We start from the raw sequence: 72,089 nt of genomic DNA, 5'->3' as shown, positions 1-72,089 counted from the left end.
AAATACAAAAATAAATAATTGAATAAATAAAAAGAAAGACTGAACATACTAACAGTTGGAATGAACATAAAGCAAGAAACTTAACCTGTCTTTTACACTTGAGCAGGGTTCCATTGTTTCTAGCTTGACAGCAATACGCGCACCACAACTGTCTACAATCTTGTTAAGATAAACCATAGGTGTGTTTCCTATCAACTGCTCATTAGGAAATTATTTAAGAAATTTGAATTAATTAACGCGTTCAAGATTCTTAATAAATGGATTTACATTTACCTCGGTAACGTCTTCTGCTATTCCAACACTGGATCCCATGTTTCTTTGATGTTACAGAACACTTATCAAAAGTTCAAAACAACTTTACAAGGAAAAAAAATCACAAAATATTTACGACGATATGTTTCTAAATAAATAAGAACAAATGAGTACTTAAGCATCTATTTTTGTCATGATATTATTGGTTATTAACTTGTTCAAGTATTGGAGAAAAGGATAAAGGCCACCCATTAGCCCGGGACCATGCATGATTATTATTGGCTGGTTCGAATGATCAGATGCTCTCTGTTTTATTTTATTCGCATCTTCTTTTCTATCATAAATGTGAGTTCAAGCAACGTGTCAGTTGAATACAAAGGTTGCGTGTTTTAAAGGATTTGTTGAAGCTTATACGTAACAGAATGATACATAGTAATTTACCCGTATTTGTGGGCCATGTTTTGATGTGATAGTATGCATGCATGCATGCAATATGTATGTATGTATTTATTGATATAATAATATCTCGCTAAGTTAATAAAAAATCCGGTCGTAACAATATTAATGTATAGAGGTTTGATGTATATGCTGGTTTTAGGAAAAAAATGAATGGATGATATAAATATGATGTGTCAAAAATTTGGAGAGGAGATATATGTGGGATGGATAATTTGAATAATATTGACTCTATCCAGGCTTACTCTATTGGTGCTTAGGTGAGGATCCCTTGGGTAACCAATATAGAAGGATAGCGCCATTCATCGGCTTGTGAAAAACGGAGAGCGTGTCAAAATATGTAAGTGGGGATAGCGAAACGCTAGCAAATGATTTGGATAGTGTTTCTCATGAGAATTTTTAATTAATTAATTTAATATTACAGGTCCATTGTCCTCGGATCGAACTGGAGCAGTCTTCCTTCTTTGAGCCCCCTATATCCCCTCCAAAGTGTTATAGGTGGGAATTGAACTTGGGTCTCCATTAAAAAACTAAAGCTCCTTACCACTACACCATATTAGAAAAGAAGTCCATTGTCCCTTTAATTTTATAAAAAAGTTAGTTTTCTTGTAACATATATTCTTAGTTCTTACTGATAAATAAAATAGAAAATCAGGAAACTAAACATTTGATCACTACAAATGATCAAATTAGCCGTTGACCTTTTCCTTCGCGAATGACCTTTTTCCTTGCCCAAGCGAGGAATTCTCATATTTCCTGGCCAACGTGGCAACACCCTATAAGATGTTGCTCTTTACCTACTATACTCTTAATTATTTTTATAATTAAAATGTAAAATCTCTTATAGACCGTATACCTGGATATTATTCATCATTTTTTGATTCAATTGATTCAAACGTCCAGAACCGGACGTGAGGGTCTCTCCTCATCCGACTCTCTGCAGGGGAATCTCCACTCACTGCTTCCCCTGATATCCTCCCTTTACCACATCATGGGGGTTTACAGGAGATCCCAGAGGCTCGCTCGGAAAGGCTGCTATACCATACCAAGTATTTATTTGAATTATAAAACATAATTATCACATAAATTAGTAACTAAAAATAATTATAGTATAGTTAATATAATTTAAACATAGTTACTACATAATTTAAAATATAATTTAAACATAGTTAATATAACTAATCCCAATAATAGTGTTGGTATATCATGCGCATCTTCCCAAGAGTTTTGACGTTGATCATCAAAGTCGGTATTGTGTTGGTTTAACTATTTATACAATAATTTTCATTTAAAGAAAAACTTAGCGATGAGTACCCATAATATTTCACTAACTAGGAGAGAGGTGAGGAATACTCACCATTTCCTCGATGACTAGACGAGATTTAGTTAATATATCGTTGACATGGCTGTGTTGTTGTAACCTCTTTCTCTGGCTTTCTATCAATTGTAATATTGGCGCACATTCGATCCTTCTTGTCCGTCTGTTTGGTTTTTTCTGGTGTGGTCCACCAAATTTACACGCGTCCATTTGTGTTAACACCATATGTCTTACTCATCACTGATTTACTATTACATCTACCCATCAGCCATAGACACCGTACTCCACCACCGCCTACGGTCTCTCTATCTACACCACGAAACACGGCATCAGAGGTGGCTAAAACATCGTCTTCATGGCCATCTCCATTCAACTTATCTCTCTAGGGTTTAGGGCTCCGATAGCCGGTAGCAATGGTTCAAAGGCGGCGCTGCGAACCTCGCAAGGTAGCAACGGTGAGGGTAGATGCTCTATTACGCTAGCTATAGATTGATTATGCTCTCTCCACATCCAGGTTGCATTTGAAATATTCTCAGTTGCTATTCAGTTTGTGTTTGGCTTATTTGATTCGCATCTAACTTTTATTTACCTTTTTGTTTGCCATCTTTCTTTGAATCCAGTCGTTCGTGCATCCCAGCTATGTGGGAATCGACCTTTGGCTATGTTTCACCAAATTCCATGTGCATCAAGTCAAATTGAAAAAATGCTATCCAGAAAGGTATTCAAATTATTATTTCACTTCATTGCACTCATCAATGCAAATGTTGGGTCAAAATTGCTCTATGGATTGAAGGCCGCTGCAGCTTATTTGGTTGAAATAATTAGTTTGACATAATGTACAAGTTATTCAAATATCTCACGGGTTATCTTAAAGTTATTATTTGGGCTCACATTCAAGAGGCATTCAACTTTTATGCTACCATGCATGTGTTGTGACATTCGTTAAATTTCAGATCGCGAATTATATTCGTTTTTGTAAACTTTTAATACGTATACCCAACTCACCATTTTAGAACCTTATTTATTTATTATATAATATTATAATAGACATCGACCATAAATAAACCGATATTTGTCATGTTATACTATCGTTAAGAAAATCATATGGAGTTCAAAACGATTTTCGTGAAGTCGTTACGAGTTATACAAACCTTTAAGCTTGTTTAAACATTAATTGAAACTTGAGGGGGCTGTTATGAAAATATACCTACATATATACCCAACCCAAAACCCTAACCCTACCCTTAATATAATAAACTCAGCCTCCCTCTTTCTCTCTTGTTTTCCGGCAGCCACCGCCGCCATTTCCGGCCACCACCGTCAACGCCATCATTTTCTTCATCTCCGGCAGCCACCTCCAGCAACGCCACCTGCCACCACCATCCACTACATCCCCACCAATTCAGCCACCACACCCCCTTTTCCCCGTTTTTCCGGCAACCTCCGGCCATCGTGGCCTCTCCCCGCCGTCCTCTCTCTTGACGGACTCCCTCTCTCTACCGTCGGCATCGCAGCTCCGTCTATCTCTCACCCTCGTCTTCTTTCTCTATCTCTCTTTCTCCCCTTCGGCTTCTCCGGCGACTGAGGAAACGGCCACCGGCGTTCCGGCCACCGTTTCCCTCTCTCCCTCTTTAGCTCGTCTCTCTCACTCTCTCTTTTCGGCTCTCTCTCTCTCTCGGCCGCCTCTCTCTCCGGCAGTTTCGACTCGGGAACACGAAAAAGGTATATAAATTGGGTGTTAGTGTCATTAAACTTCTTATATCGATTATCGGACTTTAAGTTTGTTAATAACCGGTTTTATATATATTTGGTTATATACGTTAGAACGAGTTTGGTTTTAAATTGTTATTTAAATTATGGAATTGGTTTGTTAACTTATTGTGTTTCGGGACTTGGATTTTTGGGTCGTCTCGTCAAGACCCGGGTTCGAGTCCCATGTTAAAACCGAGTTTGTGTTATCGTTGTTACAAGTTGTATATTTAGTAAAACCATAAAAATATATAAAACTCTTTAGTTTTAACGGTTATTATTATTATTATTATTGTTGTTATTATTATTATCATTAACCAAAACAATTATTTTTACCATTATTTTAATAACAAATGGATTATTATTATTATTATTATAAATATTAATGATGTTATTAATATTATTAAAAGTCATATTATTATTATCTATTAAAATCATATTTTACCATAAATTACTAGCAGATAATATAACTATATTTATTTTGTGAACTTATTTAGAAATCGAACCAACATCGAATGTAGTATCATTCAATATTATTTATTATTATTATTTTTATCAACAACATTTTAATTAATACTAAGACCTTTATTCTTTAACTATTATTATTAGTATTATACTATATAAGTATTATTAATAATAATTATTGATATTTTTATTATCATCATTATCTTACATATCTATAAATATATCTAAACACACACATATATATATATATAACATACCTCTTTAAAAAAATTATTAGTATCATTACTATCTTTATTATTAATAATATTATTATAAACTTTATTATCTATTCATCTTTATAAGACCGAACTCTTAAATTAAGCTCGTCTTGTTTTTATTTAATATTGGTTTAGTTATTTAAAAGTCCCAATAAAATGATTTTATTTTTATTCTAATTATTAGTTAAGTACGAGTTTCTAATCATTAACAAACTAACCGATAACCCGATTTAACAACCGAACCTCCTCGTTCAATGTTTCCAATATAGTTTCATTATGGTTTCAAGTTCATTAATGTATATTACATTATTTATTTTAGCTTAAGTGTTTATCGTTTCAAGTCGGATTCGTTCGTTTTGTTCACAAGCTTTCTATATGTCCATTAATTAGTTCTCAATTCATCAATCGAGGTGAGTACTTTCATACCCCTTTTTCCATCTTTCGTTTTGGGGTGACATTTCATACTTATCAAACTAAATGCTTTATCTACTTGAATCTTTAAACCCACAAACGTGATTGTATACTTTACTTGAATAATTGCTCGATTTGGTGTAGTATGCTTATTTGACTATGTGTTTACAGCTTTTGGATGGTGAAACTATAAATCCTATACCATTTGGCAATGGCAAGGTGTCGTTAACGTATGCTATTAACGATAACTATAAATCCTAGACTACTCGGCATCCCCTTGTAGCTAGGTGGTGCTAATGTAAGCTTATTAGCAACTGTCATAAAATCCTAGACTTATTGCCGATAGCTAGGTGTCGCTAACTTGTTTAGCGATAACTATTTATTCCAGTTTATAGCTCTTATTTATTGTTTTGTATACAAGTTTTGTGGATTTTCATACTATACACTTATATGCTCAAACTTATGAATTGCTCACCAACCTTTGTGTTGATAAACTTTATTTTATGAAATGTTACAGGTTTGACTTTTGTTGACTCGAGTGCTTGACGGAAAACATTACCAAGACCTTTAGGATATTAGCAAAACGAACAATATAATTATTACTTGTATTCAGTTTGTTTGTGTAGACGAGAAGTGTTGTTTATCGATTTGTTGAAATAAAATGAGTTAAATGAATATTGTCACTTTAAATAGTGTCTTGTGTATTTGTCCAATCACGTTTCACCCCGGTGTGACATGTGTGTTGTGTCCAGGTATACTTCAAAGTTGGTCCATTATAATAGGTTCTAATAAAAAGGAAATATCGAGTATATTGTTCATATTTGTTATGCAAAATGGCATGAAACTGTAGTAATGAAAGATAGTTTTTGGAAATCAAATGTTGTCCATTGATTTGGTGATAAATATTACATCTGCTTTGATTTTATTGTTCTAATTATTTGGTTTTGTCATCAGTCTTTGTAGGTGCCCGGTTTGCAGAATATTTGTATTTTTCAGTTTCATATACAATGGTTGCAAAAGTGCGTAGTTCCTGCAAACTTTTAAAATGTTACAAGACACTGTGTTCTATGTTAGTCAAGCTTTTTTCTTCCATTTACTGATTTTTTTGTTAATTTTTGCAGAGTGCTCTTTGTGGGAAATTGACAGCCTTTACCTTTCCTAAACCCTTAGCCTTCTTTCATCCCAAGAATTCACATCCTCCTTGCTCAGCCTTTCTTCTCTGTCAAAGTATGTTTTGTTAGAGTTTACTTTGCATATGTATTTTCTTCCTTAAGGTTGAATTTTTGAACGACATTCGTAATCGGCTTTTGGCACATGGAGGGAGCAATGACGTTTTTTATCGTAGTCGTGCAGAGATTTCGGATTCTGATAGTCTGAGTTGAAGGAGTAAATGACTGTTGCTTTAGGTATGCAGTTTTATATTGTTTTGTTCTATTTATTTGTTTGACTTTGTAGGTTATGTTAATCTATTTAGTTCAATTTAGGTAAAACTGTTTTGGAGCATCTAATTTGTGTTGTTATACATGAAAGTAGAGGGCACTTGCTCTACACACCACAGCAGTGACAAACTCTGCTATTCCAACTAAAACGCCAGCCTAGCCAATGACAACATAAAATGTCTACAGGTAGCTTCTAACCTACATAGTAAGCACCTAAAATAAAACTTAATACCAGGCAAATATTGGCTCCCAGATAATGAAGCAAAGGGACAAAAAGCAAAAGGCATAGGGCAATCTATGGAAGTTTTTTAAGAAAAGGGGCATGGCCGCATAGTAGCAAGTGTAGCAAGTATTTTGTAATCAAACTTATGGTTGCATTGGGAAAATAAGGGAAGCAGAAGCTAACATGCAACCACAACAAAGGAAGTGTTTTGTAATCATTAACATGCTTCTCTAATTATAAATATGTATAAAACACTACAGGCACACTTTTGTATTCAATAGCTATGATGAAAAAACATCACATGTAAATAGAACTATCATCATGGCGGCACAGATGATAGGGTTTGTGTTGATGAAGCATATTGGGTGGTTTCATTTTTGTATAAAAGTCTTAAATGTTAAATCAAAGACCGGTTTTGTGGTGACGTGTGTGTGGGCGTTGTTAGTTTTTTAATGGTTTTACGCCTAACCGGTTAGTTTTATTAACAAACGTCCCACCGCAACGCCAGCGGGTGTAAATACTAGTTACAATATAAGGAAGAAAATGCTACAACTATTTAAATGAGTTAAACCAAAATGAAATGAAGTAGATAAACAAATTATAAATAATAATAATAATAATAAAGCGAAATGACCGAAACGAAAGAAAACAAAGTAAATTAGGTGGTCGCTGAGGATTCGTGTTCAACACGAGTAGCTAAAACAAATTTCGGAATTTGTGGTGGTATTCCATCCAACCTTCTCATCATATAGATGAGTATAATGAACTTGATCATGACACTTTTTCAACATACATTAACTTCTGGTTATGATTATGCTTAACACTTGGTGCACAGCAAGCTCATGCAACTTGATGCTTAATAAGACGACTCTCTAGCTTGCAAAGTACGCCATCAAAACACCACATTGCGCTCTTCATCAATGCGCATCTGGTGTTCAAACCCTTGCTAAGGCCACCTAATGTGTCTTGTCAGTTGCCATACAATAATGTAAACTTTTGAGCATCTCCTCTTTATAAGTCATTCACATGTGTATCATTCTACCAATGCGGGATAAACTCATTTGCCCATTTCACCAATGTTCAAGTTCTCAACTACACATTTTATAGCCATTTTATACACATTTTAAAGTATCAATATCGCATTCATCTTTACTCTTTAAACACGTTAATAATTTAGGGTACTCCCCTAGGAGAAAGGATTAGGAAGTTCAAGACTCCCTTTGGTTTTGGGGTACTCCCCCACAGTGACTGCCTCTGGTCATATGATTAAGTTTGTCTATTGAACTTAGCTCTTGGGATCTCCAGTCTGCTAAGTTAGGTTTCCCTCATACTTCCTTTATCTTGGGCTTTAGTCCCATTCCTCTCGACAACTTATAAAATTTATCCGTGCTTAAGCCTTTTGTTAACGGGTCTGCAATGTTATCTTCTGACCTCACATGGTCAATCGTGATAACACTCGTTGACAGTAGTTGTCGTATCGTGTTATGTCTACGTCTCATATGCCTTGATTTGCCATTATACATTGAACGTTGAGATCTACCAATTGAAGACTCACTGTCACAGTGTATGCAGATTGCCAACAACGCCTTTGGCCATTGTGGAATGTCTTCCACGAATTGACGTAACCATTCTGCCTCTTCCCCAGATTTGTCTAAGGCAATGAATTTAGACTCCATTGTGGATCTAGCAATTACAGTTTGTTTGGATGATTTCCAAGATATTGTTGCCCCACCAAGTAAGAACACGTACCCACTTGTTGATTTGGAATCTTTCATATCTGAAATCCAGTTCGCATCAGTATACCCTTCGATCATAGCTGGATGGTTGGTATAATGCAAACCATAGTCTCTTGTGTATCTTATATACCTAAGCACCCTTATAATAGCTTTCCAATGTTGAAAACTTGGATTGCTAGTATATCTACTTAGCCTACTCACCGCGTATGCTAAATCGGGTCTCGTACATGTCATGAGATACATTAGACTTCCAATGATTCTTGGATACTCTAATTGAGCAACCGGTTCAGCTCTATTTTTACATAGATGTAGAGTAGTGTCAACAGGAGAACAAGCCACTCGCTTGTCTTCCTTGTTGAATTTTTCAAGAATCTTGTCGACATAGTGTGCTTGACTCAAAGTAAGACCTTCTTTGGTTTTAATGATTTTTATTCCAAGAATAGTATCAACTAAACCCATGTCTTTCATGTCAAATCGTGCCTTTAACATGTCTTTTGTAGATTGAACCATTTTATCATTACTCCCAATGATAAGCATGTCATCCACATAAAGACATAAAATAACATAACCTCCATTTGTGTTTTTAACATAAACACATTTATCACACTCATTAATTTTGAAACCATTGCTAATCATGACTTGGTAAAACTTTTGGTGCCATTGTTTTGGAGCTTGCTTCAAGCCATACAAAGACTTGATGAGTTTGCATACTTTGCCCTTTTGACTAGGGGCGGAGAAACCCTCAGGTTGCTCCATGTATATCTCTTCTTCCAAATCACCATTTAGAAAAGCCGTTTTTACATCCATTTGGTGCACTTCCAAGCTTCGTAAAGACGCGATTGCAAGCACCAACCTTATAGAGGTTATACGTGTTACATGTGAGTAAGTATCAAAATAGTCCAGACCTTCCTTTTGTCTAAAACCTTTGATCACTAGCCTCGCCTTGTATTTATCAATACTTCCATCGGCTTTCATCTTCTTTTTGAATATCCAACGATATCCAAGTGGTTTGCAACCAACTGGAAGATCTACCAATTCCCAAGTATGATTTTGTAAGATCGAATCAATTTCATTCTTGATTGCTTCTTTCCATTGAGGTCCTTCAGGTGAGGTCATCGCTTCATGGTAGGTATTAGGTTCACCTTCAACCATAAAGCTTACGAAGTCAGGACCAAAGGATTTTGCAACCTTTTGTCTTTTGCTTCGTCTTAAATCACCATCCTCAGTCTCGGGCCGTTCATGTGTTCCTTCATGAACCAAGTCGTCATTTTGTGTTGACGAGCTTGCACCTACATCATTCGCTCGTGATGATGAGGCCTCATGTGTGTGTCCTAACTTAGGAAACACGTGCTCAAAATACGAGACAGTATTGGGGCTTGCCTCCATGAAAGTGTTTACGTGTACATTTGGATTTTTGGATTCATGTACCAAAAACCGATGTGCACTACTATTGTGAGCATATCCAATGAAAATGCAATCAACAGTTTTGGGACCAATCCTAAGAGCTTTAGGAGGTGGTACGGTGACTTTAGCTAGGCACCCCCACACTTTCATGTATTTGTATGAAGGTTCTCTTCCCTTCCATAACTTATAAGGAGTCTCGTCCCTATTCTTGAGATGTATCTTATTTAAAAGATAATTTGCCGTTAAAATGGCATCCCCCCACATGTCATGGCTCACCCCAGAACTAACCAACATGGCATTCATCATCTCTTTCAATGTACGGTTCTTTCGTTCCGCCATGCCATTTGATTGTGGAGAATAAGGAGGGGTTAATTCATGTATTATGCCACTTTGTGCGCATAAATCCGCAAATGGTGAAACGTGTTCACCTCCTCGATCGCTTCTCACACGTTTAGTTTTCTTGTTAAGTTGTAACTCAACTTCATTTTTAAACAAGATAAATTTTTCTATTGCTTCATCTTTACTTTTAAGTAAATATACATAGCAATATTTTGAGCAATCATCAATAAACGTGATGAAATATTTGTTTCCCCCTCTTGTTGGGCACATTTTTAAATTGCACACATCGGTGTGAATTAAATCAAGTGTTTCGGTTATTCTTTCAACCGATTTGAAGGATGATCTTGTAAGTTTGGATTCAACACATGATTCACATTTCGAGTTTGTATCAATGTGGAATGTTGGTATGCTTTTTAATTTAATTAAACGACGAAGTGAATTGAAATTTACATGTCCTAATCTACCATGCCAAACATTTGAATTTAAAGACCCAATAATATAAGTAGAAGTAGATGCCTTATTCATTTCATTTCCAATCATGGTTACATCAAGTTTAAACATACCATTGAGGGCATAGCCCTTACCAACATACATTCCACGCTTAGTCAAGACAAACTTGTCCGACTCAAACACTAAACGAAAACCAAACTTATTAAGCAACCAACCCGAAACCAAATTCTTACGAATTTCGGTCACATACAAAGTGTTGCTCAAAGTAAGCTCTTTTCCCGAAGTCATCTTTAAGATCACATTCCCTTCACCCTTGATGTCGCCGTTGCTTGATTCCCCATAAACAACTTAGCATCACTAGCTGCCTCCTTAAAGGTGCTAAAGAGGGTCTTGTCACCACACACATGACGGGTCGCACCCGTATCAATGAACCATCCTTGCGGTTTGTCCCCCACAAGATTGATTTCTTCAATCATTGCCGAGACCTCGGTGATCATTGCCACCAACGGTTCACCATTTTCATCCACCATATGCGCACGCTCACGCTTAGGCTTCTTGCATTGGTTCGCACGATGGCCATTCTCATTACAATTGTAACAAACACCTTGGAAGTTTGAAGATTGAGGTTTCTTTTTCAAAGCCTCCTTCTTCGGTCCAAGGTTCACCTTTCCCTTTCCCTTATTCATTTTACCCTTACCCTTATGCCCCCCTTAGAAGATTGTCCAAGTTCAACCATGTTGGCCTTAGCCATTGGCTCCACGTGAGTTGATTTTTGAGCCGTTTTATTGTCTTCCTCAATTCGAAGACGAACAATTAATTTTGTCAATAGTCATCTCCTTTCGTTTGTGCTTAAGATAATTCTTAAACTCAACCCAACTAGGAGACAACTTTTCAATTATGGCTGTAACTTGGAACGTTTCACTAAGTGTCATACCCTCGGCATGAATTTCTGTAAGGCCCCGTTACCGGTAGCCCTACTTTCGTGTTGGATTTACTCATAAACGCAGTTCTAAATATCAGAGTTAATTAAAACATTCGCGGAACATTAAAAACATTCAGACCATTACATTCCATAACCATAATTCTTGTCTTATCGAGCATTCATAGTCATATGAAAACAAAACATTGTCTTTTAAAATAAAATATCATAGCAAAATCTTCAGATGCCAGCTTCGTCCAACTCTGCCATGTGTCATCCTCAAGCTACCTGCCTCATTCTACTCACATGCGTGCATACTAAAAGTCAGCTACGCTGAGTGAGTTCTAGTTAATCACATACTCATACAATACCTTCTTACATTTCATACTTAACCTCTTAACTTTCTTTCATACACACATAAGTGCATATACTTTCATTCTTACCTTCATACTTTCTTTACATACATAATCATATGTTTTAAAGAGCCTTTCGCCCTATAACCTCACAGATATTATAAGGGTCTGGTCCCTGACATCACAGATATTATAAGGTCTGGTCCCTGACATCACATATATTATTAGGGTCTGGTCCCTCTTCGTTACCATACAACCATGCCTTTCCTTCGTTTGTTAACTTTATCGCATTCATACATATAAGCAAATACATTATACTTACCTTATACATAACACTACAATTTGACAGTACGTGCAATATCCGAAGATCGTTCACGTACTAACAAGCAATCATTCATACATTTCACATCATTCATATAAGGCATACACTTATCACTTAGGATAAGTGTACTAACAAACATATCGAGTATGTACACAGCCCCGAAAACATAACACAGAAGTGGGGCTAGAAACTCACCTGAATCCTGTTACGCTCTCCGTTAATTGTTATTCCCTTCTTGAGCTGTGCACGGCTAACTGTATAATATTTACATGTATCAATTAACTACTACTACTACTCATGTTGTATTTATATCTTTATATAACCCACAACGAACGGGGGTCCGGGGGCAGCGCCCCTGGCAGCGGGGTCTAGGGGCGGCAGCCCCTAGCAGGGTCCAAGGGGCAGAGCCCCTGGCTGGGGTCGACAGCTTGGAAAAATTTTATTTCCATTAACTTTCTTAACACATTTTTCATTAGGTTTTTAATTTATTTTCCAATTTGCTAACTCCAGCGAACTTATCATTAAGCGAACTTAACAATAAGCGAACTTAACATTAAGCGAACTTACTGTAAGCGAACTTAGTGTTAAGCGAACTTAACATCAAGCGAACTTAACATTAAGCGAACTTACTGTAAGCGAACTTAGTGTTAAGCGAACTTAACATTAAACGAACTTATCACCAGGCGAAGTTAATTGCAGGCGAAGTTAGACATCAGCGAACTTGGGGTCCAGCGAAGTTAATTATAGGCGAACTTGTCAACAAGCGAAGTTATCAGTTAGGCGAACTTGCTTGCAAGCGAAGTTAAGCTTGCAGGCGAAGTTATGGCTGGGCGAAATTAGCTTGCAGGCGAAGTTGCCCAGCTGCGCCTCTGTTCAATCTTAATCCCCCAAAATCATCATCGTTTTACTGAGAAATCCATGGGTATGGTATTTGACTAACCCGCGATCATTCCTATGGTCGTTTTTGGATAAGATTTGACCCGAAAACACGTAAAGTTTGGACCTTTAATTTCATGAACGTTCAATACAAGATCTACGGTTTATCTTAAACGAACCATACATGTTTATGGGTTTACTAGGTTCGTCCTAGAATCAAGTTCGCTACTTTACGTTTCGTTTAGACCCGATCTATCACCGTTTCAAGCTTCAAGGCTAAACGTTCAATAAAACGTAAACTTTAAAGGTCAAGAACATACCTTTTGTGCTCGTTCGATCTTGGTTAGCTTGTTTAGGAACTCTAGATCTCGTATCTATCTTGAATCGCGTGTGCTTGCTCGGACCTCACCTCTCTTTCTCTCGGCCGAAATATGGTGGTGTGTGTTTTTGAGTGTGTAGAGATTTGGATGGATATAAATGAGGGTTTAAGGTTTTAGGTTGGTTTAAGAGGGTATTTATACCCCTTGAAGCCCACGGACCTAAAGCCCATTACCACTTAGTCCACCTTAATTAATCTAAGTCCATGATCCGTACTTAACTCGATATTAATTAATTAATAACGCGAAATCACTAAACGTAACTTTCTTTATTCAATATTATAAAATTTAGGATGTTACAATTTCATGAAGTATAACTTGTAGTTCTTGGACTTGGGTGATCACAGTCTTGGAGTCAACCATTTTAAAGTCCAAAAAACGGGCCACAACAAATTTCTTTGTTCCCGCATCTTCGGTTTTATACTTCTTGTCTAAAGACTCCCATAGTTCTTTGGCAGACTTTATCCCACAATAGACGTTAATGGATCCGCCAAACTATTGAGCACGTAATTGCGACATAGAAATTCAGAATGTTTCCAAGCGTCCAAAGCACTCACACTTTGGGCATCATCTTGGGCAGTGGGTATGGGGGCTGTTTTCTCCAAGAACTGTGCTAAGTTCAAGGTTGTCAAGTAGAAAAACATTTTCTGCTGCCACCTCTTAAAGTGGACACCCGTGAACTTTTCGGGTTTTTCAGCATGGTTAGCCATTGTGGTCGCTCCCACATTGGCTGGGGTGGTCAAATGGACAGCAGGGTAGCATTAGAAGTGTTTGGGGTTGGTCATGTCATTCTTGCAACACAGACCAAGTTAGTAACTTAGAAAAAAAATTCAGAAAATTCTGAAATTTGCCAGATAAATTTATCCCGTGCGAGATAGCTTTATCTCGTGCGTGATAACAAAACCAGCCCAAAAAAGGAGCCTTTTCTGATTTCAGAATGCTAACCAAGAACGAATCTGTCTAAGTCCAACTTTGAAGATCCAATTCTTGATTCTGAGACCAAAACAGAAAAGAAAAACTGTTTTTAAAACATATACTATTTTGAAACAAAACTGGTTTGGATCAAAATAGAATAGTTTCTGAAAATTTAAACAAAGTTTTCACGATAAGCTATCTCGTGCTAGATAGCCAAAAACAGCCCAAAAAGGAGCTTTTTCTGATTTCAGAATGTTAAACCAAGAACGAATCTGTCTAAGTCCAACTTTGAAGATCCAATTCTTGATTCTGAGACCAAAACAGAAAAGAAAAAACTGTTTTTAAAACATATACTATTTTGAAACAAAACTGGTTTGGATCAAAACAGAATAGTTTCTGAAAATTTAAACAAAGTTTTCACGAAACGGTTTTAAAAATATTGTTTTAAGATTGTAGGAACCGAATTCGTGAATTGAGTAAATAAACAAAAAATTAACAAACAGTTTTATTACTCATACAATACAATACAAGAATCTGAAATACAATACAGAACCAAAGAAATAAACCAAATACAATACGGAAAAAAAATATAAATGGTTTGGCTGAGGATCATGTTGAACACGGGGCCCTTAAAACAATATTTCGAGTCTCCCAAGAGAACTCGTTGTTTCCCAGGGTATAACAGCCGGAGCAGTAGTACTGCCGGATTTAACCGTAAACCAGAAAAAAGTTCGAATAAAAGAAACCAGAAATGTAGAAGAAGAAGAAGAAGTTGGAAAAACCTTGCAACAATGCTTGTGTTGTGTGTAAGGTTTAGTGTGTGTTGCAACTTAGTTTACCTCTCTATTTATAGAGGAAAAACAAGGCACAAGTTTTTCATCCCACCAATGTGGGATACACCACTACAGTATTTTCTTTCAAATACACACAATCACACATCGATATCTCATTCATCAATGTCTATTAGTGTGCATTTGTTGTGTCATAACAACCTACTAATGCACACGTAACAAATTTTCCAACAGTAACCGTCCAAAACCGGGTTGAAACCTTCAAACATTGGTTTGAGTCAATGATGGGTTTGACTTTGACTTAATAGCTAGATTTAAGAAGCGAATTGAACACAATGAAGCAAATTGAAGCAAGTTCGAGGCTACATTGCCTGAAAAAGGAGCATATAGAAAACGAGTACAAGAAAAAGGCAAAGGAGCCGTAGAAATTAAAGCGGTGTTGGAAATTGATTCACTTGCTTTGTTGTATGTAATATTGTTATTCATTCTAATCGTACTACATACCAAGCATGCCTGCTCGCCGCAACGCGCGGGTACATAACCTTTTTTGTCTTAATAGATCAAATAGATATCAGATATTAGTACACTCTTGAGAAAATATTCAACTAATTCATGTGGTTAAATGGAAATATTCAATCTACCCATTTGTGACATTATACATTTGTTTCCACGTACTACCTAATTAACTAAGCTAACCTTGCATTGTAATACTTAGAATAATTGTAGTATTAGCTTGTATACACACACATTTTCTTAATACTTATTAGAAATTAACTAACACAGCCATACTTAATGGCACAAACATTATAAAATATAAGTAGTAAACCATAAAAATACAACTAATCTGTAGCTGAAAGATCGACTGATCTTTGTGGTGAAAACATGTATGGTTTTGGAGGGATTTCCAATAACTCCAGGCCGCCTTCTAACATTTCCAACACCTTGGTGATAGCCGGGCGGTTCAAGGGATTAGTTTGTATGCACCACATACCCACAATAATCATTTTCCTTGCTAATTCATTCTCTTCATCACTCACAATCCCATGCAGCCCAAGTTCATGTTCTTCTGATTCAACTAATTTCTCATATATCCAATGAGGAAAGTATATTTCACTTGTATGATCAACTTCAAGCTCGACATTTCTCCTCCCTCCAACCATTTCTAGGATCATCATCCCATAACTAGAAAATAATTCAGGCGCGATATACCCTGGTGTTCCTCTCATACACGAAACGGATATCATACTTCTCTTCTCTAGGAATAGCTTTGCCAGCCCAAAGTCAGATATTTTAGGACAAAAATCTTGATCCAAAAGAATATTATGGGGCTTTATGTCGAAATGTAAGATCCGTGTATTACAGCCCTTATGCATGTATTCTAAACCCTTAGCAATCCCGATAGAAATTTGGTGCAACTTTTCCCACCCAAGTTGACTAATATTTGAAGACCCTCGACCGTATATGAACTTCTCAAGAGATCCATTACACATGAATTCATATATCAAAGCTCTTCGATGACCCTCTAAACAAAATCCCACTAGATTGACAATATTAACATGGGACGTCCGGCTCATACTAGCAACTTCGTTAATGAAATCATCACCGTTACCTTTTGATGCACTTAAAACCTTCACTGCCACTAAATTTCCATTGCTTAATGATCCTTTGTACACAGACCCAAAGCCACCTTGGCCTAGTTTGACTTCAAAAGAGGTTGTAATCTTCTTAACTTGTGAATAAGAGTATCTTTTTGGAGCAAGAAATTCATTATTCTTTAAAAAAAATTCAGCGTTGACATTGTAGGTCTTTTTTCTCAACCTAAGTTTCCTTTTTAAGCACAGTGTGATGATTAATGTTGTCACAGCTCCTAAGCAGAGAGTTGCAACACCTACACAGAACTCTTAAATATCAAGTAGATGTAATTTGGTTAATAAGTATTTTATTCTATGTCAAATACGGGGTTCCCTAAAAAAAATAAGAGCTTTAGCGACGATAGTTGTCGCTGCTATACACCCTGATGTCACCGCTAAAGGTATTAGTGAAGGATTAATATTGAATTATTAGTAAAGTTAAAGGTTTATATTGTTAAGTTATAATTTAGTTATTTGAATTGTAGTAGGTTTAGGAAATGTATGTCTTGGAGAGCAAGTTTAATGAGTCTATATATAGGGTTTAGATTATTAGTTTTATGAGAGAGAGTTAAGAGAGAGTTAAGGAATCTCATCTCCATGTACGTTTGATAGGTTCGTGAAGTTCGTTTGTTAAGTTCGTTTGATTATATGAAAAGAGTCGAGGGTTGTTAACCCATTATCTCGTATTCGTTTGTTTGATAAGTTCGTTTGATATGATTGTTTGATCCGTCTGGGCCAACAATTGGTATCAAAGCTACGGCTCGCATTAAAGTTGCGCATTATTTCTCGTTGAAGGTTTTGTTCGGTTATGAGGTCACGTAAGCAAGAAAAAGTCTTTTTATGATACTCGGTTAAGAAGTCCGATTTTATGAAGTCTTTTTTCATGATACTTATTTTCTAAAGTTTGCTACGGATGTTGCTACCGATTTTATGAAGTTTTTTTATGATACTTGGTTTCTCAAGTTTGTTACCGATGTTGCTACCGATTTTATAAAGTTTTTTTTATAATACCTATTTTCTCAAGTTAGCTACGGATTTTGCTATGAATTTCTTTTTGCAACAAAATAGTTGTAGCAAAATCGAAGCAAAATGTGTCCCTAGCTAAAACGTAGCTAATTCGTAGCAAAATTTGCGACCGATTTTTTCCGTAGCAAAAAATCCGTACCAAATACCTCTTTATGTAGTAGTGTTACCAAACTCATATATTTCTTAAACGGGTTATAACATCTCATTAAATTAAAAATTATTCTCACCAAATTATTTATGTAAAAATCCTATAAAATAGGATATAATAAAAAATAATATCTTATTTATTTTAAAAAAGATATATATATATATATATATTATTTAAATTAAAAAACCAATTTGATAGTAAAAAAAATAAAAGGGTCTTGGGTTTCATCAAACTATAAGTATATTATTAACTTTCATAAATATAATTTATAATTAAAAAACCAATTTCATAGTAAAAAAAATAAACGGGTCTCGGGTCTCATCAAAACCATATAGCTTTTAAACCGGGTTATAACATCTCATTTATTTGTGAAACAATTTATCATCAAACCATAAGTATATTATTAATTTTTATACAATAAAAAAATATAAATTAAAAAAATAAATAAATATTAGAACAAATAATATAAAACAACCCCCATAATACAGGGGATAAAAACTAGTAATAGTTATAAATAATATAGTTTATTTCCTAGTTAAATAAACTGGTTCCACTTTAAACAATAGTGGAACGTTTGGAGTTGAACCCAACTACATATTATTATATTAAATACAAGATTATGATGATAATCTTAAAATGTTGATAGATAATAACAGTAATCAGTACCTTACTTTCAAATTTTGAAACCTCCATAATTCAAAACCAAAATCTAATCTATTTTGTTTTTAACGGAGAATAAGAACGAACAGCCTCCTTCGCTGGTTGCTGTTTCATCCGCTGCTCCTCCCGGACAGCGGCTGCTGCCCAGCGTACCGCCGCCATCGCAACCTATCCAGTTTGGTTCGTCACTTGGCACTGTTCATTGAACCTCGGTATCTCAACCGGTTATTCATTAACTAAGGTATATATTTATCTCATTGGTAGTTATAATAAATTGTTTATTATATACCGTGCTCGTATGGTTTTGTAACCGGATCTTGTCGGGTTCGTTGACGGGCTGATTACTCATTTTTATTCCGCCGTGCATAATATTAATTAACTAGTTTTTTACCCGACGCGCTAGTAAAACTCGAACGGTGGTAAATCCCAAGTGTTGTCGGCCCCAAGCATCGAGCCGGTAAGTCGGGCCGAATTCGGTCGGTTTCGGTAACTTCTGTTATGTGTGTTATTGTACCGGAACTAAAACCAAATATAAAACAAAAACGTATAAAAGTTTATGTGGACCAATAGGGTGACGTCAGTCGATAAAATTCTAGCGTTGAAAAAAGCCGATTGTTGTCGATCCCGGAACTAAAACATAAAAAAACACAAAAAATTGTCGTTCGCTCGGTTTTCATTACGTTCGTTACAATGACTGAACTAAAGTTTGTTACAATGACTTAACTAAAGAAACAAAAACAAACTTTGCGGACCAGGTCGGTGCCGCCAAGTGGCCCAATAAGACATTTGCGGCACCAAACTTTTAAATATATATATAAACGAAACCTCCCTATTTTCTCTCAAGCCACCAGATTGTTTTATTTGTAAATTGTGGTTTCTCATGCATTGACTCGAATTCACGGGTATGAGTCTCACCAAACCCAGATAGCCATTAAACGAGTTATAACATCTCATTATATTACAAATTAATCTCACCAAATATTTGATATGAAAATCCTATAAAACATGATATACAAAAAATTAATATCAGGTTTTTTTTAAAGATATTATTTATAATTATGAAACAATTTTATTGTAAAAAAAATAAGCGGGTCATGAGTTTCATCAAACCCATATAGCTTTTAAACGGGTTATAACATTTCATTTATGTGTGATATACTTTCATCATCAATCCATAAGTATATTATTAATTTTCTTACAATAAATAAAAGATGTATAAATATTAGAAACATAAAATGTAAAACAAACTCTATAATCAAACCCTTGGTTAATTTTCCAATATGGATTTAGTTACTTTATCGATTCTTTTTACTTATAAGTTTAACTTAAATGAAAAGTTTCATAAAATAATATCCAAATTATAACAAAATGAACATAAAAGAATAAATATAAAAATTAAGTAGATAATTTATTCAACGTTTCATTAAAAGATGAACATAACTCAACATGAATTAATCAAAATATGTTCATGTATATTATTAACTTCTTACAATAAATATACTAAAATTCAAAAAACAAAATACATTCATAACATTAAAAACGAAAATTTTAAACAATCCCCGTAATACGGGGATAATAACTAGTTTGTTATATATAATAATTGGTTTAATTATTATTTGACATATATTGAACCAGATTTAATAAATAATATTTGATTGATCACCACTGGAACCCAACAAGTTTCGTTGAAAAGTTATTATGATGAGGATTTCAAATTTTCGTAAGGACAGAATCGCGATTAACCAATTTGAACAAGAGTTTGAACTTGAAATTAAAACAAAGAGTTTTTTTACCAAAAATGGATGAAGGGGAAAAAGTATTTACCTATATAGGTGATTTGAAAAGTAATTACCAAAATAGGCGCAATTTCTTTTTTCTCACTCTTTATCCTTTTGAATAAAAACAATTTTTATTATATAAAAAATAAACATGATTTTCGAAAAAATATTCTCCAGCTTTTTTTTCTAAAATAAAAATCTAAACTTTTTTGTTTAAATAATTTATTTTAGTTCTTAGTTAATAATGTTTTTTAGTGTTACGATATATATGACTAAAAAACAATTCTATGCGGAAGTTAAAAAAAAATTAGAAACGTCCTTTGAAAAAGGTTAGAAACTAAATCAATTATTTTTCTCTTCTTCGTCTTTTTAGTCGTATATTATTTATATATAAATATTAATAATTGCTATTTATGACTAAAAATAATTGTTTTAAATCATTTTTAAATAACCTTTTGTTTTAAATATTTTCTTTAGTCTAGTCATATATGGAAACACTAAAAAACATCTTTAGCTGAGAATTAAAAAACATTTAAACAATTTAAAATTTAGTTTTTATTTTAGAGAAAAACAGTTGGAGGATATGTTATCTTAAAGTTTATTTTTCTAAATACCTAAAATAAAGAATTTAGGAAAACTCACAATAATAAAATTGTGATATGTTCAAAAAGATGTTGATACATCGATGAGTACCGATACCGGTTTCAATAATACTAATACAGGTCCCAATACTGTTCGGACGGAATCAGTTAGATTTGTGAAGGTACCGATGTGGTACTGCAACGCGTATAGCTTACGTTCAAAAAAAAACTATATTTTTAAAATATCTGTTTTACAATGTTAACGACAAGAAAAACAAAAATCCTCTATATACACACATTTTCATTTTATTATACATATACAACAATAATTTCATATCTATATATTAAAAAATAGTATGGCATCTACATATAAAAAAATAAACATATTAAAATTTACGTTATATGTATAAAAAAGATTTTACATACTTATCTAAAAATGTTTTTTAAGTAATTTATTAGAAAATTCCAAGTTTAAAAAAATATTTTAAATCCTTACTACTATTTTTATTTATTGTTATGATATGACCAAAAAATTTATTTTTTTATATACAAGCCACTTGATTTTATAAATGTAATATATTGATATTTAATATATATTTAATAAGAATTGTTTTTATTCAATGGAATTAAGACCGAGAAAAAAGTAACTCACCTATATTGGTAATTACTTTTCAAATTACCTATACTGGTAAATACATTTTCCTCTTCACCCATTTTGGTGAAAACTCTAAAACAAAACACCATTAAATTCTCATTAAATGGATAAAAATTGTACAAAATTTCTATAAAACAATGTGAGTTAGTGAACTTTGTTGAAACTTAATAGATTATTTAGTGTGAGTTAAACATGTTACAACTAGTGAACAATCGTGAGTCTGTGAATGTATTTTTTAAAACAATAAGGATGCAAACCGCAATCAAGATTCAAGCACCATGGCTATTACTTACTCTTGTTAGAAATCTCTTGTATTTGCTGATCTTTCTATTTATGCTTACATTTATATACGAGAAAATTCTTGTAACATCCTAAAATTTATAATGTTGAATAAAGAAAGTTACGTTTAGTGATTTCGCGTTATTAATTAATTAATATCGAGTAAAGAACGGATCATGGACTTAGATTAATTGAGATGAGTTAAATGAGAATGGGCCTTAGGTTCATGGGTTTTAAGGGATATAAATATCCCCTAAACCAACCTAAAACCCTAAACCCTCATTTCATTTCCATCATAATCTCTACACACTCCAAACACGCACACACACCATAAACGAGCAAGACCCGAGAGAGAGTAAACGTTAGTTGGTATTAGATCTTATTACACAAGATCTAGAGTGCATAAACAAGCTAACCAAGATCGAACGAGCGCTAAAGGTATGTTCTTGACCTTTAAAGTTTACGTAGTATTGAACGTTTTTACTTAAAGGTCCAAGCTTTATAGTATATACGAGATATATATACGACCGAAAACGGTTAGGGAACGTAGTGGGTGATGTCGAACCATAACAAGGGTATTAAAATCGCCAAAATGCTTGATAAAAACTAAACCCGTAGCTGAACTGGGCAACTTCGCATGTAAAACCATAAATTCGCCTGCAAAGCCATAACTTCGCCTGCAAAGCTTAACTTCGCCTGCAAGCTTAACTTCGCTTGCACGCAAGTTCGCCTAACTAATTAACTTCGCCTGAGTTAAGTTCGCTTAAGGTTTAACTTCGCCTAAAGCTAAGTTCGCCTAAGGTTTAACTTCGCCTAAAGCTACTTCGCCTAAAGCTAAGTTCGCCTAAGGTTTAACTTCGCCTAAAGCTAAGTTCGCCTAAGGTTTAACTTCGCCTAAAGTCAAGTTCGATTAGAAAATAAATTAAAAACCTAATGAAAAATGTGTTAAGACAGTTAATGGAAATAAAATTTTTCCAAGCTGTCGACCCCAGCCAGGGGCTCTGCCCCTTGGACCCTGCTAGGGGCTGCCGCCCCTAGACCCCGCTGCCAGGGGCGCTGCCCCCGGACCCCCGTTCGTTGTGGGTCATATAAAGATAGAAATACAACATGAGTAGTAGTAGTTAATTGATACGTGTAAATATTATACAGTTAGCCGTGCACAGCTCAAGAAGGGAATAACTATTAACGGAGAGCGTAACAGGATTCGGGTGAGTTTCTAGCCCCATTTATGTGTTATGTTTTCGGGGCTGTGTGCATACTCAATATGTTTGTTAATACGCTTATCCTAAAAGATAAGTGTATGCCTTATGTGCATAATGTGATATGTATGAATGACTGCTTGATGGTACGTGAACGATCTTCGGATATTGCACGTACTGTCAGGTTGTAACGCTATGTATAAGGTAAGTATGATATGTATGCTTATGTGTATGAATGTGATAAAGTTAATAAAAGAAGGAAAGGATGGTTGTATGGTTACGAAGAGGGTACCGGGCCCTAATAATACTCGAGGTATGATGTATGGTTGTATGGTAACGAAGAGGGAATCGAACCCTACTAATATTCAAGAACTAGGGAACCGAACCCTACTAATATTCGAGGAAAGAGGGTACCGAGCCCTAATAATACTCGAGGAAGGAGGGTACCGAGCCCTAATAATACTCGAGGAAGGAGGGTACCGAGCCCTAATAATACTCAAGGAATGTAGGGCGTAATGCTCTTTATAACGTAAGATATGAAAGCAAGTTAATACAAAAGAAAGTATGAAAGTATGAAAGTATGAATGAAAGAATATAAGTTTATGTGTATTGTATAATGTATGATTAACTAGAACTCACTCAGCATAGCTGACTTTTAGTATGCACGCAGGTGAGTAGGATGAGGCAGCTCGCTTGAGGAGACACGTGGCACTGAATAAGAGGCTGGCATCGGAAGACTCAAGACGTTTAAGTCTAATGTTTTGTTTATTTTGAAAGACAAGATGTTGTTTTAAGACAAGATGTGTTTTGTTATGAAATGTTTTATGAAAGCTTTTATATTCCGCGAATATTTTAATTAACTCTGATATTTAGAACTGCGTTTATGAGTAAATCCAACACGAAAGTAGGGCTACTGGTAACGCGGCCTTACAATTCTCAAAATAGCCCATTTATAGAATGTGGTTCCAAGTTTGTCCCCCTAAATTCAAGTTTCTAATTTTGTCCCTTTGGTATCTCGTCGCCGGCGACATGTTAGCGAACACCGACGATGTGTTAACATAACATAGGGTTGACGATGCGTTATGTTGATAACATAGGGTAGCAGCGATGCGTTAATGTTTAAAGCAGGGGTTCCACGATGTGTTAGTGGATAACGCATCGCTGCTACCCTATGTTAGCAACATAAACGCATCATGAACCCTATGTTATGTTAACACATCGTAGGTGTTCGCTAACATGTCGCCGGCGACGCGATACGTTTATGTTGCTAACATAGGGTAGCAGCGATGCGTTATCAGCTAACGCATCGTGGAACTCCTGCTTTAAACATTAACGCATCGCTCCTACCCTAGGTTAACAACATAACGCATCGTCAACCCTATGTTATGTCAACGCATCGTCGATGTTCGCTAACATGTCGCCGGCGACGAGATATCAAAGGGACAAAATTGAAAACTTAAATTTAGAGGGACAAAATTGGAACCACATTCTATAAATGAGCTATTTTGGGAATTTTCCCTTTATATACCCTCACATAGAATCTGGCTTGTGTAGTAATAATACCTACGATTGAAGAGGAAGCTTACCTAGGATCATTTTCAGTTTTTTATGCTGTTTCTCATATGGTTTAAAATCTTGTTTTCCTGCAGTAATTAAACAACAAATGATAAGTCATATTATAGGGCAGTAAATTTATTGCAGGTTTATGTTGGCATATCTGATGTACCCAGAAGAAGGATTAATAAAGAGGACAAGGAAAAGTTGCTGTAAAATACCTATTTCGGCATCTGAACAATCAAAGTTTTTATAGTTGTAATTACAGTTGTCTATTTTGAGACACTCATTGCAGGAAGGTGACCAAAAACGAATTGAATAGCTAGAAGTGAGAAGAGAGAATATATCGGTATAATCAATAAGTACTTGGCCATTTTCAGTCTGCAAACTCCCTGGAAGCTGTATAACTTGACAACTAGTTGGGAGATCACCTGGAACTGATGTATTGCTGATGGGATGCTGATAGTAGAAATTGTGGTATCTGCATAAGTTGTAGCTGTTATAATTCGGCTGGTCAAAATAGCTATCGATTTTTACACCTTTACGGGAATGTTTCAGGCATTTGAAGAGAGTCATGTAGGGTTTGATTGAAATGGAAAACAAATCAGGAGTTGGAGAAGTGAAATTATTCAAAAGAGCCTCACAACTCCTATTCTCTATAAGTTTTTGAAATGTGCTGTTTTGGATGCTTACATAAGGACCAAGCCAATAATCTTTGCCAGCAATCTCATATGACTGTCCTCCAATCTGAATACTCTCATTACCCGAAGTACAGTTTACCTTGATCAAACCACATCCAGCGTCATTAGTTTTGTAAAAAGGGAACTCGAAGGGACCAAAATCCGGACAACTGAAACTTTTCGGGCACGTGGTATTGCCATATTTAGCAGAGCGTAGAAGAGGTGAAAAGGTTAGGAAAATGGACACAAAAGTGATGAAGTGACTCATTTCAAATGCACAATAGAAGAGACTTGACACCTAGCAACTTATAAATTAGACGAGTGTATGTGTTTTTGCATGACGTTTCTGGAAGAGTTGGCTAATCTATGGGAACTCTATTATTAAGCTTTGACGTTCACAAGCACAACTTATCCCGTCTCTTATGCCATACCAAATCCCATCACTTTCTCAATGTTTTCCACATTCACTAACATCGTCAAGACTTTGACTCGACTCCACTAATATTTTACCCCTTTTGAAACGGCAATAAGGAATCTTAACTTAACATCACACAATGCTAAATAATAAGACATTTGAATATTTTGTAGACAATAGACATATACCACTTTTTTAGATACCTAGTTAACCTTCTTTAAAAAGATATGCTAGATAGCAAATATTAAATCGGGTATTCATATAAATTATAACAGAAGTATAAACATATAGAATCATATTTGTAATTTATGTTCTTATTGAGCTAAGAATTTCGAAATATATATATTAGTTCTGATGTTCTTAGAAATGTTCTTTTCATTAATCTTTGTCCTCATATCTGTCCTCATACAGCCATACCCATCCTCACATTTTTAGGAAAAGATAAAGATATTCCTATATGTATGGAGTCGTCCGTGTATCTCTATAGTTTGGAAATGAGATGTGATGACAAGTTTTTAAAAAATCGAAAATGTTTTTTACAAAACAATACCTTTTTAGGTTAAATTAAAGGGATAGAAATTCAGAACCTCCAGTGAATGTTCCTTTATTTTTATTTATTTATTATTATTATTATTTGTGGGGGGGAGGGGGGGGGGGTTACTTTTGTTTATATCTTTTACATGTTTCCTTCATTCATACATTGGTATGTACTTGAAATTATATATTTTACTATAGTGGATATTATCGAATGTGTTATGATACTCTAGTGTATTGTAGATGATCCAATATATACCAAGGCGATAATGTGATATTACAAGTTAGGACGGGAATAGAAGGCGAAACACCTCACGTTTTGGCCTAGCACGGTTTTTCATCTAAAGACTCCCAACTTGGGGCAACATGTACAATTGAAACTTGAAAGTTTATAATGGTAAGTGTTGAATAAAGCAACCCCAACAGTATTATATATTCTCGACAAAATTGATTATTTGAATGTTTTCTTTTTTTTTTCTAAAGAAATGGTGGTATAAACCAAGTCGACTGAACTGTGGTCCTGTACGTGTAACACTTCAATTTCGATCAAAGTCTCATCCACGAATAAAAATTTAAGATGAGCTAGCAGGAATTGACTTATTGACTTCCCATTGGTAAGACTTTCAATGGTTTGAGTTGTTTTTATTTTCTACCTTGCAATTTAATAGGGATCACGTAATCCCTTAAATTTTTATATAAATATTTGACTGACTTGTTAAGAGTTAAGACAAACAACTCATTTATCTTAATGACCGATAAAAAGTTTGAACGTATTCACCTTTTGACGAGTTGCTCAATTAACAACTACCATGTATTTGATGAACGACTACCTCAGACATATAGTTCGGGAATAATAGTTTAATAATTAATCTATATCAAACAATCTAGCTTCAGACCTTTAGTCTGGTTAAATAGCTTTAAACATAGATTGAATATTTTATTGTTAAAATATTACTTTAGATCTTTAGTCTATAAGAATCTACTTTTTAACATTGACAGTTCTTTCTCTAGAATAAATCATCTAAATTCTATCTTTCTTTCTTTAGAAGAAACCGTGTTTATATAACTTTTATGGCCTCCTATAAAAGAAACATTATTTATTCAAAATAATTACTTTGATTAGTTAAAACCTTTTGGTTTATATGACGTTTGGTGTAGCATGCTTTGGCCTAATAGGTTCGAAAACTCTCATCAAACTCTTCAGGAAAGTAAACGGGTCTCACAGTTGATTGAAATTTATATGAATTACTATCCTTAGACAAGAGACTCGACTACCGGTATTGTCACTCTTCCAGCTACTACATGCACGTCATGTTTTTTTGATTAATTATTTATAATTATCTTTTATATAAAAAGAAATTAGCATTTCTTCTAGAAAAACGTTAATTGACAATTACCTTTGTATGTAAAATTTTATGTTTCTTAATAATAAAGAAAACGTCTATTTTTGTAAACATTTATATATAAAGAGCTTAAATATATCTATAAAATTTCCAAGGTTTAAGTTATAGCATCGACTAAGATCTAAGCTGTGAGTTGAAATATCTTATACATAACTCTTACCTTAAAGTGGGTATAACGCTTAAGGACGAATGAGTAGTACTTCGACTATACGTAGAGTGTCGGGATATGAAATGTCGAACTCTAGAGTGGCATCAGGACTTCAACTCGGTGGCGCGGATTTCAAGAGAGTGAAAGTGTTTTGGTGTTTTGGATGCCACAATGAGGAACCCATGCTCACTATTTATAGCCATCCCCGTTCGGACCGTCACCCACCACCATGCAACATTTGTCATTCCTGATGATGCGTCATGCCATAAGGTGTTGACATGTGGTATTCATATTGATTAGTCACTAGCCACATGTCACTTTGTGAGGGTATTGGTTGTTATGTGATGACATGTTATTTTGTGTTGCCACCATGTGACATGTGTTTATTTCATAGTGATGAGTCATTAAACATGTGCTGCCTCCATAAATCTTTAGCTAAATGACTAACTAGTCTCTCAACTTCCTAAACTTACAAAATTGGTATGGAAATCTTCGGGATGTTACAGACCGGCCGTTAGACTCAAGGCCGAAAACCACGTCGATGTTCACGATGCGACGTGTACGGCCCCTGACATCGACGGCACCCTGTTTTTTTAGTTTGTATATATATTATTTTATTTTGCATAAACTTGATGTTTTGTATATAATATTTTTTTTGGTTTGGTGTATATACGCTTTTATTGTTTTGGTGTAATATGAGTATAATGTTTTGTTTTGAAAAAAAATTTGTTACAAAAACACATATATTTTTAAAAAAATATTATAAAAACAATATAAAAAGGAAAAAAAATAAAATTAAAACATAAAACATAAAAAGAAAAGGAAAAAACATAAAAAACTAAAATAAAAAACATGATAATATAAAATGGTGGGTTTTTTTAAAAACCTATCAATAGGCCGTATATAATGCTATAGGCGGCCTATTAAAAGGGTTTTTTAGAAAAAACCCAATGATGTGTCCAAAATTCTCTTTAGGGCATTTCACCATTTACATTTTGTAATACATTAGGGCATGTTTGGCAAAACTAGCTGGTAGCTGTAGCTGAAAACTGGTGGCTGGAAGCTATAGTTGATTGCTGTTAGCTGTAGCTTTTTAGAAATATTTAGGTGTTTGGTAGATTAGCTGGAGCTTTTTATAAAACTAGCTGGGTGCTCGCACGGTGCATCGTTCTAATCCGAAACCTATTCTGATTTGACCCCTTTCGACTAAAAAACGTACCAACATGAACCGGACTAAATTAGCCGTTTTTGCATCGACTCGTTCCGAACCTAATTTGGTTTTACACATGACCCGGGCTTGCCTGACTCGACTTGTTGCCGATCCTAACCAATAATCACATTATATGTTAATTTTTTAAAGTTAAAGAAGTATAACAATATGATAATCAAATTAAAGAGAATAAAATGTTTGTTTTTATGATGCAATTTTTAAAAATAAATATTGAAGTGTGAAAAAGCTATGGCCTTTTAAAAAATCATAGGTGGTAGTTTGTTTTGAATAAGGGTTAAATATGAAATTATTACATAAATTAACAAAAGGTGATGAAAGTTCAAGTATCAAAATTGTAAAATGTGAAATGCTAAAAGCTTGTAGTTTTAAACACTACTAGTTGAGCTTTTAGCTTCAAGTTTTTTCTCCTAACATAAAAGTTTCAAGCTACTCTAACTAAACAAGAATTTTCAATAAATTTAAGTTTTTTCTTAAAAGCTTGTGCTTAAAGCTCCTAAAAGCTTTTTATTATACCACCACCACCACCACCACCACTATTATTATTATTATTAACATATTCTCTTCTATTTAGTAAAACACATTAGCATAAGTTAATTGCCTAAAGTTTGTATTTTTCTGGTAAAAATAAAAAAGGAGATAGGATTTCTTATTATTCAGAACTGAATCGAATGACAATGACATGTATTGGTCGTTGTAATCTCAGATATCTGGGCATTCTCGAGGGAAATTCTGATTTGAATATTTATAGAAGGTGGATAATAAACCTTTATTTCCCTTTGCATCTATCCAGCGATAGAACAAAAAATGATCAATTCGTTTATTCTTTTTTTATATTCAATAAAAAAGTGAACAATTATAATTCTATAGAGTTCAATAAAAATTCAATGAATCTTTTGATAAAATTGCTATGCTTAGGGTGTGACTCGTTGGTTTTTTAAGGATTAGTCTAAAAAACCAGCCTCATAGTATAAACAAATAACTATAGAATTAATATTCTAACATGAAGCGATGTAATTTACGTTTAAAATTATTTCAATTTGATTAATTTGAAATATGTGTGCCAAATGTAGTTTGATGTATAGTAGTTGCATATGTTAAAATAATCTGTAGCTAACTAGGAGATGATTGGATGTGTAATTTAAACATAATACTCCCTCCGTCCTATTTTAAATGTCATGGAACCTAAAACACACAAATTAAAAAATGTTTGATCATTTTATTTTATGAGCTGTAAAATGACAATAATGTCTTTTAAGTTATTATGGCTAAAAACCATTTTTCTTCATTGGCTAAAAATTGACATTTAATAGTAATGGTACAATTGAAAATTGAATTTATATGTATAGAAATGACATTTAAATTGGGACAACTGAAAACGAAAAAATAGACATTGAAAATGGGACGGAGGGAGTATGAAACTAGCAAACTACAGTATCAATTAGATTTAATTAACAATTTTTACCAATTAGTTTTGATTCACATAGAGAAAGAGAGGTGAATTTGTGTGATTTAATATCTATTTCTACAACAGTAGACTCAATCCTTCTTTTATTTATTTGCTACTCGCACGCTTTAGGTTGGTGTCTTTCCTTTTTTTCAACTTTTACACTTCATTATTCCAATAATTTTAAAATTATATGTAAAACTTATTTTTCAATAATATGAAACTTGAGTGAAAATAGTTGTCAAACTTTAGTGATTTTAGTGGTTTTTTAAATCGATTAGAATTTTAGTAATAGTAACCCGATTAACCCAACTCGAAACTTCTAATGTTGAGTTGATAGAAATCCAAATATGACAATACCCTATAAGTTCTGGCTCCACTACTAACTTCAAAAACCCACGGAGTATACACGCACAAACAAAACTTAAAGACCAAGTAGATATTAAGTGGTCACGACTTAGTCACTACGGGACCCATTATTAACGATGGTCCAAAGTGGACGGCCATACGTACAAACGAAAGTTGAAAAGCATAGAACTTTTATTATGTTTTTTAATATTTCACGCCATTTATTTTAACCGTTTTGTTCTATGTGATTTTCAAGAATAAAAGGTAGCTTTATAAACAATTTGTAACAAGCTATATACAAATCTCATCAGGGCCGTCTCGTGGGTAAGCTAAATGAGGACATGGCTTTAGGCCTCCATTTTTAGAGGGCCTCCATTTTAAATTAGAGTTATGTATTATGAAATTTTGAAATTAGAGTTCTTATAGAATTAGTAACTCATTGATAGGCCATAAGCTAATGAGGATTGCTTCATATCCATTATCAGTGCATATCATTCATATTTTGTAGTTCTTGTATACTCTCTAGCGCTATACACTTAAAGAAAAGAAAAGAAAAATGTCTCAACATTTTAATTAGTTTTAGGCCTTCTAGGACGTTGAGCCGGCCCTGAATCTCATATAGACCAAACATAATACAAATATATTGTGCACTTAAAACATTGTAATTACTAAAGGGTCTTTGACATAGTGGTGACCGGCCAAGTGTTGAATAAATATGTTATTGCGCAAGTAGTTTCGCTTCAAATGCCACAAAGAAAAGAATGATGCACATTTCTAAGTAGGATTCATCGGTATTTTTATTGTTGCTTTAAGTAAAGTATAAAATGTTGTAACTTTATCTTTTTGATTAATAATTCTAACTTTATCTGCATCGTACTTAAGTCTATATCTATTAAACTAAATCATATGAATACATTATGGTTTATTGTATTTTGCTTTCTTCCAATCATAAAATATACAAGGTAAAGGAGTGAGAAATTAATATTCAGTCTTTTAAAATATAGAATGAGACGTCTGTTACTAAATTTGATCTTCATTTAAAAATTAGTAGTGATGTGCGCAACAAACGGGCTTCGTTTTTGAACTATTTTCAAACTTATAGTATCAACTTGCGGTTGTATACTGTTGTTGAAGTACGATCCTAGTACGGGTATTCTTATAACCAACAAATAAAACGACAACTAGGAAACGCATGTAAAGTATGCATCTCGTGTTCTCGTATAACCAAAAGATAAAACGGCGACTTAGGAATGTGGGTTGATATGAATACCTCAGAACGGTATATTCACAATTTTAAAAAATAGTACATAGATGTAATCAAATTAACGTAACACCAAAGAATTTATCCAATTAAAATAAAATTTTAAACCTCAAACCCGAGTCATTCTTTGCTACAGTTTTCAGTCATTAACCAAAAAACTGATTTGACCCAGGTTTCAAAACTGAATAGCCGTAACATTGAAACTGATACATTCTTTGGAGCCAATGGGTCATTTTATAGTCATTTCTTTCACCCAGATTTCTTTTATCATCCAATGTGGATAGGCATAGTTTTGTAAACAAGAGGGACAAAATTGTAAATGGCCAATTGTTGATGCATCAACTTCAATGTCTTAATTCAAAATACTTGTACCAAATGTAAGAACAATGTTCTTATCTTAAAATTGATGTTAAATTTTAGAGAATGAATGTTTAAAATGTCCATAAACCTAAGCTAAGATTTTTTTGATAAATTCATTGTGTGTGTGTGTGTGTGTGTTCTTGTTAACTAAATCTAATTGATATAAAGTTTTAAAACTCCAACTCAAATCATTCTTTGTTTTAAGTTTTGAGTTATTAACCAAAAACTAAACTGACCCAAGTTTCAAAACTGAGTTACCAAACCACTTCAAAGCAAAGCTAGTTAGTTTTCTAAGATACACAACAGAATATTTAAGTTGCGGTTTTGGTTAGGGCCTCCACTTTATAAAGTATGTGGTCGATCCACTTTCATTTCTTCATAGATGTAGGACAAACATACAACTGAATGAATGAATTCTTTGAAAAAGCCAAGGGGTCATTTTATAGTCATTTTTATGTGCATAGATTTGTAAACAAGATGGACAAAATTGTAATGACTAGTTGATGATGCATCAACACTTGTACCAAATACAAGAACAATGTTCTTAAGTTTCTTAAAATTGAAGCTAAATTACTTTCTTGCCCTAAATAGATGTATCACATTACGTGAAAAGCTTAAAACTTTTTTTTTTATAAAAATTAGGTTGCATGAGGAATGAGATTTAATGCTCTAACAAAGTGATACATAATGAAGAAGCAAGTTTAAATTTAGAGTTGCAAGAAGTGCATAGTCATTTGCATATGTTGTGATATATAATGAAGAACCAAGTTTAAATTAAGTGTTGCAAGCAGTGCATAGTCATTTATATATGTTGTGGTAAATATGAAATAGTACTTTTTTTTCCTGTCATATTTATGATATAGTATATAAACCATGCAGGCTATGTTCTAAAAGGGAAATGACTACATAGGAAGAAAAATAGAAGTAGAAAGGAAATTAACGTATTCAACAACATATATTGTTCCAACATCATTAAATAGTTACTTCTTCTCTTTCAAAAGTAAGTTTGTATATGACTTTATATTGGTAGTCTTTTTTTATGAAAACCTAAGATAAATTTAACACATTTTATCGAAGATAAAACAACCTATGAATGCACTAGATGCATTTAAAACTCACAGGAACCAATGAAACCGTTCATGTTTAAGCAAATTGTCAATTGGAGTATGTGGTTTGATAGTAACAACTTGTCGGTTTGTAAGTCCGACCGGCGGTTAGAATATGAAAATGATCAAGTAACAGACAATTTACCTTTATATATTTTTTAGTTTGAAGTCATATTTAATGTATTATATCCATAAACATTTTTATAATATTAAAATAGAATACCGAGTAATTATATGAATTTTTAAAAGAAGCCGATTAATTCTACAAAGTGTAAAAATAAAACCTTTTCATCATCATCATCATCATCATCATCATCATCATCGTACTCAGTATATCCCACCAATAGCAAAGCTATGGTAGGGTCTGAGGAGGGTAAGATGTAGACAGCCTTACCTCTACCCCATAAGGATAGAGAGGCTGCTTCCGGTGAGACCCCCGGCTCGATAGTAGTTTTGCATCAAGCCTTGGACATAAGGCACATAGCACTCAATCATCGGGACCGGCTGATCGGTGCATGTACCCTTGTCTTTCGGCTATCAACGCCACTACATGATGCCTGATTAACCGTCCGTCACTTTTAACGTTATTTTCACGAGATTAGTAAAATAACGTCAAAATTAGTGCAATTTCACTTTTGCCCACCAGAGGGTTCACACATATATACATCATATGTGCGCACCGCAAGCAGGGCTATAAAACCTTTTGACTGTTAAAAACGACAAGTCCAACCAACCATCCTACTCTGACCGTTCAGTATTATTTTCCGAAGTTGTAGTTAAAGCGATTTGGTTTGGAATATTTATCTACCCTTCTAACATGACAAATCAGAACGTAAACACTAAAAAAATAAAAAACATAAACAAAAATGAATTGAAAATAACATTTTGAACTTTTGACATGCATTTAGAAATTAAGACACTTATTTTTCTTATGCTCAAAGGAAATGCTTTTTTGATTTACAAGTTAGAATATGTGTAAAAATGTTAGCTCAAAAATGTCCCGTTAAAAATGCTAGAAGGAAATGCTTTCATATTGATAGTATTAAAAAAATATTTCTGCATGTGTAAAAATGTTATTACCAATCTTTTTTTTGAATTACTCAAAAGTTATATGACTAAAACTTCAATATATTTCCAAATACCGCACATTAAAACTTTTGGTTTTAACAATAAGCATTGTAGATATATAATCAACATTTCCCTCAAGCAAATTTCGTATTTAGCGATGAGCTTATACCGAATAATACCAATACCAAATATCGCCAAAAATAGATACCAGTATTAGCACCGGTAGCGAGGAAAAAAATCAGGAAAATATCGGAACCGAGCTAAACCGTACCGAACCCGAAACCACAAAAAATGAGTAGTGAATTGGCACCAAAAACACCCGGTTCAGTTTTGGTACCCGACATCCGTTGTCATTTGCTAATTCCTAAAATGTGGTATTCAACAATTTAAATGTGTATAAAATAGTATCAAATAACATATTTACCATATTCGGATAATAAGGCAAAAGTTCCAATACAATAATACCTTAACTTATAATAGGTACGCGAATTCCTTTTTTTACGAATCTATCCATGAAATCACATCCCAGCATCTCGGAATCATCAATACATACCCAATTAATCATCGATTCACCGAAAAAAACAGATTTGATCGTTAATCGATCAATTTTTTTACTTTTTTTCACAAAAGCCGTTTTTAAGCGTTTTATGAGCGTTTAATGTTTGGCTGAGCGTTTTAGTATTTTTGCCTTGTTTTTTGCCTTTGAACGTCTCGCATTCCTATCGTACGTTAAGGCATTACTGTACGACATCTCGACCCCTGATAATACTATATACTATACAATAAGAAAACTAAACCAACGGTGGAAAATGAATCTGAAGCAGAAGTGGTGTTTGTTGCCGGCAATATGAATAAAATGAAACCCAACGTGTGTGTATTAATTTTTATTTCATTTTCTTCATCAACACAATAATATTATTAATCCAAGGTGTGTGTTATATTCAACTTCTACTTCTACTTCTACTTCTACTTCTACTTCTACTCCTACCAGCTGGTTGTTACCCTTCACAATCTCCAAATTTCAAGCAATCTTCTTTCTTTATTTATTTACTTACTAAACAAACACTCAATTCAACTAAAACCCATTTCAATTCCCACGCTTTCTTACTCAAATCATTCAAAATCTTGCCTTTTGTCCACACGTGAGAATTTGGTGGGTGTTTGATTAATTATAATTTATATCTATAATATTATTATTATTTTTGTTTGCTTGTCATCCAGTAATTGCGTTGTTTAATCTTTGTTTAATTGTGGGTGTTGCTCATTGTTCAATAATAATGAGGTTTGGTTGTGTGGATTTCTTTTTTTAATCCATTTCTTTATTAAGTCGTCGTGTTTTGTTCTTTGTTCATATCCATCTTTTGTCCCACTTTTAGGAAGATTTCCTCGCACCTGCTTTGTTTCTGTCTTCATCTCTTGTTCTAATTTACACCCCTTCTTTCACATACACACACACAGTGGACTTACTTTTTGTAAAACTCGTCTGGTTTTTTATGCACAGTAAGTGTTCGACGATATGCCTGAATGAAATTTTCAAGATTTTTGTGTTTTGAAAGTTGCTGATTGTTGTTATTTTGGGTTTTTCTCATGCAATGTGTTTCTGGTTGTGATATTTAGAATAGTTAAAACCTAAATTAACAAGCTTGGTTCTGTTTTTTTTTAAATAATAATTTTGTATGCACGGTAAGTGTTTGATGATATGCCTGAGTGAAATTTTCAAGATTTTTTGTGTTTTGAAAGTTGTAGATTGTTATTAGTTTGTGTATTTCATGCCATGTGTTTCCAGTTTTGACATTTAGAATAGTTAAAACCTAAATTAAGAAGCTTTGTTTTGTTTTTCTGTTTTGGTTTTTATGCACGGTAAGTGTTCGATGATATGTCTATTTTAAAATTCTCAAGATTTTTGTGTTTTGAAAGCAACAGATTGTTATTAGTTTGTGTGTTTCATGCCATGTGTTTCCAGTTATGACGTTTAGACTAGTTAAAACCTAAATTAACAAAAAAATTTTATGTGTCTTGTTGAATTAGGTACCGTATCTGCTTTCACGAGGATTATCAGTATATCATCAGCCGGCCTATCTAAATCCAGTTGATAGTTACTGTTTGTTCAGGAATTAAGATGGCCACTTATTATTCCACTTCGAGTAATCATCAACGAGATGTATTTCCAAATTCTTATATTTCAAGCGACTCGTATCAAGAATCGGGCCATCCGGTTGATATGATGTATCAAAACCAATCATTAACCGACACCTCGTTCTTGGAGCTTTTATCCGGTAATATGCAACCAAACCCTCAAATTCTTTCACGGGTTGAAGACCGTGACAACTTAGACGAAGAACATAAATTGAATTATCAAGAATTGTCACTTAGTTTAGGAATGCAACTACCATCATCTTCCATGGATTTGCCTGCTTTCCAATACAATTATTTGGATTCTCAAACCAACAAAGTGGAAAACACTCAATACATATCATTCAATCTGGTTAATACTCCAAAAAATGGAGCTTTGACCAATGGTCAATGCTTGGTTTCCGACACCTATGATGGTTCATACGGGATTATCGGTAGAATCTTGGAATCAAAATATCTTAAACCGTCACAAGAACTACTCGAGGAAGTCGCTAATCTTCGTGACGCGTTGACTCAGCTAAAGATGAATAGGCATAATAATAATATGCATAACCTTCATGTTGATGAAAAAGATTCCAAATTTACCCCTCTTGAACTTTCGGCTTCCGAGAAACAAGATCTACAGAACAAGGTCGCGAAGTTATTTTCGTTGTTAGATGAGGTAAATATTGTATTTATTGAATATTACATTATGAATTATTGAATTATGACTGTTATATACTAATACGAAAATATGACTATTTGACATATAGGTAGACAGAAAATATAGAGAATATTGTCAACAATTGCAAGTGGTTGAATCAGCATTAGATGTGGTTTCGGGACGCGGGTCTGCAAGGCCATACACAGCACTCGCACAACAAACGATTTCCCGCCATTTTCGGTGCTTAAGGGACGCGATTAACAGTCAAGTTCAGCTGACTCTTCAAAGTCTAGGAGAACAAGATGATACACCAGACAGAGTTTTACCACGTTTAAGGAATGTTGAAAAACAGCTCAGACAACAACGAAACCTTCATCATTTTGGTGGGACACGCCATTCTTGGAGGCCGCAACGAGGGTTGCCGGAAGGCTCGGTTTCCATTCTTCGTGCTTGGCTTTTTGAACATTTTCTTAACCCGTACGTTCGTATAATTCTCGGTTTTATTGTTTTCTCATTTGATTTGTTATATTATTGTATTTTGTTGTTAAATTCTTAATATTTTACAGTTACCCGAAAGATTCAGAGAAAATCATGCTGGCGAAACAAACCGGTCTCACACGTGGTCAGGTAATTACATATTTTGGAATTATTAGGGATGAACGTTTGGTACCGAGCACCCATACCGAACCGGTACCGTACCAATTGATTCGGTACCCACTACGGTACGGACGCCATATAGAGACGAACATTTGTGATGAGTATCGGTATCGGTACTCATACCAAGCCGAACAGGTACCGATATATTCGGTACGGTATTCGGTATCGGTATTTTTGGTACCGTCTCATATCTATTTTGGATGATACTGAATTCTTGATTTACATATTATGAGTTTGATTTATGTTTCGATTTCGTATATGTTTTTGTTAGATTGCAAATTGGTTCATCAATGCGAGGGTGCGGTTATGGAAACCGATGATTGAAGATATGTATAAAGAAGAATTTGGTGATGCAGAAGGCAATTCACAAGAACATGCATTAAACAACAATTCATCTTCTTCGGAAGATAAAGATAAAGACTTGGGTCAAATGGGTGGACATACGGGTCAATCTAGCGACTCAAATCCTGATTTTTACAACCAGATGGAAGTTAGCAGGTTTGTGGAGCCTCAGTTGTTATCTGATTTTGTGGTATAACTATATAAAAGGTGCAATTTAGTTATAGTAAAGAAGTGTACACAACACACTTATTCTGATCTTTGTTTGAATTTGTGATGAAGCAGTTATGTATGCATGTATGTATGTATGTGTATAGGGATGTGTATATAGGTGGTGTTTTGTTTAGAACTTAATAGTATATATTTTCATCAAAGATCAGTCTAGTAAGGATATTATTATGACTTCATTGGATGAATAAAGTTATAAAACTTGTTATTTTGTTTAGAACATGTGTGACATTAAAGATTTAAAGGTCCAATTTTGATAGGCTAGCAGGCTACTTTGTGTCTTTTTTGGTAAAGGATTTGAATTGATATAGGCTGTTGCATTGTAGACAAGGGTAGGTGCATGTGACATTGCTAGATTTAGCTGTTTTTTAGCATGATTAGTTATACATAGAAATCTTGTAGACATTTATTCAGTTTGGAAGCTTATGAAAATGGCCATGAGGGGTCTGAAATGGAAAAGTTAATGACATTTATGACCTCTCCTGGAAAGATAGGTTCTTTATTTTCCCTAACAAGATCATCACTTTCTTGAAATTTGAACTGTTTTTTCAAGGCTTTCATATTATATTGGCAAACATAGTTTGATCAGAAGTTCAGGTCATTCAAATCATTGTATGATAGTGAGATTGATTCTGACCAAGATTGTCAACCTCATGAGACTGAAAATTATCCAAAAATATTAAAGATCAATTGTATGAAAAATCCTTATAAGTTTTAAACTTTAAAGGAGTAAACTCTGATTTTCGTCCTTGTGTTTTGTCTAAATATGTGATTTTTGTCCAATTGTTTCAAATTTATGATTTTCGTCCCTATGGTTTCATTTCATTTGCAATTAAACCCAATCCCGCTACCCTCGTTAAGTCTGGTCGTTAAACCCGTCAATGTGCCCCTTACGTGAGGGGTAGTTTTGTCCCAAATAAAAATCTGTTCTAATTTGTAAGCACCCTCACGTGAGGGGTTGGGGTGTATTTTGGGGAAAAAGAGGATAAAATTGTCTCTCACGTGAATGGCACGCTGATGGGTTTCTCGACTAGACTTAACGGGGTTAGTAGAGTCGGGTTTATTTGCTAGCGAAAGGAAACCACATGGATGAAAATCGCAAATTTGAAACTACTTGACTAAAACCGCATATTCGGACAAACCACATAGACGAAAACCGCAGTTCACTCGTTTAAAGTTTAAACATGTTTTCATGTGTTGAAAATCTGGCTAACGTGCCGATTTGACTTGTCAAAACACAATGTAGTAAATATATGTAGTAATTGGAGCAACTCTATATGTAGAGGTCAAAGACAAATGACCTATCTTTTTAGTGTTGTAGGTATTTCTTTATACTAAAATTTTGAAGGACAAAAACATTACATGAGGTTTTTTATATGAAGAATCCAAAACATGATGGGCTTAATAAATTGACAAAATTATACAGACTAATAATTTTTTGAGATAAAATTCATAAATAGATGCATGAAATAATTATGTGTTTTAGGTTAAAAGAAAGTAGAGAATTGAAAATTGATCAAATTGTTGGAAAATGTAGAGTGACGAAATCGGAGCCTTAAGTGAAGGAATTTGGGTATGATAGCTTGGCTAAATCGTTGTTCAGTTCGCGAGATGATCCAACTATCCAAGTATTCAACATGTCAAGTCCATTTTGTTTGTTGGTTTCGGGCCCATAACACCCTACCTAGCCCAAGTTTTATTTGCTTGAAGTTTGAGGGCTGAGCCTAGGAATGGCATTTTCAATAATGGTACCGGTACTGAATTCGGTACTAAGTTTTGAGTTTTTTTTATCGGCACGGTACCGGTACAGTTCGATATGGTGCCAGTATTTCCCGAATTTGCACGAAATACCGGTATCAAATATTTTCGATTTTTAAGATCAGTACCGATACCATCCCGAGCGTATTCTAACATATTAACATATTTAAGTTTGTCTACTGGATAGAGAGCCAATTTTTGGATGCTTTTGTCAATTTGACAAGGATATATTTATTTTACAATAGAAAATCGAAACTAAGTTAAACAGTAATATCTCAAAACATTGTTTTGAAAAAAAAAATTACAGTTTTAATTAAACATTCGAACTAATCCTGATCATGGGCCATAGATTATATATATACATACATACATACATATATATATATATATATATATATATATATATATATATTACATTACTTAATAACATAAATTATGCACCCCACACTACCTTATCCCATATATAGGCGTATAGCCATTAAATATTTAACGTCAAGAACGAAAAAACAAATAGCTGCTCAATTGTAATTTAATGAGGCAGATAGATAATAATGCTCATTATTTAATATGCATTTTCTTCGAACCATTTAAACATTTCCCTATTTGTTTGACACAAGGTGTCATTCACGTTACCTTTTAACTTCTAAAATGAAAACGTTATATTTTTACGATTTTCTTGTAAACCAAAGGAAAAAGTAATCTACCTATACTAATAAAAGAAAATAACGTATTATTTGGTCAATCTCTATTGATTGAATTGTTAATGTCATAAATTAAATTTTAAACATACTTAATATAAAAAAAAATTAATATAATAATTACGTGTCATAAATATATTTTCTTTAAAATTGAAATGTATAAGTTCATGTTTAAAGAGTACATTTATATTCAATTTTTTGAGACATCTTCATATTGAAGAAAACTATAATAATTTTTTTTAATATTTTTTTTACAAATATTCAGTCTTAAAAATCATAAACAAATTTTTCATTTTTTAAATTTATTATAAGACTATTGTGATAGTTGAACAACAATGTGTATAAGGACAACATGAAAGTTGTTCAAAAAGAAAAATCTGGTGTTTTTTTTCTATGGTCGGGTATGGAATGTTTAACATTTTCGTGAAAGACTTTAGCTACATCTTTCACATCGAAATGTCTCGTTGTTATAAATGCTGCTTCTAGTGGCATTGCTTCATTATCGTATACCAATGGTAGAACAACCTATTATCGATTTAAAACTCAAATATTTTTGATGATATAAAACGACTATATTTGTAATGCATTTTTTTACATAATATAAAGAGACTTAATTATCCTTTTTTTTGTATTAAATTATTCATTGTAACTTATATATTAATTTATCCCGTGTAATACACGGGTTTCTAAAGCTAGTCATACTAAGGGGGTGTTTGTTTTTTCTTCAAACATCTTCAAGGGAGCTAATGTCTGCAGGCGCGCAGACATTACCCTTGAAGACTGTTTGTTTTTTTTCTTAAAACAGATCTGAAGTTATCTTCTTTCATCTTAAAAGAAAAGCAAGGAAATCTTGCTTAAAACATCTTCACAAAAAAACCCTACTCTTCTCCCTTTGCAGCCACCCTCTCATCCACTGCTCCTACCACCGTCCGCCAACACCACCACCCACCGTACGCCGCCACCACCACCCCCGTACCCCGCCGCCACCGTCCACCACCATCCACCGCCACCACCACCGTCCACCACCCACCATCCATCACCACCACCGTCCACCACCCACCATCCATCACCACCACCGTCCGCCACCACCACCACCATCCATCACCGCCACCACCACCATCCATCACCCACCACCACCACCATCCATCACCGCCACCACCACCACCATCCATCACCGCCACCACCACCGTCCACCACCCACCATCCATCACCACCACCGTCCACCACCCACCATCCATCACCACCACCGTCCGCCACCACCACCACCATCCATCACCACCACCGTCCACCACCCACCATCCATCACCACCACCATCCATCACCGCCACCACCACCACCATCCATCACCGCCACCACCACCATCCATCACCCACCACCACCACCATCCATCACCACCACAGTCCACCACCAACCAAAACCATCCATCACCACCACCCATTGTCCACCACCACCATCCACCGCCACTACCCACCGTCCGCCGCCACTACCACCATCCACCACCACCACCTTCCACCACCCACCAAAACCAAATCGGCATGGAAAGCAAAGACTAAAAACTAGATGTAACTTGAATAAATGACTTCTATCTTGTGAGATAAGTTTGACAGTTATGCAGACAGTATCAGCTTATAAAAACAAACAGTCTTATATTTTCAGCTTGCAGATCTTCAGACCACATCTTCAGTTGCAGACATGAAAACAGATGAAATCAGCTTGCAGACAGTTTATGTCTGCAAAAACAAACAGCACCTAATACAAAAAGATAAATAAATCATATGCTAAGAATATATAACTTTAATTTGTAGTTTCTTTTGTAATGAAAGTAACTTTAATATGTCATTTTAGGATACAACTTTTAAATATCTATATATATTATTTAAATGTTATTCACTTTTACTTGTTACCGGACCAAATTTGATCAATTATAAATATAAAGAACTATGACATATTAAGATCCATCTTTTTATTGTGTAGCAGGTAAAACTAAAACCAAACCACTCTATAGAAACTTACAACACCTAATTTTCAATATTTTGTTAAAAAAACCGTAACGTTTTATTTTCGTCCTGTCTAAATCTCTTGTCTTGGTATAAGTACATAACACATTCTTACTGGTTTCATTCAACCTAACACAATTTCACTTTAAGCTTAGGTAAGATCTTGTATCGTATATGGCCCCGAAAACTCGTCATGGTTTCACCAAAAACACCTACTCATTGATCATTTCCAAAAGGGTATCATGATGTATGTATGTATGCATCTCACTCTTTAAAAGTTGTTCATGATCATGCAATTTTGTTCAAAAAAAAAAATTTGTAAACACTACTAGGGTCATCAATGGGTTCCTTTCTCTACACTACTTTTAAGTTAATGGTAATTTTGCTCTCGTCTTGCGGTATATGCTTTGGTTTTCCGGGATTTAACTTTGGAGGAGGCGGAGATGGGCCTTTTGGTGGCGGCCAAGGGTATTTTGGTCTTTCTCCGGAATTCTATAGTTTCACATGCCCTCAAGCTAATGACATTGTCATGTCTGTACTTGAGAGTGTCATTGCTGAAGAGCCAAGAATGGCTGCTTCTTTACTAAGGCTTCATTTTCATGACTGCTTTGTTCAGGTAATTATATTATCTTGTTTCATGATACATGCATGCATTAAGACTCACAAAAGATAAACAAATTCTTTTTAAAAAAAATGGCATATTACATCTATGATTAAAACATTAAATGAGGGTAGGGATTTTTAAGCTGACATGTGTTGCCAAATGTTTATAATTACAAACTGTCGATAAATAAACACATAAATGAAATTCGGATCCCGGATTAATGAAATTCGGGTATGACAGCTAGGCCAAACCATTTATGAAGTTTGTCACACTTTCCACTTATTGTGGGCCCTGAACTCCACTTGAAGCCCAAGTTATGTCCATTTTATGTTGGGCCCTTTTTGTCGTGTTTTTAGTGTCTAGTTGGTTAAAATAGGAGTCAGTAACTCTTGGATCAGCTCCATGTCAAATTAATTTCGTATGTTTGTTTATGTCTTAGGGATGTGATGCTTCTATCTTGTTGGATGATAGCGAAGAATTTGCAAGCGAAAAGAACTCGGGGCCTAATAGTAATTCAATTAGAGGATTTGAAGTGATCGACGCGATCAAATCCAAGCTAGAAGAAACATGCCCCGAGACCGTTTCTTGTGCTGACATTCTTGCACTTTCTGCTCGCGGTTCAACGATTCTAGTATGCATTCAAACCTCTTATCTTTCTATACTTCTAGGCGTTCTAAATAATACCAAACTAACCAAAACTTGCATGTAAATCGTCATAGAGCGGTGGACCAAACTGGGAACTACCATTAGGACGAAAGGACGCCACACAAGCAAGCCTCAGCGGCTCAAACAACAACCTTCCACCGCCAAACTCCACCATCGAAAACCTTATCACACTTTTTCGGAAGCAAGGCCTTGATGAAGCTGACTTGGTCTCACTTTCTGGTTAGTCAAAAACTAACATAATATACAAAAAAAATAATAATAATAAAAAAAAATATGTAAATCTAACATATAAAAATAATGAACTTTGTTTCAGGAGCTCATACCATAGGAATGGCAAGATGCACTTCATTTAAGCAAAGGCTATACAATCAAGATGGCAACAATCAACCAGATTCAACTCTAGAGGTTACATACTACAACGGGTTAAAAACCGTTTGTCCACAATTTGGTGGAGATAACAACATTTCTCCTCTAGATTTTGCATCACCTGCAAGATTTGATAATACATATTTTCAACTTATTATGTTGGGAAAAGGACTTCTAACTTCTGATCAAGTGCTTCTGTCTGGAAATGTTGAGGAAACTATGTATCTAGTGAAAGCGTTCGCGGAGGATGATGCTCTTTTTTTCGACCAGTTTGCTAGATCAATGGTTAAAATGGGAAACATTAATCCCCTCACTGGTTATGACGGTGAAATTAGGAAGAATTGTCGAATGGTTAATTAAGTATAAGTAGACAGTTTCTTAAGTTAATGCATGTAAGGTTTCTAGTGAATGGTTAAGTTGCTACATTTATATGTTCTGTTTAAAACGGGTCGGATATACGGTTCGTTTAAATCATGAGTGTGATCAATGGCGCATCGAACTTTAATCATCTCCTAAAAGTACAATATTATGAAACATATTCAAGAAATTAGTGTAGATTATTTTAACAAATATTTTTTGAAATTTCTATGATTATCCCCAAATATTACATTTAGCTCTTATCTTAGGCTCTAGCACCCTTTTTGCTTTACTTCAACTGAATGACATAACTAAGAACATGTTTTCCTTGTACATTTGATTTGATTTGATTTAATTTAAAGTTAGTACCTTTTGCATATTGGAAATTAAGGGTTTGCATGTGATGTATGGGCAGGCTAGGTAAGCATATTCCTTTAAAAGTATTTGTAGTCAAAGATGCAAAATAATACAATAGAAAATTTCAACCATGAAACATCCCACTGCTCCTTCACATGTATGTGATTATATAATCATATATAAAATCTTAAACTTGGAAAGTGGGAATCCATTTCGATTTACAATAAATAATAAATATCTTACTTAAATCATAATTTATGGTGAATCTAAAGTGCTTGAATTCAGTTTAAAATAATTAATTAACATCTAATGTCAAAGTTAAAATATCTTTAAGTTGACCCGACTTGTTATGTAACCATCACTAGGCTAAGGGGCTGTTTGATTCATTCAGATCTGAATGACTCAGATCTGAATGAGCACCTGTCCCATTCAGCATCAACAACATGTCTGAATGAATCAGCCTAATTTTAATCATTCAGATATTTTCTGTTTGAATCAAATAGTCAAAAGTTTGAATGAATCAGATGTTTACATCTGAATGGTTTCATTCAGACGTAAACAAACAGCCCCTAAGCCTTGTGTTTACCATCAATAAGATTTGTCAATTCATGCATCACCATATACATAATCATCAGAGGTCCAGCGTGCATTGAAGCGAGAGGTCCAGAGTGCATTGAAGCGAAGAACTTAATATCCCGGTCAACGGAACATTTTCACATGGTCTCTTCTTGCGACGAATCTTTGCTTTTTATATTGATGAATTCGTAGACGCCTATTAATAATCATCCGAACACATGGTTATGTTATATTCCTTGGTACAAATTTTACAAGTCTTAAAAACTTTTAAAAGCAACACAAATTATCTCAATCATCCATTAATTCTAAACATACAATGCATTCAAACACTACATCAATACTTATCAATATATGAACCATTCAAATCACCATATTATGTCACTAACAAAAGAAGCCAATCAACAAAGATAATAAAAATTAATTAGTTTTATTCCAATATGATGACATCCACATAACTTTACAACATCATAATTAAGAAAAAGACATAATAATACTTAACAAGAAAAAAACAAAATCAAGGCATACAATCCTTGATTTTAACATACAAACAGCCAACTTAAACCACCATCATTAACCAAACCTAAAAGTACAACCAATCAAAGCACAACATAACCTAATATTGTAACATCTCAGAAGCAGCATACACCAAGTTCCAAGGATTATCAAACTCAAAGAGCCCAGTTGCATCATTGGTGCAATGAGTGGTTGTACAATTATTACTCATGAGATTAACAATTTGATTAAGGTAATCCAACCTCTGGCTAAGCTCAACCATCTGAGCTCTAAGAACCGAGTTCTCCGCTTCCAGTTTAAAAAACTGCGGTGTGGTGACGTTAATAGCCACCAGAATCTGTATATTATTTTTCTTCATCTGGTTGATTTGATCAGTCAAATCATCCAGATGCTTTTGTTTCCTCATCCTTGATTTCCGTGCTGATTCGCGGTTAGATTGCATCCTTTTCCGCTTCTTCTGATCCATCAAATCCGATTCGGATGCCGAGTTTTGCATATGAGACGAACTACCACTTGACGTAGCCATACCAAATATATATATATATTTTTTTATGTATCGTTCTGTCTGGTTTCTTACTAGATAGTTTTTTATAATATAGCTGACGTTGTAAAAGAAAGTTAATTTAAGAATTTAGGAGTTATAAGACAAACCGAAATGAAGCGAATGAAGGTAACTAGTTCATGAGAAGACGTAGAACCAGTAGAGAAAGACGACGGATAGAGATTGGACGAGATGGGTTCGGCGACGAAGGGACGAGTTAATGGTAAGGCCGGACCGGAGGATTTCGCTGAGAACAGGAGACATTAAACTCTTAATAATAATATGGAAACATGCATAACCGATACGGAGTATGAAATTGAAGTTAAATGAATGGCTGATTTAATTTGATGAATATGACAATGGAATGGAAGAGGTTTTAGAGGGAAGGAAGAGGGGTGAATAAATAGATGGGAATGGAATTAAAATAATGGGAAAAGTTGGGGGAAAAGGAAAAGGAAAAGCGAGTGATGAATGAGTGGTTTGTTTACACAACAAAACAAGAGACGACTGGTGGTGCTACAAAAACCAATCAATCCTTTTGTTTTTGTTTTGGAATGAAAAACCAATCAAGTATATGAGATTAAATTAGGATGATGAACGCGTAGTTTCTGATTAAATTGATCTAGAAGCAACTCAAGTTTAGTAGTGTTGGATCTTGGATGTTAACAATAACAATTATAACATCATAATTTATTTTTATAGTCTTCCTTCATTTTTATCTATGTACTTACTTTATTATTTTTTTTTAACTCGTTGCAAAACTTGATCAAAAACGTAAGGATGATTCAAAATTTTCGGACAAAAACGGGTAAATTTACATTACATATAAAAAATTTACATACGAGAAAATATAAATTTACACTACTCTCGGGACTAAAGGAAGTTTCACCACTTTTCACAGCAAAATATAGAGAGTTGAATATAAACGGTTAAATATAAAGATTCTAACGTAGTGATGCTTTGTTTTATTCTCTACATTATATAGAAACTATGAATATAAAGATCACAATGTGAATGCTCTAAGGATATCTGTAGTGGTTTCATTGTGGAATAATTGGGTCTTGAGAAAGGTAAGAATATTGGATTGGAGCTTGAGTTGGAGAGAATACCGGTAATGACATTGTTGGTCAAGAGAAACATTGTTGTTGGTTAAACTTTGTTTTATTCTCTACATTATATAGAAACTATGAATATAAAGATCACAATGTGAATGCTCTAAGGATATCTGTAGTGGTTTCATTGTGGAATAATTGGGTCTTGAGAAAGGTAAGAATATTGGATTGGAGCTTGAGTTGGAGAGAATACCGGTAATGACATTGTTGGTCAAGAGAAACATTGTTGTTGGTTTGGTTTCTTGTCTGATTTGTGGTGGTATGGATAAGACAGTTGAAAACCTTTTCGTGTCTTGCGGGGTGGCACAACTGGTTTGGCAGACGGTTTCGTCATGGTGTAAGATTCCAAGCATCTTTGCTCTCAACATTCGTGATTTTTTTATTTGTATAAACTTACTAATTTTTCAAAGCGTAAAGCGAAGATTTTTCATGCGATTTGTTTAGAGTTAATTTGGTGTCTTTGGAATGCAAGAAATGATATGGTGTTTAGTGACAAACTGATTATGGTGGAAAGCATAGTGGGTGAAATCAAGATGCCCCGCCATTGTCATACTACGTAGGTAGAAAATGCTCAATTAAAAAACTCGTGTAATGATTAAACTCGTTCCATATAGTTACATTTTATTTTTTTTATATAAATAAATTATTAAGATATAGGTGACGGTGTCATTGCCACAAGAAAGCCCCAAGAGGCAACACCCCAGTTCTTGAAGCGGTATAGTAATGTAGCCGTAGGGGCTTCAAAGAGGTGATGTGACTAGGAAAGAAGCCTCGCAACGAAGGCTCTAAGTTATACACAATACATGAAAATTTATACTATAAATAATAATATACATCTTTAGCACATTATATTTTTAATAATATTTCATTTAATGATTTTTTATAACTTCTCTTCAACAGCCTTTCTTTTTCTTTTCTTCTTTTTAATAATTTTTAGACGTTGCAATACTTAGTTTCTTTCTCAGAACTGCGATATAAAATATATTGAAAAGTGACTCGTCTTCAAAGTCAAGGTTTTTTTTTCTATTTTTCTTTTTATCGTAAACTACTTCTACACATGTTTAGAACGAAATACAGATTTTTTTTTTATATCGTAATATACTTTCATAGATGAAACTTCCGCAGCTACAACTTCAAGTAGCTTATATATAATAGGTAAATTATGTAGTGTTCATTATATATCAAATCCAAAATTATTAATATAGAGAAATACAGTACATATATAGTAGATTCGACAAGTATATAAAATAAATATTACATAAATTTACCTACTATAAAACATTAAAGAATTTGACATAAATATATCTGCCCTTAAATATCAATTTTATTTTTAAAAGGTCTTTTGTTAACCGTTTTTTGAAGCATCACGTCTTTTAGCATCATTTTGACACAACTAGCTTGTAAATTGTAAACCCTTCTGTAAACCTTAAAAATACACGAGTTTATCATGTAACCATTTATGTGAGGTTTTTAAACCTCAACCATAATTAAAAATGATAGATCTATCACGTAACATAATATCCTTTGAAAAATAAGGGCCTCATAAAACTATTATTATCAATATTTTGCACATTCGATATTTTAAAAAAGATGATGTTAACTTCAGTGGAAGTTAATCAACTTATCGTATGGTGCTACTAAACGACACCAACAAATTAATAATTGTACTTAAAAAAATCATTTCGAACAAACGAGATGTATAACGCAAATATAGTTTAATAAATAATGTGATGATTAAGGGTCCATTAAAGGGCACTAAATATGTGCTTCAAAATAAACTCAGTTTCAATTCATATAAAAGAATTTATATTAAAATCCTTGATTTTGTTCCCGGGTGAGCTAGTTAGTATGAATGAAGCGTTAAAATCTATATGAACGACTGATATCTCGTCTAAGGAAGACTCACTAATTTGACAGTTTCTAACATTATTTTAAAAAAGTTTAGGTGGCTTTGATTAATGTGTATATAGTATATACATACGGGTCGGTGTTTTGATGAGTAAAGTGTTCTTAATTATCAGTCAACTACAAATTGATGATTAAAGTATTATAGCTATGTGGTCGATCAGATTACCTAATAGATGGATTATTATAAGAGTTGGGTCTTTACATGTGTCATTTGATGATTAAAATGTTTATTTACATTAAAAGAGTTTGTTGTTATAAATAAATTTTATATTAAAGATCACTAATAAGGAAAATCACCTTCATAGAAATCAAGTTGTTCTAATTATTTAACTCAATCACTCAAATCTATCTTTTAACAAGGAAAAACGTAAAATTGAGAAATATGCATGTTGTTATTTTGGCATGTGCAAATTGATATGGAACCATCTTTATGGAAATCTACATATATATAGAAATCATATATGTCCCCTCTTACCAACATAATAATCGCGTGTAAAGGCACCCATCCTGATCGACCTTTTGTTCTACATGACTTCCTTCACTACAAAGCTTTGCATAAAGTTAATTGCTAGCCATTAATCTCAATGCCAACTAGGCAACTAAACAGTTTAATACACTAAGACTCACCGTAACATGAAGTGGCCAATAACAGCTCGTCTCTAGCTGGCACCCCGTTGGTGGGGGCAAATGGCCAAATGCAAAAGTCTTGCGTACGTAGGGCTAAGTCTGCGTGTGATAATTGGTTAATTTGTATATATTTAAGTTCGCTTATTTGCTAATTTTAATTGTTTATTGTTAGAACTTTATACTTCATACGTGCTTTTGTACTTCAGATAATTGATTGTTAAAGATGCTAAATTGGAAACTTGTACGAGCATGAAATAATATCTCGGGAAGACCGGAGCATAAATTGAAGTCTTAGTAAGTGTTAGAAGGATTCGGGAAGAGTTTGGATAAGAAACCTAAAGCCGATGCTAAAACTGAACAATTTAATACACTAAGACTCACCGCAACACGAAGTGGCTAATAACAGCCCGTTTCTAGCTGGCACCCCACTGGTGGGGGCAAATGGCCAAATGCAAAAGTCTTGTGTAGGGGCTACGACTGCGTGTTGGAGTTGCATGTCATGAACGCCATTCAAATGGGGGTTATGGTGGACACATTTAATAAAAAAAACTTTTTTTTTGTATGGTTATAAATAGAGTGTTTGTTATTGGAGGTAAAATCTGATTGTTGGAAAATTAAAGAAAAAAAATATGATCTGACGGCTGAATATTTATATATGTTTGTGGAAAGAATAAGTATTAGCATTGTGGGTAGTGTTATATTAGTTTACATTGTCAAAGATGTAATATAACGACTCTAATTATAATTCATGTTTAGAAATTTTTTATTTTTATTTTTTATTTTTTATTTTTTATAAGGTTTCTAAATGTTTTTGGGTTTTTGAATCCCCATACACTCAATTCGCGTGGTTAAATATTTGTGATATATACTTTCAAATTCCAGATTAAAAGCTAAGGTTGCACAAAAAGGTGTGTGGTTAAGTAAATACGTAATTTGTGTGTGGGGGTGGGGGAGGGGGTGGGGGTTTGGCGTTATTCTATACGGAAAAAATCTACCTATATAATAAAATAGTGAATTTTCAAGCAACATCTCCTTATACTTTTCTTCAAATCTCTTAAATTGTCATATTTTTTTTTTCTTTTCATTAAAATATTTTTCATCAAATCTCTTTAAATTGCCACATAGCATTTTGGTATTTTTTTTTATTATTTTTTACTTTTCATCAAATATCTTTAAATTCTCACATGACATTTTGGTATTTTTTTTATTTTTTGTTTTTCATTAAAATACTTTTAATCAAATATCTTTAAATTGTCACATGGCATTTTGGCATTTTTTTCTTTTCATTAAAATTAAATTTAAAATTGAATTAACATATAGCGGGTTTTGTAAACAACCGGACTATGTAAAAGGCAATTCCATTTACATCCTTCAGGTTTAAACCTAACAGTTCGTATTGGCCGATGTTCTTAAGGTTTGAGATTTTTCCATTATAATTTTGTGTCATTATCGGTTTTTTTCTTTCCAATTTGAATGAATACATTTAAACATATACACTAAGTGTGTAATGTTTATAGAAACAATGGGACAACGCGGACATAGTGAACCCAAGTCTTGGGTGATGTTCAAGTAATAATATGGTTATTTGTAGTGTAATATTATGAAATGTAATAAGACTTCATGTGCCAATAAACTATATATATTTCCAAACCTCTCAACCTATTTCATTGGACCCTTTTTGATCTAGAGCTCATAGCTTACTGAACTTGTCATGGACAGTGGCGGAGCCAGAAATTTTCTTATATGGGTTCGGAATTTTTCGGTGTTCGATTTTTGTCCGTAGTCAAAGTTTACTGCCCCGAATGGGTCGGGTCTATCATTCAGCCAAATAAAATGCAATATCACAAGTCACAACTATAACCAAAGTAGATTGTAAACATTAAAATAAAATATAAAGTCAAATTAAATAAATATGTTTACATGTTATAATTGTTCCATGCGCGTTTTTATGTATTGAAAACATATTATAAAATCTTCGACCGCGACTTTGAGAAAGAACTTGTTTTCAATATAAAAATGCAAGTATTGTTCATATAACCTCTACACATATATACGCTTAGTTCGGGTATTTTTTTAAAACGATGATGGAGGAAATCAAAATTAAAGGAGTATATTCTTATGGATAAAAATAGGTGGGTTACGAGAGGAGTTTGATTGGTCGAGTTTGTGTAATTGTACATTTAAAAAAATTGAAATTTGGTGTTGTATGTTCCTCCGTTTCAAACTTCTTGCTAGGCATTGGAGTTTTATTATAATAATTTAAAAATAATAAAAATAAATATAGATCAATGATGACGACCATTAAACAAAATACAGTGCTACATATATTATTATAATTAAAACAATATTTGTCTGGACATATAGTTTGTGAGCGCAAAGAAATTGACAAGAATTTTCCTCATACCATCTTCTTCTCCATGGATGCCCTAAAATTAAATGGCAGGTACTCAAAGCTTAAGAAAACGACATCGGTGAACGGTGAAATGTTTCCAGAAATTCCGTGATCTCGTGACACTGAGTTCGTTCGTCGAAAAAGAATGGGTTCGCTCGTTAAATCATACCTATAAGTTATATATCTAACCGAAATGGACCGGGTTCGGCCGAACCCGGTGTCTTGAATGTGGCTCCGCCACTGGCCATGGACCATTCTGTTTGCGTCTTCATTGTCTCAAATATTATTTTACTTTTATCTAATCAAAGATCGGTATGCACGGTTATTGTTTTGTGTTCGATTTCTTTAGAAGCAATCAAGTTTTGGGTCATGTTCAAGTAATTGAATGTGTTTTCTATAAGAAAAGATAATTGTTTATTTGTGCATTTAGATTGAACCATCTGAATTCATGTTATGTTTTTAACATGCTTTTATTTTTTTAAATAAAATGTTGTTACGATAGGGCAATAACATTTGCTTCTACAATTTGCTAATTTTTTTAGGTCGATTACAGTGGTTAAAATGCTATAGAAAAGTTTTTCCATTTGGTAAACAAATCATCATCTTTGTATCAACCAGTATACTTTGAGACGTTTTTGAAATTAAAATTGTAGCATTTTTTTTTAAAAAAAACTGAACATAAATGATGTTTCACACTTTTAGAAGAATAAGCACCCATTTTAAAAATAAATATTTTAGTATTTTGATGTTAAAGTTGATTAATATAGATATATGAAAGGAACTAGATTTTCGTTTAACAAATGGAGTTGGGGTCTGCATTCTTGTGGGAACGGTAGTGCGAGAGCGTTATGTTCCTACTCTCGACTCTTATTTCATAATAGTTGAAATTACAGCTGATTTTTCAGCTTTTTGTTATGCTGAGCCGGCAAACCGTTGCCCTTCAGTAGGACGCGCATATTATTATTCATACATCTATGTTGGTGAAATGTATATTTTTTAATTTAATACCTATTCATACTGTAAACTTTGAATGCTTACATCATTACTATTTTGTAATTCTTCACTTTTTCTTGGAAAATCGGCTGGGTTTTGATTTTGGAATATATAATGATGTGTATCGTAGTCGCATGTGACATTTCTTTTAATCCATTGCATGCATGTAACATTATTTGCAAACTAATTTCCAGTATTTGATGTCAAATATTATGTTCTTCCTTCAAACATTGATCTTTGGAGGCTCATATTGTCTACCAGCTTTTTCAACATTATGTTCCCGAGCTCGGGCTATCATGTGTTGGAATCAAGGAGGTATTTATTAACGGGAGTATTTATTATTATTATTATTATTTTGTTTCAAATAGTTTTTTAAAAATAATATGAGTATTTATTTATTAATTTAATTTTTACAAGTTATTTGTTCAAAACATATTTTTCGGAGTTCAGGACCTCTTTAGGTCTTTTTTTACATGGTTTTTTTTGTTGATTTTCCAGATTTAGTTTCGATAGAGAACAATCAAAGTATTAGACACCTTTAAGATTTAGTCTCTATGAAAGCTTACTAATAGACAATTTTAAAGTTTTGCAACGTTTGTTAACTACTACAAGACACTAATGTCTATATATTACACGTATCCTATTGGTAATATTATGATATTAATAAAAATGTTTGTAATTGTTTATATTATCATTTTTATCATTTTATTTATTTATTATTACCACGTGTACTACATGTGTTTTTGTTTTGTTTTGTTTATTATATATATTTTACTAACCCGTGTATCACACGAGTTCTAGCCTATTATCTAATAATCAATATACATGGTAGGGTTTTTACCAAATTATACGGTCAAAGCTTCATGTTTGTCGACTTGGGGTTGTTATATATGTGTTCAGGGGCGGACCCACATAGTTCCCATCGGAGTCCTGGGACACCAACGTTTTTTATAAACTACTTAGAGACGGTATATTAAGGACCTCATAAAAATTAATACTTAGAACCCATAATATTAAGGCTGAACTGGTCTAGTGGAATGTCCCTTGTTTTTTCTTTGGGAGGTTGCAGGTTCAAGCCTCACCATACCTAGTTTTTTTAATATTCTAGTCAATATTAGTTATTTAGTTAGGATATTTGTGTTTTCTCTTTAGTTTATCCCATATAACCATTATTACCATGCAACATATATAATGACAACATGGGTTTTACATATTCTTAAATTATTTATCTTGTGTATGTATATTATAATTAATCATTTATTTGTGTAAGAGTTAGTTTTTCATGTCTTGGTTATTTATGTAAGACCATATATATATATATATAGCTTACGCTTATGTTTTTCGGGTATGAATTAAAAGTGTATGTTCTATTATTTTTTTAATCTATATTCTTTCTACTTACTCGTTTCCAATGACACCATATTTTCGTGTTTTATTATGTTCCTCGTCTCGAACTGACTCGAATAACGACCGAACCGAAAACTTTGTAAACCGAAAATATTGGGACCCCATTGGCAAAAAATCCTGGGTCCGCCACTATATGTGTTTAATATAATTCATATTTTACACTTCTGCTTTTGCATTTGCTACAAGCAAGTTGTTAGTGATAATATACTTAAAAATATTTGGTAGATATATATAATTTTTTATGTTCGCTTGTTGGTCCATATATCATGTAATCAGTAATTCTATACAATGTGTTTATTTTTGGATAAATACAAAATCAGAAAACCTCACATGGAGAACTGTAATAGTAGATTTAAAGACGACGTTTATGAATAAAGAGGGGGCACGAAATATTTGGCTTTATTAAAGACGAATCATGCATGCATACATGCATGCATGTATGAAGGAACCATGCAAACCTCAAGATCTAATACTAGTAAAAGAAGATGTCCTTCTTCGACTCTTTAGCTTTTTTCATACAGTAAAACAGTACTTGAATTTCTCACACACACTTTTTTATTTCTTAAATATTTTTTTATTATAAGGTTAAAAATGAAACAAAAGATTATATATATATATATATATATATGGGTAAAATTAAAATACAAAGGACAACAAAAATGAGAAGAGTGAAAAGGAATACAGTCCATTAATCTTATATTTGAATGACTGAGATTAATTTAATAAATAAAAATTGATAGAAAGGGCATGAAGGTAATAACCCACCCTTGTTGACTTTCTCTCTCCACATGCAAGGCACATGCCAATTCCCCCCCCCCCCATCATTTTAAAATGTCCATAACTTTTTCATACGACATTATATTTTTATAAAAAAATCACCATAATAATAAACGTTTTTATCTTTAATATGAGTATCATATTGTTATATAAAAATAAAAAAAAATTAATGGGTTTTTATTGTGTTTTTTCGTTGTTCATTGTGTCATTGTGTAATATGTTGTTTTCATTGTGTTTTACGTTTCAAGTCATTGTGTTATACGTATTCACCATTTGTCTTACGTTTTAGGCCATTGTGTTATATGTATTCACCATTGTTTCTTATGTTTTAGGTCATTGTGTTATACGTATTCATCATTGTGTTTTACGTTTCAAGTTATTGTGTAACATGTATTAATCATTGTGTTTTATGTATTAGATAATTTATTGTTATTTTATCATTATTTTACATACTATTATTACACAATGGTGTTATTAGTATTTAAAAAAAACATAATGATGAGTTGAAAGACACAATGACGAAAAAACACAATGACGAAAAAAAGCACAATGATAAGCGAAAAGACACAATGGTGTGCGAAAAGACACAATAACTAAAAAAGACACAATGGTGTACGAAAAGACACAATGACGAAAAAAGACACAATGATAAGCGAAAAGACAAAATGGTGTGCGAAAAGACACAATGGTGTGTGAAAAGACACAATTATAAGCGAAAAGACACAATGGTGTGCGAAAATACACAATGGTGTGAGAAAAGACACAATGACGAAAAAAGACACAATTATAAGCGAAAAGACACAATGGTGTGCGAAAAGACACAATGACGAAAAAAACACAATGATAAGCGAAAAGACACAATGGTGTGTAAAAAGACACAATGACAAAAAAAACACAATGGTAAGCGAAATGACACAATGGTGTGTGAAAAGACACAATGACGAAAAAAGACACAATAATAAGCGAAAAGACACAATGACGAAAAAAGACACAATGATAAGCGAAAAGACACAATGGTGTGCGAAAAAACACAATGACAAAAAAATACACAATGATAAGCGAAAAGACACAATGGTGTGCGAAAAGACACAATGACGTAATTTTTGTTTCAAAATTTATATAACAAAAATCATACTCATATTAAAGATAAAAAACGCTTGTTATTATGATGATTTTTTTTAAATATCATACGAAAAAGTTATAAACGTTCTAAAACGATGGGGGTATTAGCATGTGCCTTGCATGTGGAGAGAGAAAATGTGTACAATTACCTTTATACCCTTTTTCCTTTGGTTCCCATTTGATACATGTCAATTATTTATGGCTTCTCACACTTCTCATTTTTATTACCTTCGTAGAATAACTTGACCCTATATATATATAGCTCACAAAGTTACATATACGTAACTTGTACGCTACACATATGTATCTTTGTATGAGATACCAGTGGCGGGTCTAGACGGAAATATCAGAGGTAACGTTCAAAATTTTTTTTTATCGTATTTCATACAATGCAAACGGATTTTTTTTTTGTCGTATTTCATATAATAACCGATTTCTTTTACCGTATTTCGTATAATAATTTTTTAAACTTTTTAGACCGATATCATCATTTTGTTGAAATTTTCGTTTTAAAAGATGGCTAATAAGACTGTTTCATCTTACAAGTTCTCTAATTTTAAAAGAAACAAAATTTAAACCCTAAATCCCTAATGAATTTCAATTTACATTGTCCAAATATCCAATAAACCATAGTCAATCATTAAAATATTCATTTGCCCATAAACAAATCCAAATTAATAATTTATATAAACAATTAGCAATTATAATTTTAGATAAAAGTATAAGAACACATAAACTGAATAAATAGAAGTCAAACCGTGAAAGAGGGACTGAGGGAACACCGGCGTCGGCTATTCGGCTGCAACGTGGAAGTCGGTGTCCGGAGGAGGGTAGCACGAGGGCGGTGGGGTAGAAGCAGCGTAAAGTGGACAGTGGTTGAATGAAACTTTGTTTTGTTGAATGTTGATGTTTGGCATGGTCCAAGTATCTAAGCATATGTGATTACGAACAATGGTTTTATTTGGTTTGGGTTTTGATTTGGTTGGGGTTTATACTCTATTGGGTTTTATTACTTTTATATTTTAATTTGGTTGGACTTTAAACAAATATGTGTAACATCAGTGGTAGCGAAATACTAAACCGACTAGATAAAAAATAAGTTCACACTATCAACGAAAAATTGAGGGGTAACGGATGCTACCCCTGTTTTTTAGCTACGTCCGCCCCAGTGAGATACATATATGTAACTTCGTAATTATTATTATTTTTATCTTTTTTATGTTCCTACTCCTATAATTTAATAAATGAAATTAAAAATTATAAAAAAACATGGATTAATTAGTTGTAGGTTTTTTAACTTCGTATTTTTCCTTTAAACCCTCTCACACACACGTATAGTACGGATGGATAATGAGAAGCTCTTCTTAATAAGAAAACTAAAAAAATCATATACTACATACTTCTAATTAATATATGTGTAATTTTATATGATAACTAGTTTTTATCCCCCGTATTACGGGGATTCTTTTATATTATTTGATTATGATATTTATTTATTTTTTAACTTTTAATTTTTTTTATTGTATGAAAGTTAATAACATACTTATGGTTTGATGATAAATTGTTTCACAAACAAATGAGATTTTATAACCCGATTTAAAGGCTATATAGGTTTGATGAGACCCAAGACCCGTTTATTTTTTATTATAAAATTGGTTTTTTAATTAAAGATAATATATATTTTTAAATATATCAGATATTAATTTTTAGTATATTATACTTTATAGGATTTATATATCAAATATTTGGTGAGATTGGTTTTTAATTTAATGAGATGTTATAACTCATTTAAGAAATATATGAGTTTGATAAGACCCATACCCGTGAATTCGGATCAAATGCATGAGAAACCTCCATTTAAATATCAAGCAAATCTGGTGACTTCAAAAAAAGGGAAACGATCACATCGCGACACATAGGATTTTTATGTTTTCGTTTATATATATTATAGATATGCATATATACATGTGGTATGAAGTTCTTTTTTCTCATGATCCTGATATATATACTGATTTTATAGTCATATCCCAGTATATTAATCAATTATATAATTTGAAAATAAAGTCGAATAAAAATATCAAGCAACTTTCAACTACCAAGCAATTAAAAAAAAAACACATCCTGTATATGAAGTATTTAAAAATTATAGTTTATTGAGTAAAAAATTATGAAGTATTTAAGAATCACATGAGTCAAAAATTGATGGAGTTATGACATAGTTAAGGGCAACTTGTTATTAAATATTATGACTTTACATGAAGATCAATGGCAACGCATGGTTCAAATACATAAACTTTATTTTTAATGGCTGCAAATTAAGTTTCTTAAAATAAACAATTATTGATGGATGATGTCATGCTTTATTTAAATTAAATACATACATTTATAGAAGTACCTAAAATCAAGATCATGACTCATGAGGTCATGTATGATGTATGTACTCTAAGTTAAATATTGAGGCGCAAACTATCCACAATAAAATAAAGCAATAGTGGGATCAATTCATAAAATTTTATAGCTACAAAGGTAGCAACTCTTAAGACTTTCAGCCGGTATAATCATATTATTATTATTATAATTTATTTTGCATGGTTGTGATATGATGAGATAAAGTTTTAAACTAAACAACTAAAAGAGTCAACAAAATGTTCTTATGTGGTAGTTCATACTCGGATTGAAGCCTTCATGTGCTCTAATAGGGGCTTCATGTACTAAATTGCCAATATAGATCATTCATTCATTAAGGGAACTATAATCTTATTTTCTTTTTTTACCATAAATTGCTTACAAGTTAACTATAGGTGGTTATTGAACCAACCATTATATTGGTTCGACCGTTCATAGGTTATACTTAAGAATCGTATAATGTCATAATTTTATTTTATTTTTTGAACGACATATAATGTCATAATTAAATTTAGGACATGTTTAAACAAGTACTCTATTTCAAAATGTAAATCACTAAATAATAATCAAAATTCATGTGTTTCATTTAGGTCTCCTGTAAGTTTTAAAAACATTATAATATGACACACTATAAATAGCAGTTGAGTGTACAACTCGATATGAAGAAGGTAGGCTACTAACACGAGCCTCTATGGGCACCCTTAGGGGCTGCCTTGGGGCGCCGAGGGCGCGAAACACCGCTGGAAGGGGGCGCGGAGGGTGGGGGCTTCACAACGATGAGCGCCAATGGACTCCACACACACACACACACATATAATAGGGGCGTCCGTGGGCTTTAAACCACAACGGGATATTATTGGTTAAGGCTTCGATACTCCCACCATAAAGGATACTCCAAATGGGTAGGCTATACACATACAATATGAGAGGGGGTTTCCATAAGTTTTGCCACAATAGTTTGGCACACATATATATTTAGCCCTTTAATTTTAAGTTTTTATATATATTTTATTTTAAGTTTTTATATATATTTACATATTTAGTGCCCCTTAACTTTTGTTTTCTAAATTTTGTATATATACATTTTTGGCCTCTCAACTTTTTTACATATATATACTTTTTGGCCTTTGGTAATGTACTAATAAACCTTTGGGCATATGTATTTGCATATTTATTTTTTAGCCTCTTCAACTTTGGTAATTAAACTTTTGTCACAACTTTTATCTTAATAAATTAATTGAACCAGTGCATACTTGCCGCAATGCACGGTATCTTCAAGGCCGGCTCCAAGAATAGTTAAAATATTTTTGGTCGAAGGCGAAAATTTTTGTGTTTCTTAAGTAAAAAGGTATTTTGTTGTGTTTAAACAAAAATAGGGTCAAAATGTCATGAACAAGGTACACCACAACCTTTTGGTTGGAAGTCATACACATTTCAACCAAACCAAGCCGGTTGTTGTGCAATTTAGTGTACACGTTATATATACATATTGTTTTTTTTATATAAAAATATATATATTTTTTAATCCGGGCCTAGCGGGGTGTATGGCCGGGGCCAGTTGACCACCCGGCCCTCCTTTAAAGCCGGCCATGGGTTTCTTTTCGTACTTGTAATGGATTTAGCCTGCTCCACCTTAATGCGTGAGTAAAATAACTTGTTATACGTGTGAGTTTTTTTTTTCTTTTTCTTAAAAGAGTATATCATTTTCTTAAAAGGTTTACAAAAATGAGAAAGCTTAAAGAACTAAAAATGTATTTAAACCTTTATCCATTTGGCTGTCATGCATTCAAATTCCAAAATTCTTATAAAATGTTAGTAAAATTTAGCTATTCGTTTGTCCAACACTGAATCCAAAAAACCAAGAAAATTAAAATAACAAAATATTTGGACAGGCACATTTAAACAAGTTACTAGTTCACCTGCAGGCAGTCCAAACTGGTCTATCCATACATAGACGACTCACAAGTCATAAGTGTTGAAGCGGACCTTAGTTCACTGGTCTGGTTTAACCGCCCGTTCTTGAAAACGCCATAATTTTAAGTAAGCAAATTAACATATAATTTTATGAAATTATTTACCATTATATTATGCTCCCAAAGTCCCAATGTTCATTGCATATTTTCATGTAGAGTTGCCTTAATATATATATTTTTTTCTCATTTACTAATAAATTAACATAGTGTGTTTCGTACTCTAGTGTCAAGATAATATTACTTAACTAGATTGAGGCCCGTGTATTACACGGGTAACTGATAAAAATTTTAAACTTTAACCATTAAGTGAATTATTGTCAACAAAATGATCATATAATGTTAATACAATTACAATTTATATGAAAATTACAGAAATTACATAACTAAGATTACATAAATATGTTACAAATAAGTACTCTCTCCGTCCCATTAGAAGTGCTATGGTTTGAAAAACACAAAGTTTAATGGGACGGATAGAGTAAAACCTTTCTTGTACACTACATTTGTGATTGTATTGGTTGGTATACATTGTTTATCAAAAATCAAAATCTTTAGTCCATGTCTGCTTGTAACTCTTTATAAGGTAACATATATGCCTACTTATAACTCTTGATATAGCCATGTGTAGTTGTCTGCGTGACAAATAAGGTTATTTAAGTACATATCGCGACCCAAGATAAATTATAATATATATCTATGAAACTAACAAAAAAATATTTATACACATAAAATAGTATACATTTTGCTCAATTAATATGTATGATGTCATTTGAGATCATTTGCTCATGTTTATCCAAAAAAAATGATTACCCCAAAAAAAAGATTACCTGAACTTTGATATATAATCATCCTTAGAATCTTTAGAATCTGAAATTGATTAATCATGATAAATTGTTTGTTGTTATTAATATTCTGCGTATGACAAATTTTAATTAATTTTATATATTAAAATTAACAATTGTATAATCAAAAAACATATAAAACCCAAAATTTAAATATAATAACAAAATGATTTGCTTCATTTCATATGAATGGAAAATGACAAAAATATACTAACCTTAAAGTCATGTTCAAATAACAATAAATTCTTTTTCTTTTATTTTTTTTTTATAAATTGTGTATAGTTTATTATTTTGAATATAAACTATAAAAGACACTTTAATTATCTACTACCCGACAAGTAACACTAACATAACCTCAAATCATTGTATTTGTCTAAAAATAAAATTACTAAGTAATATAATATTAAAATGATTTGAATGAATAACTGATGAAAGCGATATTCTAGGTTTTTATATCATAAATGATTTTTGGAAAGCGAAAATAGTGGAAAGGGATTGAAACAGATTTTTTTGTTTAAAAATTTGAATGCCTTTAATTAATATATTTGAATGTATAAAAAAGTATAAATCAGGTCATAAAATATATGTTTATGTAGCATTTTTGTCTTGAGTTATTAAAGAAAATATTGAAAACTAAATATTAATCTTCTTGTTACTAACCTTTTATACTATACAAAAAAGTCATATAAATAAATGATAGATAGTTCATATAGTAAATCGCTATTCATATGGATTATAATTATTATATTCAACTTCAATGATTTAATTTTAAACACCGAGATATATATAAAATGTGTTCTTCATGTTTGCAATATTTATATAAAATAGTTGGAGAAAATTAAAAAAATACACATTTTCCTGTGTTCAAATACATATGAGAAAAATTTAAACCCAAATTTGAAACTAATCTTATATAAAAAAAAATTATGCATTGCTACTCAAATCTCAGTTTAAAACAAGTTATAGTTTACATTGATTTTAATTACCTATGAATTTTAAAATTTTATTTTAATAGGTTTGCAACTTCAATTTTGATATTTCCTTATTTTATTATCTTTCGCCATTAATGTTAATAAATGAATCGAATATGATTTACATTCAAGAAAAATAAACTTCAATTTATATATTTAAATGACTTAAAATATAAGGATCAATATTAAAATGTTGAAAAAAAAAGAAAGAAAGTTATGAAAGTGACAAGTGGCAAAAGTGGATAGTTATTTATTAGAATAGATAGATTTTTAAGTTTACAAAAGTTACACGCTAAAATGAAAACTATTATTTTATAATAAAATAATAATAAGGAATCTTACATTATTAGACCAAAAATATAAAATATTGAAGTCGGTCGTTACTCTTTCTGTGCATCTTTCTTCATTTATAATACTAACTATTATTAGTAATGTTCATAGTATTATTATCAATATAAAACATTTTACCTTATATTGTTGGTAAAAGTTTTCAACTCCATACAATTAAATTATTAATTATATAGATTGATTTTAGTGACATGCTAAAACTATTGTAATTGAAAAAGCATTTTATCAAACTTTTTAAACTATTTAATAAAAAACGACAAGATTTGTTATTCATCACTCTCATATTATACCTCTTTGATTATTAAACAATCAACAGGTTGGAACTCATTCATAGATTCAAGTATTCAACAAATTAATCATGGGCCACTTTGGGCCTGTTCATGGGCTAGTGTGAAACTGGTCAATGCTAACAAGTGGGCCCACGTAGTGACATTGATATATAAGCCCATAAAATTGGTTTCAGGGCCGGCTCTAAAAATCGCTAGAAACTTTTAGGCCGGAGGCAAGTATAAATTCAAGCATTAAGTAAAATTTAAATTCGATAGCTCATCTATAAAAAGTAATCAAGCATCGTATATGATTTAGATTTTGAGACGGACTTATGAGCCTCCGGGATGATCGGGCCTAAGTCGGTCGTCTTCCCTGCTTCTCATCCCAGACGGCCCTGTTTGGTTTTTAACTTTCAAGGTTTAACCCGACGGATGGCATCAAGAAATCTTGGTAATAAAAACCACACACAAATAACATATTTACATAAAAGTAGTCCAGATTCATAATGCATTTAACAGCACAAACTAATAATGCATTATTACATCCATGCTTATTAGTTATTACACTCAAAACAACTCACAACATAACCTCCGCATTAGCATTCGCATTCGCATTCGCATTCGCATTCGCATTCGCAGCAGCAACAGCTTCAGGATGATAATAAACCATCTCCTTCCACATCATCTCTCTTATCATCTCCTCTCCCCAATCTTCATCGATATCCAGATCCACCGGTACTTGACCCGGCGGGTCCATATTCGGGTCATGAAGTTGAGACATATACGGATGCTGAAGCGCATCAAACACACTAATCCTCTTTGAAGGATCAAACACCAACATCTTCTGCAACAGATCAATAGCTAACGGATGCGCATGCGGATACAGTCTTGTAAACGAAGTCCCGGGTGAATAAGGAAGCGACTTTATAAAGTTTCTTGCTTTCGGGTTATCAATAAACTCGATGTTTTCTTCTCTTTGACTTCCGAGTATGTTCACTATCAGTTTCAGTTGGTTGAGACACTCGGTTCCTGGAAAGAGCGGTTTTCTGCCTAGAAGTTCAGCAAAGATGCACCCGACAGACCACACGTCGATTGAGGTGTCGTAGTTGTCGCAACATAAGAGGAGTTCTGGGGCCCGGTACCAACGGGTCACCACGTACTCGGTCATAAACTGGTCTTTACCTGTGTTTGTGCGGGCCAGCCCAAAATCACATATTTTTAAGTCGCAGTTTGCATTGATGAGCAGGTTTCCGGGCTTCAAGTCACGATGCAGGATGTTTATCGAGTGTAAATACTTCAAGCCTCGTAGCAGCTAACAACAAAAAAAACATCATGTATAAATAGACCCGTAACGTGCATACATTGATACATAGGGGTGTTGAACGGGTCGTGTTCGGGAGTTGGCGGGCAGTGTCGGATCCAGAAAATTTTCTCACAGGGGTCGGAAATTTTTTTTATCTGTACATAATTAACCATCGCTATATAAAATTTTTTTTCGTCCAGTTCGACCATCGGGTCGGGCCGAATTGCGTCGGTCATATATATAGAAAAAAAATGATAATTAAACAAAGAATTATATAACAAAAGAAAAGTACGAGAAACTTTATTATAAATGCATAATTATTGAACAATATATCTAGCTTTGTTATACGCGGGCTTTCATTTTCTGAAATATAACCAAAACATCATCTAGTTTGACATTTATAAGCAGGTTGTTTTTTAATGAAATAAATAAAATCATCGTTTAAACTCTCATCACCCATATGATTACGTAAACTGGACTTCAGGTACTCCATCGCCGAAAAGCAAATTTCAACGCATACGGTTGCAATGAGTAATAATGATATGAGAGGTAACTTCAATTAACGAATAAACAATACACCAATGCAAATGAAGTAAGTGAGCAAAATAATGTATAGCTGAAACATTTTTTTAGATTAAAACATTTAATCCATTAAATTTACATGATCTATTACTTCCGCCATCATACTCCTTTTTTTTAATTAGCTTAAATGTAGATTAAGTTGGGAGTTTGAGACTTGTGCTTATAAATTGAGCATAGATTAATTGAGCATTTGAGCTTAAACATATATTTTAATTATTTCCTACTAAACTCAAATTTAGTTGGTATATTATTTATATACATTTATATAATTAAACTTGTAAATATGTCAAATAAAAATTATTGGGATCGGTCTCAAATTTCATAAGGTTGTTCTCGAAATCCCAACAGGGTCATTGTGCCGTCCTCGAAATCACACAGGGGTCGGGGTCAAAATTATACAGGGGTCGGTCGGGATTTTAACACATATATACTAGCAAAAAAAAATTTTCACAGGGGACGGAGGACCCCCCACCTCAAAGTGTGGCTACGCCACTGTTGGCGGGTCCAACCCGACATGAACCTGAAAATTTGGCACGAACCCAAACACGACACACATCTTCACGAACACAGCCCGTTTGACCCCCAAAAAAGGTTCTTTCTTTAATGTTTTCAGTTTTCACATGTTAATACTTTATATTTCCATTTCTAAAACACAAATACAAATGTATACTAAACAAAAACAGGTTAAACACTTAAACGGGTCTACCCGTGAACCCTCTGGGTTGACACGAACACGACCTTTTTAGCTAAATGGGTTCATGGGTTCGAACCAAAACTGACTCGAACCTATGAATTACGTGTAAGGTTCGTGTCATCTTTCGTGTGGTGTCAGAAGTTAACACTTAACACCCCTACTGATACACATATAAGTTAAATACTGACAATTATGAATATTTTTAATCTCATTTCACAAAAAGATGAAATCTGTTTGCTCATTTCAACTACTAATTCAACATACGATTAAAATTTGCCAAACACCAGATTAGTTATCATACTGTAAATTTCAGACAGTAGAAGCAAATTCAAATAACTAAATTCTATAATATGCATTGCTTTTATACCTGGAAGAGGAAATACTGGCAGTGATCATTCGTAAGAGCTTGAGACGACTTAATAATCTGATGCAAATCAGTATCCATAAGCTCATAAACCAAATAAACATCTTTAAAACTTCTTCTATGGATCGGGACCATAACATCATTCAAACGAATAACATTATCATGCCTCAAATACCGAAGAAGCTTAAGTTCACGCAAGGTTCTCAACGCATCGATACGGTTATCAAACGCATTATGTATTTTTTTAATCGCTACTTTTTCATTCGTTTCATGGTTAACCGAAGAACAAACGATCCCATACGTGCCCCGACCAATGGGCTTGATGGGTACGTATTTCGTGTCGATTTCGAACAATGCTTTCCACATTGAAAAGTAATGTTTCCCTTCTGATTTAATCCCATTTGGTGGCTCAACTGGAGTTGCCATTTTTCTACATAAAGATAATAATGAAATGAAAGTCAATTTGAAATCATTGACTTTTTAGTTTCATCAAGATCAAGAATTCATAATAATTAACAAAAAATTAGTCATGACATCATAAAAAATCAATCTTTTTTATCCAAGATTATTCAATTTGCAACAAAATTCCCAATTTACCCTTGAACAGATTGATTCTAAACACATATTGATTCACAAATCAAATTACCCTAAATTGAAACAAAGAAATCAAGAAAATTGAAATTAAAAATCTAACCTTGAAATTGATCAATTTCCAATCAATTCACAGCTGAAAACCAAAAACCCAATTCGATTCAACCATAATTACACGCAAATATCATCTCAATTCATCGATTTCACATGATCGGAAGGTCTGATCTTGCAATTCAACCCATGGAAAACAGAGGATAATATTAATATTATTAATAATAAGTGAAATTGAAGCTATAACTTAAAAGCAAAGAAATTGATAGATCTATTGGATCTATGAATACACGAGGATTATGATTATAGTTTGATTCGTTATCTGGTTGCAATCAGAAGCCGCATGGGCAGTGTGTTGATGGACCAGTGAATACAAGAGGGGTGGAAGATGGAATATATATTATTATTATCATTGTTATTGTTATATTATTATTATATTGTTATAGAAAGAATAATAATTATATAAACAACCGTCACACTCTCTTTAAAGCCAACAAATCATGTGTAACTTTTAATACTAGGGTATTGAAGTATTCAATCTTGGGTTGGAGATAATGTATAATAATAATTAATAATAAGTGGTTTGTGGTTTGTGGGTGAAGCTGGGGTTGTTTGTTGAAAGTTGGAATATTAAGGACTAAAAGTATAAAGTGTAGACACGTTTTGGGAATATCGGCTTTATATTTGGTCCATACGTGTTTCAAAAGTTGTATTTGTGAACCTTTTGTACCTTACAAGACCTAACATCAAATTCGTATGACTTTAATTTAAACGGGCCCTAATCAATTTTGTCGATTTTTGTGTGTTCGGAAATTGTCTCATTTAACCCATTTATTTGCTTATCATAAGGGTGTGCACGCAGAGCGGGTGATCTCAAATGGACCATTCTCTAGAGGTGGCCCAATATTCTTGTTTTTACGTTTGGATACCGTAGTTGACATATATACAAATTTTATAAAGTTAATAGTAATCTCATGTTTTTGGTATCGTGGATGAGATGTGTTATAAGTTATAAAACTTCAAATAGCTTAATAATGGTGTAAGAAATGATATTAAATCATTTAATCATAGGTTCATGTTGAAATGAGGGTGTAGTGAATTTAGGTGATGTTTGCCTATACGAGTTTACCCACAGAATTTTCAAAATACGTGATACGAGATATTCTGAATTGTATTTAGTATTTGATTTATATGAGTAAGATACCGATCCTGTCACTGTATCAAAAATATATTTTGTTCCAAGTTTGGAAATATTATGAAATACGAGATATTATGTGTTGAATTTTATTCATTATCTAATTCATACCTATTATAAATGTAGGTGGTACCCAATGGCCAGGAACATGATGGATGATACGGATGTCCCGGGTTCGAATTCTGATTTCGACCGGATTTTACCAGAGCATTAAAACTTGTCGTGCCTTCGGGCGGGGTGAGCCAATTGGGTTTTACCGGGAACGCCAAGCCAAACTCGGATGCCAGCGTGGATCCCGATCATGTCAACATAGTTGGCCTGAGAGGGGTGGTGGGGCGCGCCGTGTTTGCGCAGTGAGATAACTTAACTGTGAAAGTCACCGTTCATACCAAAATAATCGAAGCTCGATATTACATGTTTTGAAGTCATATTCTTTAAACAATGTCCTATCCACAAATAGATATGACATGCCTTTTCTTTTAAGTGAACGGTCAATGCGTCATCAAGTTTCGACCATAGTCAAGTAGTCAACCATACTCTTCCAAACTAAAACTTTTCTAAAACGTTATTTTCAAAAGTGTAAACCTTTTGGTAGTAAACCGTGTACACACTTATCCTTTTAGCTAACGTTTAAAGCGTGTATATTTCTAGGTGATCGATTATCAAATGTGACTGGTTAAGGAAATGTCTGTGCTCTTTAGAGCTGAGTTTGTAGGCGATCAAAGACCTCTTTAGTCATCACCTTAATCATTTTAATATTACATCATTGTTATCTTGTATTATGTTAGTTGTATTTTGTTTTGGTGTTTTGTAGGGTTAAGGTTAAAACATGTCAAAACAACGTATTTAAAGCAAAGATGTCATAAGATGCAACATAGGAATTAGGATACATATTCCTTAATTCAAATCCTATCTTATATATGCTAATGCCATCTTAATTAAGACGATTGAAGTTTATTCATATATTGTGAGAAGAGAAATAGTAATTAGTTGAGTATCTGAAGAGGTAGGTCCCAGCAGAGCCCAGTTGGACCCGCATGACTCACCTTGAAGAGAGACGTCTGCGCAGAAACCAACTGGATCCGCAGAACCCACCATGCTCAGAGACTTGACGTCCTTACGCGCAGTACGCAAGCTGTTCCCGCAGGAAATGCCTACCAATGGTGAAGTACTCCGCCTGTTCCCGCAGCTGCGGATACAAGCCATCAGGGAAGGCCACCCGCGCAGCAAGGCTACACGCACAAGGCACTTAGCTCTCAATAATTCAGTTGTCACCTGAAGGAATGAGCAAAGCCGGGAACAATCCCGCACAAAGGCGGGAGGGGGAATACTCCCGCCCAAATAAGCCAGTCCGTACGATACGGGAAGATCTTCTGTACTGTACCTGACGAGATATGGGCAAAAGATCTGACCAAAGATACGACAGCTCATTGACAACAGTATGGCGAGCAGCATGCTCTTGTACTGTATGTCACTATTGGCCGCTGCCTACTCACCAACTCCTGTCATACCACGTGCATAGCCGGCAGTTGGTGGAAAAGGAATAGTACACAGCAGGCCTGGTCACTGTCAGCCGCTGCCTACCCACCAACTACCAGCAGGCCTGGTCACTGTCAGCCGCTGCCTACACAAGATTAGAGGAATTCCAGCAGAGGTTTCAGCATTGAGGGGTCGAGGGTTGAATAACGCCTTACCTGGCCGCCTGGCGCTCAGGATCTCGTGGCCTGGCGGGTAGATCTCCACGAACCGATCCGCCGTCTGTTCAAGGATAGGCAACTCGTTCTCATCTAGAGCACGAGTACCCATCCGAGCGGGACTGTCAGCCTCCCGCGGATACAGGAGCGACTGCAAGTCGTTCCCCTCTGAAATAAAAGAAAAGTAGTTAGAAAACAAACCTATACAAACAAAGTAAACAGAGCATACCGTAAGGAACAGAGTTCAAACCGTATTCGAGGACGAACGGGATCTTTTGCGCCTCCGCATCCTTCCACACCCGGCTCATCCCGAGCATCACCATCCCGGACTCCGCAAAGCGTTAAACCGGAGATTGGACTCGGGATATCTTTGAGAACCATTCTGCCTCCTGGTAGTTGGAGGCGTGAAGGCTGGGGAGTGCTTGCCCATTCTTGAACTTCATGGCAAGGGGGATGGCGCGAGCGGAGATAAAAAAGAACTCCCGCTTCCATGAGCGAAGACTGCGCTCGGTTGCGCAAATCTTCAAACCCTTGATCCGGGTTATCAGAGTATACCACCCCTGGATGCACCTCCAAGAGTAGAAGGTCATCAGGCGGTCGACGAAGGGCTCAATGCCCAGAATCCGGCACACCCACCCGAAGTGGCGAATCTTCGCGATCGCCATCGGGTGCACTTCGGTCAGGTGTACAACGTGCCTCTCCAGGACACGGTACACAAACTTTGTCAAAGGGAACCTAAGATTCCCATAGACAAAGAATGCGGCATATACCCCGATCTTGCCTCTGGGGGCATCATACACCGTTTGATGAGGTTCAGGAAACTCAGGCTCGAGAGACTCGAGCATGAACTTCCTGACGATGTACTGATATAGATCGACAGGCAGAGCACACTGGCACTCGCCAGCAGTACTCTTGTCATCGGCGTACACCCCAGCCTCCTGGCTGTAGCCTCAAGATCGTGAGACGACATCTTGCAGATATGAAAGAAGAAAACGATTTCAAGAGAATGCTAGACTGAAAAGGTGAGTATTCGCCGGAAATCGTTTGAAGATGAAGAAAAAAGTGAAAGTGTGGATTACAAAGAACCCTCTCCCCCTTTATATACTAATCGCAATTAATGCGATGAATTTAATGCGGAAGAGAGAGAAATCGCAGGTGCAATGAAACTATGACACGTGGCAAAAAGCAAGCTGGCAACAGCTGTTGAAAGGACGCGTACCATTAATTTCGCGGCCACGCGCCCGAAAAATCGCGCCCACGCGCCTGAAAAAGCGTCTGGAATGACCAGGTACTGTCACGTCACCATAACTTCCTACACGTCCTGACACAGTCAGAAGAAACCGTCGCACGACGTTTCAGCAGTTTGGACTGTTCTTATCCTTTCACCAACTCTTCGAATTTCAAAAAATTTCAAAAAGATTCAAAAGTAAGCGGGAAAATACCCCTTACCTTGGTAACCAAGTAACTGTAAGAC

The 72,089-nt window shown here is 33.9% G+C and overlaps 4 protein-coding genes, 1 long non-coding RNA gene and 1 pseudogene across 8 annotated transcripts in view; 2 read left to right on the top strand and 4 right to left on the bottom strand.

The window, feature by feature from the left end:
- Positions 1–383, bottom strand: part of LOC143537779 (uncharacterized) — a 442-nt gene extending 59 nt beyond the window's left edge. Inside the window, exons 1-2 of the long non-coding RNA XR_013136128.1 lie at positions 274–383; positions 86–195 (exon numbers count right to left, since the gene is read on the bottom strand). This is a non-coding gene — a long non-coding RNA (uncharacterized LOC143537779). The remainder of the gene's footprint in view (positions 1–85; positions 196–273) is intronic.
- A 15,481-nt stretch (positions 384–15,864) lies between these two features.
- On the bottom strand, positions 15,865–25,549 carry LOC143537746 (LEAF RUST 10 DISEASE-RESISTANCE LOCUS RECEPTOR-LIKE PROTEIN KINASE-like 2.5). Its single transcript, XM_077031444.1, has 2 exons — positions 24,762–25,549; positions 15,865–16,950 (listed from the first exon to the last, which is right to left on the bottom strand). Exons 1-2 carry the CDS (start codon positions 25,509–25,511, stop codon positions 15,892–15,894), a joined length of 1,809 nt encoding a protein of 602 aa, XP_076887559.1. The 5' UTR covers positions 25,512–25,549; the 3' UTR covers positions 15,865–15,891.
- Positions 25,550–35,531: 9,982 nt separating this feature from the next.
- Positions 35,532–38,555, top strand: LOC143537775 (BEL1-like homeodomain protein 11). 3 transcript variants are annotated; one of them, XM_077031472.1, is made up of 5 exons: positions 35,532–35,714; positions 36,590–37,355; positions 37,447–37,814; positions 37,904–37,964; positions 38,266–38,555. In XM_077031472.1, exons 2-5 carry the CDS (start codon positions 36,681–36,683, stop codon positions 38,530–38,532), a joined length of 1,371 nt encoding a protein of 456 aa, XP_076887587.1. In that variant the 5' UTR covers positions 35,532–35,714; positions 36,590–36,680; the 3' UTR covers positions 38,533–38,555. The 3 variants fall into 3 exon arrangements, with proteins under 3 accessions (XP_076887587.1, XP_076887588.1, XP_076887586.1); XM_077031473.1 differs by lacking the exon at positions 35,532–35,714 and adding an exon at positions 35,781–35,843; XM_077031471.1 differs by lacking the exon at positions 35,532–35,714 and adding an exon at positions 35,903–36,061.
- A 4,520-nt stretch (positions 38,556–43,075) lies between these two features.
- Positions 43,076–45,203, top strand: LOC143537776 (peroxidase 9-like). The gene is made up of 4 exons (XM_077031474.1): positions 43,076–43,630; positions 44,058–44,249; positions 44,338–44,503; positions 44,598–45,203. Exons 1-4 carry the CDS (start codon positions 43,355–43,357, stop codon positions 45,008–45,010), a joined length of 1,047 nt encoding a protein of 348 aa, XP_076887589.1. The 5' UTR covers positions 43,076–43,354; the 3' UTR covers positions 45,011–45,203.
- A 1,350-nt stretch (positions 45,204–46,553) lies between these two features.
- LOC143537789 (bZIP transcription factor 44 pseudogene) lies at positions 46,554–46,979 on the bottom strand (annotated as a pseudogene).
- A 17,610-nt stretch (positions 46,980–64,589) lies between these two features.
- On the bottom strand, positions 64,590–68,102 carry LOC143537774 (mitogen-activated protein kinase homolog NTF3-like). 2 transcript variants are annotated; one of them, XM_077031469.1, is made up of 3 exons: positions 67,779–68,102; positions 67,088–67,514; positions 64,590–65,453 (listed from the first exon to the last, which is right to left on the bottom strand). In XM_077031469.1, the coding sequence occupies exons 2-3, from the start codon at positions 67,508–67,510 to the stop codon at positions 64,719–64,721; spliced, it is 1,158 nt and encodes a 385-aa protein (XP_076887584.1). In that variant the 5' UTR covers positions 67,511–67,514; positions 67,779–68,102; the 3' UTR covers positions 64,590–64,718. The 2 variants fall into 2 exon arrangements, with proteins under 2 accessions (XP_076887584.1, XP_076887585.1); XM_077031470.1 differs by lacking the exon at positions 67,779–68,102 and having other exon boundaries at positions 67,088–67,555.
- Between the last annotated feature and the right edge of the window lie 3,987 nt (positions 68,103–72,089).

The sequence above is a fragment of the Bidens hawaiensis genome, unplaced genomic scaffold (genome assembly GCF_021521415.1).
Source record: "Bidens hawaiensis isolate Kalapana, Puna unplaced genomic scaffold, B.hawaiensis_p1.1 tig00011343_1, whole genome shotgun sequence".
NCBI lineage: Eukaryota > Viridiplantae > Streptophyta > Magnoliopsida > Asterales > Asteraceae > Bidens > Bidens hawaiensis.
This window is presented reverse-complemented; position numbering and strand designations above follow the sequence as displayed.

Excerpts from the sequence above, each read along its gene's own strand:
- LOC143537775 (XM_077031472.1), top strand. The coding sequence starts at position 36,681 with ATGGCCACTTATTATTCCACTTCGAGTAATCATCAACGAGATGTATTT. Across the intron at positions 37,356-37,446 it reads TATTTTCGTTGTTAGATGAG|GTAGACAGAAAATATAGAGA; the intron begins GTAAATATTGTA and ends TTTGACATATAG. Across the intron at positions 37,965-38,265 it reads CCGGTCTCACACGTGGTCAG|ATTGCAAATTGGTTCATCAA; the intron begins GTAATTACATAT and ends TGTTTTTGTTAG.
- LOC143537774 (XM_077031469.1), bottom strand. The coding sequence starts at position 67,510 with ATGGCAACTCCAGTTGAGCCACCAAATGGGATTAAATCAGAAGGGAAA. Across the intron at positions 65,454-67,087 it reads GCCAGTATTTCCTCTTCCAG|CTGCTACGAGGCTTGAAGTA; the intron begins GTATAAAAGCAA and ends TTTTGTTGTTAG.
- LOC143537776 (XM_077031474.1), top strand. The coding sequence starts at position 43,355 with ATGGGTTCCTTTCTCTACACTACTTTTAAGTTAATGGTAATTTTGCTC. Across the intron at positions 43,631-44,057 it reads TTCATGACTGCTTTGTTCAG|GGATGTGATGCTTCTATCTT; the intron begins GTAATTATATTA and ends TTTATGTCTTAG. Across the intron at positions 44,250-44,337 it reads CTCGCGGTTCAACGATTCTA|AGCGGTGGACCAAACTGGGA; the intron begins GTATGCATTCAA and ends AAATCGTCATAG.
- LOC143537746 (XM_077031444.1), bottom strand. The coding sequence starts at position 25,511 with ATGAGTCACTTCATCACTTTTGTGTCCATTTTCCTAACCTTTTCACCT. Across the intron at positions 16,951-24,761 it reads TTTTACAGCAACTTTTCCTT|TTCTGTGTAGGTGTTGCAAC; the intron begins GTCCTCTTTATT and ends GATATTTAAGAG.